Below are 72,089 nucleotides of genomic sequence, written 5' to 3' on the forward strand. Positions count from 1 at the left end.
TACTGTTCTGCCTCTTTTATTCTTATTTTCATGGCTTAGATTTTCATCAGCAAACCAGAAAAGATCTGGTTTATGTGTTGATTTAACTTACCATTTCAGTAAATTTTTTCTGACAATGTTCATACTGTAGTTAGTGTGTGTACAGATTATAAGAGTTGCATTGATTACTTTACTGACAAGTAATAATAAAAGGAAGGAAACTAACTGCAATGGCTTCTCAAGGAATGAGAAATTTTTTTCTGTATTATAAAGGGAAAGGCAAAATGATATAAGCTGTACCAATAAAGAGGAAAATTAATTCCAAGCTTTTACAGATGGCTGCAGCTGTATTGCTTAGTATGCATGTCAGCTGGAGGAGAATGTTTAAGAAAGGAGATTCAGCTCTACAGTAACAAGCCACAAAGCTTCTTAAATGGGCCAAATTCAGCAGTAGAGTAAAACACTGAAGTCAGATGAATTACAATACAGGTAAATTTAGCACCCTGTGTTCTGCATCTTTTAATACTTAAAACAAAATTAGAAGGGAAATACTTGGTCTCTACTAAGTTGCTGTTACGGACAGGTTATCAATACCATATTAAAGAGAATTGTAAAGCAAGATAAAGTGATTTCCTTTCATTTTTTATGTATTTCTCTAGATAAAAGAGTATTGTATGACCTTTCACGCTAGAATTAATAGACTTTGATAGTGATATTTATTGCCATACTTCTTTATTTCCATCTATAGGGAATGCAGATTATGGTATTAGATTGAGGAGAAGTTTAAAAATAGAAGCACAATCTTTATTAAAACAGAAGTCACCATTACAGTCTTCACCTCACCAAAAAGCCCACTGCTGAAAAGCCACACTGTGCTCCGATGGGTAAAGACAGAACTAAATGAGAGTTCAGTGCATTACCCTGCTATGAGTACAGGTAGCATAAAAAAGCATCTGTGAGCTGCAGTAACAATTAATCTCCAGTTTTATAATAGTTACAGTATTTCTCAAAATATATTCTTTCATACCTGATACAGCATATTTCTGATTTTCTTTGCCAACAAGTAAGTTTAAACACTTTAAAGGCATAATAAATGAATACATTTTTCTTATAAAATTGATTGCTATTATGTTTCACATTGATTGCTTTTTATTTGTTTAAATTCTAAATGCAAAAGAGCATTCAAAACCTTACCAACAAAATCACGATGGAGTTTTATTTTGAATCTTTTACTTTACAAGAAAAGCAGAAAGAGAGAAGAGTGGTTTACTAGCATGTTCCTAAATCTATGATGACATTTTTGGAAAATTCTAGGTGATTTGGGCTTTAAAGTCCTCTTCTCTAAGAAGACTTTTGCAATTCCAGACAGGCACTTTACAGAGTGTATGTTTCAAGAGTTGCATCTGTACTGCAAGATAACTGTTCTCTGTGGAACTGAGAATCTCAGCAATGAGATTCTTTGATCACCAAGCCCAGGGTGCTGCTGGATGATCTGTGTGGACTCCTGCTGGGTTTCCATCAAAGAAAAACAGCCTGCAGGAAGGTTAGTGACAAAGCAGGTTTCATCCTCAAATTACTGTCATGAGGAAGGCGTATTGTAACAGAATAAGGGGTGAATGGAGATGGCATTTCATTTGCCAGAAATTTTATTTTAGTTTGAATTTTCATCAGCCTCACTGGGATTATTAATATATTGAAGTTAAGCCTGTCACTCAGTTTTTGAGGATTGGAACCTAAAGTGAGCTGAAGTGGGAATACCTGTAGTGCAGAACTGAACTTAGGGTGGTCTCCTCCCCAAATCCACTTGCTCTGGAGGGTGCCTCCTGATTTAGGGGACACTGACCAAGCTGGTTTCCTCTCTTCTTAAAAAGTATCAGGCAAGAGCAGAGGGGTTTCTCCATTACTAATACCCAAGTGCAACTGCTTGGGTGCTTCTGGGATAGACTCTGGCCTTGGGAACTGCGTGCAGCTCTATCTCTCACATGAGATCCAGCACTTACACATTCATCTCAGTAAATTCTAGAATGTTGCCACCCTACTACAGAATCACAGAATCAATTAGGTTGGAAAAGACCTCTGAGATCATCGAGTCCAACCCGTGACCGAACACCACTCTGTCAACTAGGCCATGGCACTGAGTACCATGTCCAGGCTTTCCTTGAAACCTCCAGGGGTGGTGACTCCACCACCTCCCTGGGCAGCTCATTTTAATGTCTAATCACCGTTTCTGTGAAGAAATTCTTCCAAATATCCAACATAACCTCCCCTGGATTATAATGTCTTATCCCAGCTCTAGCTAGCTGGAAGGACAGACCGACTGCCACCTGGCTACAACCTCCTTTCCTTTCATGTAGTTGTAGAGAGTGATAGGATCTCTTCCCAGCCTCCTTTCCTCCAGGCTAAACACTCCCAGTGTTTTCAGGCACTCCACATCAAACTTGTGTTCCAGACCCTTCACTGGCTTCATTGCCCTTCTCTGGATGCACTCCAGCACCATAATGTCTTTCTTGCAGTCAGGGGCCAAAAACTGGACACAGTAGTCAAGGTGTGGCCTCACCAGTGCTGAGAGAAGGGGACAGGGGACATTCACTGCTCTGGTCCTGCTGGCCACATTATTGCTGACACAAGCCAGGTGCTATTGGCCTTCTTGGCCACCTGGGCACACACTGGCTCATGTTTAGCTTCTATCGACCAGCACCCCCAAGTCCTTTTCCACCAGGCTGCTTTCCAGCCACTCTGCCCCAGCCTGTGGTGCTGCCTGGGGTTGTTGTGTCCCAAGTGCAGGACCCAGCACTTGGCCTTGTTGAACCTCAAACAGTTCAACAGACCTGGCCCCAGTACTGAGCCCTGGGGAACACCACTGGTGAGACTGGCTGCCAGCTGGATGTAGTACCACTCACCACTCTGTGGACCTGGTCATCAGCCACTTTGTGACCCAGAGATGAGCATGCCCACCTAAGCCATGAGCAGCCAGTTGCAGTTTACAGCCTAGCAAACTCCTGGAAAACATAGCCATGCTGACCTAACTGCTACGGAAGGGAATCAGCAGAAAGGGAGCACACAAATGTATAAAAATGGGAATTGTGCCACTAGTATTTATTGTTTCCACCTCTTCAGCAGAACTGCACAGTTCAAAACACTGGGCTGTCAGTGCAGGATATGTGTTGATTTTAATAATTAAGCACTGCTGGGCTGCTGACACTATTAGTCAGGGGTCAGTAGACATTTTCATTACAGTTGCCATTTTCCAAGTCTTCATAAATGTCATTTTGATTCACGCTGGGTTGAGACTTAGAGTGTAGGTTATCAACTTCCTGGCACTTTTGCCTCACCATAATAATCTACGTTTAAAGTTTTTGAACCACAGCAATTAAGATTTTTTTTTTTCCAATCTGCTTCCATTAGTACTCTGTAAGCAGTGGGAACTGAAAAAGCAGGGATTTTGATACCTCATTTCTTCTCACTCTGTAACAAACACTGAAGACTTGGGTCTGGAGATGGAGTAGCAGAGAACAGTATAAATCAGGGGAGGACTGTGGGAGCTGTGGAGACAGGTTTTTAAGGTCTTGTGAGCAAAGTCTGAGATATGGGTAACTTTTCTTTGAATGTAGTACCACTCTCTGAGACACAGGTGTTGGAAAAGGAAACGTCCTCCAGAGTTCATAAAGTAGATGGAGAACATCTACTTTATAGCTGAGCCAATACATGGCATGAGGAAGTTGGAAAACCTTCACTTCTGCCCTGCTATTCCCTCTCCTCCTCTCCTGCCACACAGCAAAATATGCTATTTACTGAGCTCTGTTTCACTGTCAGCTAATGGGTGTTCTGTGTGCATCTATGCTATAAGAAAGTACACATAAACAGTTTGTCAACTAGACCTCCCTTCACACTAATCTCAAATTTAACAGTTTTCCCTCAGGAAGAATGGTAAGTGTATTTGTTGTGACAGAAAAAGGATGCAGTCCTTGCCACTATATATAGATGTCCTTGCAACACATAATAGTTCTGTTTTGACTATCCAGATGAGTTTGTCTGTTTGGACTTCAGCTGCTTGTTTTGTTTTGTGATATTTAGGAAACCTGCAGCAATTTGCTTTTTATAGTGACTTTTTTCTTTTTTTTTCCTTTCTTTTCCAGCTTTGCATTGGGTGGACATGAAATCTCAGGAACAGTAGAAAGCCCTTCCATATAGGCTCAAGTCCTGAAGCTAGTAAATACATTTGCCTGTTAGGAATAGGTAACACAGGCTGTTACACAGTGCTCAGGTCATGGACAGACCGTCTCTGCTTAAACCCAGGAGAGATAACACTCGAAGGGGAGGGCCAGTACAGTGAAACAAACTCTTATGATTCTGTAGTCTGTATTCTCACTTATCCAGTCCTTAACAATCAGAAGTGCCAAACAAAACTTCAGCAGAGCAAGCTTTAAAGAAACCTGCTGTTGTGTTTTAGATAAATTATATGACACATTAGATAAAAACAGAATAAAGAAGACACAATTCTCTTGCTATTCTCTCTATCAAATTCCAATGAACAGTATTTGAAATGGATCCCACTATCCCATAATTCTCCTATTTATTAGTAATTTCTATGATATGATTAAAATGATAGTATGCTACAGGTTAACATGGGGAATTTTGATTCAGTGACCATTGGGGATCTGTTGATGTTCTTGAATTAGGCTGAAGCACATAATTCCCAAAGAAAAATGTATGCTTGTGCTCACCTGAAGAATTCCAATTATTTGGAAAATCATTTTCACCCATTCCCAAAAAGAAGCTTCAGTGTTGACTATAGCCTGAATTCTGAGACAAGCTGGTAAAATATTTTTCATGTCTGTTAACTGCTTAAAAAACACTACCTTGAGCAAAGAGTTGATAGACGCCAGAAGATTAAATAAATTATTTCAGATGTATGGCCTGAAAGCATAAATATTGGAGAAATTCTATTGTTTGTTGAATTTTAATTAGTTTTAAAATGTAATGAATTTGCATGACACAAAATAAAAGAGATTTTTAATGTAGTCATTTACCTTAGTTACTACTCTTCAAGTTTAGTCCTATACAGCTATTATCAAGAAAGGGAACATCAAAATTAGGGGAATTTAAATTGCAACAGAAATATTTCTTTATGGTATGTGAACCAGTAAATAACCTACCAATTTCACTCTCTGAGTTTCAGGTTTAAACAAAATGTCATCAAAGCAGTAAAGACATATGTATTCATGTATACATGAAAAGAAAGACAAAGTCAATAGATTCAAACCCACAAAAGTAAATTTTTATGTCTTAAATATGCAGCAAACCAGGTCATCAGAATTCAATTTTGCTCGTATTTCTTAGTATTCTCTTTGTAGTATTGAAAAAAAAAGCAAAATACAGAAAAATTTTCAAAGTTTTCATTTGATGAAATTGTTTTGATTTACCTTGAAAAAGATCAGAAGTAAATATATATATATATATATATATATACACAAACTACAGCTTCCAAATACCTATTTATCTTTGGTTGTGTTACTGTATTGCAGATTTGTCTATAGGGGCTTTGAAACTGCACTGAAAAATCATGTTTAAAGAGAAAAAACATCCCTCTACAGTTATTACAACCACAAAGGAGTCGTAGGGGAGAAGCAGTTCATAACTATATTACCCACTCTATAAGTGTGGCAATTAACTGAAAGCCAGAGTCAGCATTCCAGTTCATGACTCACAGCAAAGCTACCTGCAAAGTTTTATAGAAATTCACTCATTGAAAAAGCTCATATCAACTCTTAGAAAAAAAATTCTATCAAAAAATATTTAGATACAGAATTTGTGTAATTACCCTGAGATAAAAATACACATGGGTTTATCAGGAGTTTGGTAGAGAGCAAACAAAAAAACAGCCAAACACAAAACCCCACACCAAAAGAATACCCATGTTGACTATGAAAGAAAATTCAATATCTTGAAAAAGTTAATTAAAAATTCAAAACATAAAATTCAGCTAAGTATATCAAACAAATGGTCTTCTTTAATTTTTCATGTCTAAACATGGTTTTACATTTTTCAGCTGGATGTTCAATTATATTTCAAAAGAATAGTCATTTCAGTCAAAGATGGAAGCATTTTTTTATCTCTTAGCTGTCTTGAGAACACCAACAAGCTCCAATTGCCCTGATCAGCTGTAACCATCATATCTGCAATGAGCTTCTTCAACAGTGAGTCCTCACCAAGGGCTTTATCTGCTGGTGCTGGAGGTCAGCTCTGACCTGTGTGTGACCTTGGATCAGGCTGCTGTGAAGGAACTGTGAGAGGGCTCCTCCTGGTCTCCACCTGCCCTTGGGGCTGAGCACAAGCTCAGGACCTGCACCTTGCTGTAGGGAAGGGTTGTAGGGACTTTTCTTGCACCAGTCTCACACTGACCTTGACCTTGTTTTTACCTCCATTCTTGTCCTTGGTCCTGAACTAACATGGAATCATAGAATGGTTTGGGTTGTAAAGGACATTAAAGATCATCTCATTCCAACCCTCTGACATGGGCAGGGGCACCTTCCACTAGACCAGCTTGTCCAGGGCTCCATCCAACTTGGCCTTGAACACTTCCAGGGATGGGGCTTATCTGGGCAGCCTGTCCCAGTACCTCACCACCCTCACAGTAAATTTCTTTCTAATAGCAAACCTAAACTCTTTTAGTCATCACCTGTATTGCTCGTGCCTGGTTATCCTTGTCCTGCTGGATGGCCCTAGTTTCCATCACTGGATCTTCTCTGCATCCATGCCAATGAGGACCCTGCCTGGCCCCTCAGCTGTGACCCACAGCTCCCAGCTCCCATGGGCCTCAGGATCACCTCATGTTTGCAATGTCCTGGCAATAATGAGCCAAAGTGGATCATGCCAGCAATTTTGAAATGTGTAGGTATGAAAAAATGAAATAGGAACTTGTCATGATGAATACTTTTGAATGCTAGCAGTTAACATTTTCTCATTAAAAAAAACACTGGAGGAGAAAGAAAAATCCTAAATCCCAAACTGTTCTTGTGTTGCTTTGCATTTGCCCTACTTGACTGTTTACATCTGGTACCTGGGAGGAACTGTGAGATGAACTTGAATGATGTTTCTAAAAAACAAAGTTGTGAAACCTGTGATGAAGACCTTCCCATAGAGAAGTGCAAGTAATTTAGTCATCATGAATGTGAAACATTCTCCTAAAAGACCAGGAATTTAGCAAATTCTCTTTAACTGCTTTCTGTCTCATGTTTTAATTGTTCTAAATCAAGCATGAATATCTGGACAACTGAATAATTTCTCTCCTTAAAAAATATTTTGATGAACTGCAGATTTTAGAGTGTGACATTTGGTTGAATTAAATGTAAACTTTATAAAGTAACTTCTTGTGAGGAATTACATTAGATCCATGTTACAGTTTGAGCATGGAGGTATCATCTATTTCATCTTGCTCCATTCAATAAACTTTTTTCAGATACTGGCACTGATTAACTATATGTAATTAGAAATGAAAATGGGACTATAGAGATAGGTAAACAGTAACAGATTTGCTTAGTGATCGGTGCTTTCTTCCTCTTTAATTTCAAGGCAGTAAACAATGGTAGCAGCAGGTTCATTAAGGGAATCAGTACTTTTATGGACAGTTAAATACTAATTGTAAAGGTTGCTGCATTCAAGTGAATTGTATCTTCTTTTTTTTTCTTTTTTTAATTAGAAGAAAAGCTAAGGATGTCAAGAGGAACCACATCCTTCAGATAGGAACATCAATTTTAGAAGAACCACAAAGTTTTATATAATCAGATATTTAAGACCCAGGACCCTTGCCATACTAACATTGCTTACATGTATAAAAAATGTAAGAAAAACCTCATTTTCTTTTACGGTTTTGCTTTGTTTGTTGTTTGCAGTTTCTAGCTATGTTTCTTCCTCTGTATTGTTTGAATGTAAAGCTTCATTTTAATTATGTGTCTGTAAGACAAAGAAAGAAACGAGGCTCCTAATTTTTCATGGCAAAGCTGTATATTCATAAAGAAAAAAAGTGTCTATTGTGGGTGAACTGATGCTTGTTGCTCTCCTCACCCATGTTCTAAATCTCAACATTAAGAAAATGACCCATTTTTCACTTTGTTTTTTGAGTTTTTTCTTCATTCTTTCTAACTTTCTATCCGTACAAATAAGCTTTAGGCAAAGGACTTGAGAAATATTAGTGCTGAAAAGAGCAAGTGAATTACATAACCAATATTTTTTGGTTACTAAAGATGAATGAAAATTACAATTTCAACCCCATCACACATTCCAGTATTTTTTCATTTTTTTCCAGACAGGAATAAATGGCAAATACACTCAGATTTTCACAGAATGGAAATTTTTTAAATATATGGTTTTACTTGTTAAAATTCCTCTGATTAGGGAAAAAAGTGTCAAAAGTTCCCACAGGAGCTAAAGTCCATCAAAATTTGATCCTTTTTTTCCAAAAACCAAAATATTTTTTTTTCAGTGTGCTTACTCCAAAACAAACATAGTGTAATACAGTCAATAAAATAAAATAAATTAACTAACTAAAAACAAAGTCAAAACAAAGCACTGCATGTACAGTTCTTTCCCTGAGGAAAAAAATTACAGAGAGAATGGATAAGACATGACTGAAATTACTTAGAGTGTTCAATGCATTTCTGAAATCTGCTCTCACATGATAACAGGGGGGGCACTGCAAGAACCTATAAAACAAAGAAGTTGTTGCTTTGTATTCTTGCACCAAATTGAAACATCGTGTTTGGTTTTCATTTGTTATTGAGATTTCCCTATGGCTGTGTCTGTATAAGCAAGTATCTTGATGCAGAAAGAAGAGATCAATAGATCAAAGCAGTTGGTACTCAGGGCCTCACACCCACACTGCATGTGGCTGGAGAGTTTTACTGAATTTCACCAGGCCCCCCACATCCCAAATCTCTCCACTGCACATTTTGTTACGCTATCTAAAGAACGGAAGGGTGGCAGTGCACAGCTCTGCACACCTGCAACAGAGCTCTGACCTCTGGAAGGAGTCTTCCTTCTGTGCACTGAAACCTTTCCTGACCCAAACCAATGTGTAGTAAGTGGATTCAACAGGGAGATTAACTTCAAAACTTCAGTTCTGTTCTCCACCAAAACACCAGTTCAAACACAGCAGTGTCAGATGAAGCTGCCTTCAGGTTGTTAGCTGGAGTACATGTCCTCATGATCTCACTTTTAGCAATGCACCACAAGCCTAAGAGTTATGCATGACAGCATTTTGAGCAGGGGAGGCCCACAGTGAATCATGGGTGATACATCCTAATCTGGAGAGCACTGCTAGGTAACACAGGAGCTGTCTGATCACATGGAAACAACTAAATTTCAGCAAATTGTAATGTTTCAGATGGCATCTACCATGAAATAATTTTGTTTGATTTCTTTATGGGAAATTAAGGACCTCAAAAATTAACACTTTCAGAAGTTTTAGGAGAACTAGTAGGCATAAGTTCTAAAATTATTTCCTTTAAATTAGCTATTAATATTTTTGAATAAGATGTTGGCTCTCAGTAACACTAATTAGGATGGTAGAGGAACAACAGATGTTTATCTTAGGTCAGATACTAACATTTTAGGTGCCAAAGTGTGCTACAATTAAAGCTATTTGTGATAAAATGCACAAAACTGAAATCCAGAAGTTTGCCCAGTTATTAAATAGACCTGCATTACTTAAACAGGTGTTGGTTTTAACCAGAAAATTTGCCAGGCTTGCATTTATTGTGCTAAGTTATGGTCATGAGCCATATAGAACTATTGGAAAGGAAATGAAGGTTACAAAGTATAGCAGTGCAAGTGGCTGCAGCCACCCTGACCCCTGAAGATCCATCAGGCACCGAAGCTTAATGCCTCACTCCGTGGTTAGGGTGAGAGCCCATAATCCCCCAGTTCCACAGTTTACATATTTTTATGTGATAGGTTCATGTTTTCCTCTTCCAGTTTTATGGAGAAGTTTGTTAATATTCATTTCCCCTAAGTTAATATGTATTCATTCTAGAAAGTTCTGTTGTACTTGACACCCCAGTGGCTCCTTCCCTAAATCCCTCCTTGGTGTTATTTCTATTGGTTCCCTTGCCCTCTATCCTGCCTCCTGTCAAGTATTCCATTTGCTGTATCCCTTGTCCCCGCCTTTCATATCCCCACTATAAAATCCCTGGACCCGTGTCAGATCTTTGGCTCTCCCTCTCCTCCCCCCCATTGTTTCACCTCAATAAGCCTTCTGTGTGGAACTTATATGGAGAGTTCCCCCTCTCTGATTTCTTCACCTCTGCCTGTGTGCCTTCACATCAGCTCAGGGATGGGTCCCTCGGGTGAGGAGCACACCCCCGTCTGCCTGAGCTTTGTGTGTGTGTGTGCCCCCGCAGTGCAGTCGGGTTGTGGCTACACCTCCGGGCTCTCTTTGAGCTAGCACGCAAAAACCTGACAACAAACATGGTGGAGGGTCTAGAGGGGAAGCCATATGAGGAGTGGCTCAGGTCTCTTGGTCTGTTCCAACTGGAGGAGAAAGGACTGAGGGGAGATCTCATTGCAGTCTGCAGCTTCCTCATGAGGTGAAGCAGAGGAGCTTCCCTTCTCCATGTGACCAGTGACAGGACCTGAGGGAATGGTAAGAAACTGTGTCTGGGGAGGTTTAGGTTGAATATTAGGAACACTGGAACAGGCTCCCCAGGGAAGTGGTCACAGCACCAAGCCTGACAGAGTTCAAGAAGTGTTTGGACAACATTCTCAGGCACACGGTGTCATTCTTGGGGCTGTCCTGTGCAGGACCAGGAGCTGGACTTTGACGATCCTTGTGGGTCCTTTCCATCTCTGGATATTCTATGAGTCTATGCTATGATTGTTTTTTAAAACATGAAGAAAGGATCATTATACTAACAGTACAACGTGTACAGCTGCCTAACAATTAGGGCAATCACCTACGAAATGGAAGACCCAAAATATGTCCAGCTAGCTCAGAAGGGTTTCCAGTGGCCATCTCTTCTCAGAAGGATAGGTTAGCCTAGGAAAGAAGCATCCTACACCAATTCTGTGAAAAGTCACAGCAAAGAATGCAGCAGAGAGAAGGAACCACACATCCAAAATACAAGGAAAAGGTAATATTTTGCAGCTTAGTGCTATGAAGATACTTAGCTGGAAAAGTGGGATTCAGGATTCCTTGTGTTATATGAAACAAGTACTGGAGAAATTTGACAAGATATAAGGAAAATTAGAAAAAATTCCTACTCAATTCTTTGAAAAAATAGTTGGAAAATGAAAATCCAGACCCAGATTCAGAGTGGACAGAGTTGCTGTTGCCATGAGTAACATGGCTCATCTGAGAGACACGGATTTAATTTGTATCCCTGTGTGTCCTGGTAACTAAGCAGCTCTCCCAGTGGAGAGAAAAGATTGCTGGACAGATATTCACTTGACCACATATAGTCACCTATAATCTTCCCAAAAGAGATTAGATCAGTTGCATCCCACAACAATCTTGACTACAGATGAACACTAGATCAGATAAATGTATCTCAAATAAGATGAGAGAAGTTGCTTTGGTAACTAGCTGTCCTCAGGAAATTGCGATGGCAGTAGGGGCTTAAGTCTGGGACTTACAATTGTCATTTGGGTACTTAGATAAGATACTCTACTACATTAGGCACCTCAGCCACTTATTAGATATTGGTCTTACTGATGACACAGGCAAGAGCTAAATCCAATTTCTCCTTATAATTTTCTTCCTTGGTTAGCAACAGCCCAGACTACCAGGGACACTTGTAGCACTTAGAAGCCCAACAAAGGAAATAAAACATAGTTTAAGTGCAGAGATACTTTTAAATGTTAAGTGATACAGTGCTGTGAGTTGTACAATTATTAGAACTTAGCCACTTAACAAGGCAGCAATTCTGATTACATGCATCAGCTACCTCTGAGTATTTCAAATCTGGAAATAGGTTAGAAATGACAATTTATTTTAAAGGTGTTTCTATTTAAGTTAACGGTAAGGAAAAATCTAAAATTTTTTTCCATCTAAAGAATCATCTTAGTTTGATAGCCAGGAGAAACTTTTATTACAATATAGTTTTAGATATATTTATGCTTATAGCAGCTGATTCATAGGTAGAAAACAGAATATTGTAAACTTTTATTCATCTTACACTTTCAGATTTACTAAATAGAGATAAACAGAATGGGCATGCTAAGATTTTTTTTTTCTGATTAATTTTATGGTAATTCGAAGTGTTTCTGTTTTAAATTAATTGTTTGAATACTGAATTATGCAGCTTTATGATGCAGAAGATAAGCAGAGCTCTAAAGATGCCTCTGAGACTTGAAAGAGACAGCATTAGAAGCTCATTATTGCCGGCACATTTAACATGGTTAAAGTAGGGGAAAATAGCCATTAAGTTAATGTAATAGTTAAACTGCATTAATTTGAAAAACTGCCCAGCAAACTGCTTACAGGGAGGATGTTGGGGTTTTGTTTGGCTTTTTGGTTGGTTTTTTGTTTTTATTTATTCTGTAGCATCTTCAAATATTAAAGTCAAAAGCATTTGAAACTAGTCCTTTTCAAGCAACTTAACATAATGTTTAGACTTCAAGAAACATTCAGTTTATAACTCAACTATGTGTCAGAGTATCAACATTTTCTAAAGAGAGAAGAGCAGATGTTAATATGCATAAAAGATGAATGAATTCAGGACTACTGGGTGATAACAAACAAACAAAATAAGCTGCAACTCAGAAGTCCCTTTGTCCTCTGGGTCCTTGCTTCCAAACTTTGAAAAGTAGTAGTACTTACTGAAAGTAACAGTACCTGCCTCCTAATTGCTTAAAAACACCAAAGTAAATATTACAAGCTGTTGAAAAGGAGAGCAAAAAGAGAACACCTAAATCCTAGAAAAGTCCACATAGAAGAAACATGGCAATTGATATCGTAGGATTAGAATTAATATACTTCATGTTTCCAAATATGAAGTAATCAACCCCACAGGGCTGATGGACGGTAATCCCCGAGGCATATATATGGCTTACCACTTGCTTCAGAGTGGCTGCAGAGTGTAGTGCTATGTTTAATGTCCTCTTCAAAATATTTTCATTATACAATACATTCTATCAAACTTCAGATTTTTTTTTTATTGCTGTTGCAATTTTACAACTTTTTTGTTATCTTGTCACATTTTTCACTCTCAATAATTTCCTTAGTAACAGAAACCACTGTTCAACCACTTTTGAAAAAAAAATAAAGATGTTATTCCCTAGATTTTCACTTCAAATTACTTCTTGTGCTTTCGATTTGAGACAATGATCTACTGAGGTTCTATACTCAAACTTCATAAGGATCAATATAGATCTCATAAACACCCAGTGGTTCTGGCTGCAGGTGGTGGCATTAGATAAAAGTGAGGCAATACCTTTCAGACCATCAGGCTGAGAAATGCAGTGTGAAGTTCAACTGTCTCAAGAGACAACATACAGAAACAGTAGCATTCACAGAATTTCATTCTCAGGGTGTATCCTTAAATGGGAGCACTAACTGGGTAATACAAAGTTTGGAGCTACTTCCTGTACGCTGATGTATCACACCTGACTTCACATCTGGTGAAACTGGACAGTTGATGTCACTTTCTGGTTTTGGTGGCCAGGACATGAGGGGCAGATGAGCTGAGACTGAGCAAACAAGAACTGGAGGAAGAGACTTGGGCTTTTCAAGAAGCTTATCACTGATGCTTCCTCAAAATAGAACTTCCCAAATCTCTTAACAAAGCAAGGAGTAAGCTGCTCTGGGCCAGGTGAAAAAGAAAAAAACAAAGTGGGGGGGAAGTTTGGCACCTGCCTTGCCCCCCATTGTGTATGCTCCTTCTGCCCAATTGACTCTTAAGATGCTTTTGGTGGCAGAAAAGGACAAGAAAATACGAAGGATCTCTGTTCTTAATCTCAGACATGGAATTAGCATGTAGCCCAAAAGTGATGGGCCAAAATAATGCTTGTGGGAGCAGAAAGCTGATGCAAATCTAGGAGAGAGCAGCAGAGCCAGTACCACTCATTACATCACTGCTGAGAAGCTTTCTGGCAGCTCAGACATACCTAATTTACTCATTGTAACCACAAAGAATGTGACTGTGATGAAGATCTCCTTCTTTGTGGTTCCACACCATGGTGCCTGAGGAAGGAGGACTTCAGGGAAACTACTCTTCATTCTTCCTTAGTCGTTTTTCCTTCCCATTAGCCATGACTGCGGCATTGCAGAGCTCATTGTTCCTCCACCCTCTCCCTCAGCAGTGGTGGAAGGCTCAAGGCTGCAAATATTACCTCTTTGCAAAAATAATTAGAAGTCTGGGCTGTGTATGGGGATCGAGTATCTACCTGAGGAAGAGGCTGCAGCTCTGTTCAGTCTGTATTATTAATCAGGCTTTGGTAGCACGGGAAATGGGTGCCAAAACCCAACTTAGACAAATTCAAATTTGAATTGGAGATGCAGAAGCAAAAGATGAAGAAAGACAGCAGAAGTGTTTTCCACCCTTACTTTTTAAAGTAAAAGAAGACAGACTTCCTGAATCCTAGAGGGGTTATGTTACGATTTAGCTCCAAACCCACACCTGGTAAAATAAACTCAATGGGAATTTTTTCTAAAGCCAGTGTAGTTACCTCAACTATAACTTGTCAGAGATCATAAGTGATTAGAAAATAAAGTGAAATTAAGAACTCAGTACCTTTAGATTCCATTTGAAGGATAACTTTTCTACTACTAAATCAGCTGAAAATCGATTGAGATAAGAGCATCCTATAATTTACTGTTCCAATATCTGCACTGTAAATTGCCTTTCTTCCTGTCTTGGCTATCTTAAACTCTACTGAATTTTCCTGACGTTAACTAAGACTTTCTTCAAAAAAAAGTTAAGGAAGAAACAAACAAAAAAAGTCTTAAATTATTTTGTGTTTATTTTCCACTGATACTCCAATAAGCTCAAATATTTGCTTAAACATTATTAACAAGTGTTGTGATATCTTATTTCCTTTAAAGAAATGTCCAGGCTACACCAAAAACACTTTTGGTGAATATATATCTTTGGAAGATACTTTTGAGACTGATATAACAATTTTCCAAAATGAAGAAACTGTTATCCACTATTCCATGTCAGTGAAGTGAATGTATGAACAAAGGAAAATATCCTCTTCCTTCCCGCTGTATTTCCTCCTCTCTTCTGAATTTGCTACACTGGTTATATGACTATATGACCTTCACTGACATGAAATTTGGTCAAATTTAAAAAGAGGGAGGAATTACATGAGAAAGAGTAGCAAACAGCTTTTCATTTTTTGGCAAATTCACTTTGTTATCTCCAAAAGAAATTTTAACTAGAGGATTCTCTGACAGTCTTTACAATGAAATCTGATCAAAGTTTATGCCCTCCAAACAGCAGCAGAGCACTACTCCTATGTAAAATGTGTGCTCCAAAGCCATTATACTTAAGACACAGCATAAAATTTTCATATTCATGTACACGTAATGAATGTGTGTGCCTTGAAGGAACTTGTTTTTCCAGTGTAGCCTTGAATATTTGGATGCAAAAAGGGCCCAAACATGTCTTCTTTTAGGTTTAACTCCCTTTAGACACAGATACATAAGAGATGTCTTTTGGTATTCTGTGTCACTATAATAAAACTGTGTATACCTACTGCAACTGCAAATTCTTCTAGTATATTCCAGTACTACTGATTTGTATTCGAATTACTTTGCCTGTTTTTGTTCTGACATTTTTTATTCACCTTTCTTATTTTCCTTTCTGTCCATTGTCTTGAATATTGCTTGAAAAATGCCTACTATGCAACTTACCATAGAGCAAAATAGCTGTAAAACCAGGCATCATGATTATTATGATCACCAGGCCTGCCATGAGTTTATTCCATGAAATATAAGCAACCTTCCATTTAATACAAAAATAGAGCTTCAATTTCAGTTACAGCCTCAAGGGACCTTAGACTGGAATTTTGGGTTGTGAAATTCAGATTACTGGATTCCATACTTCTTTGTTCCATACTTTCATATTACTTCCATACTAATTAATTCTCCACAAACTGCGGAGTAACCATGTAAACTAAAGAAAATGCTCTTTTGTAGTTTGCTCTGCAAGAGTTTATTTTGTTAACTCCCTCTTTCCCCAAAGTGATGCCCTAACCATTCTCTTTATTAATGGCTAGCAACACTGAAATGATGTCATTATGTGAAAACATATTCCATATCTTCAAATCTCACAGCATGCATAGTTCAGCTTGCAAGGTGATGTTACATAGACCAGATGACATACTATCAAAGAAGATGGCTGATCTTTTGAAGCAGGCTCATAAGTATAAATTGCAATTAAGGATGAGAATTAAAAATCCATTACATAATTTAAACATAGTGATGATTGCTTCTTACCTTGCAAAAAGTTATATTCTCTCTCCAATTAATGCAATTTTTATTAGTGGAGAATATAAGGGTCCCAAAGAGTTGAGCTGAGCAAAACAAATGTGGATCTCTTTAAACTTAAGTACCTGCAAAATGCCATTAACTGATGTAAATTTGATAGTCAATTAGCCTCTCTGACATTATAAGTGCTTTTAATATTTGGAAGGAAAATATCTCAGCCATTAATTTTGAATTGAAAATAGGCTTATGTTAGTTGATTCTAAACTTTTTTTTCCAGAGTAGAAAGCTTTTCATAATGAACAATAGGGATTCTGAGAACAGTTACCATAAGTCAGACTGGGACTATGTCACATTTTCTTAAGTATGCTTAACACTTCCCAGTTATGCAAAACTTATTTTTCACTTTCATGTAATTTGGCCAAATTTCAACTATTTTTCATGAAAGATTTTACTCTAGGTGTATGTCTATGGCTCATCATTTCCTTATCCCCAAAAAAGTCAGTGAAGTAGTTCAATATATGGCTTTAAAGTGTTAAAAATGCAATTCAACTTAGGATTATAGAGCCTTTCATGTGTCCACGGAACAGCTTTCATTGACTTCACTTACAGCTGTGTGTACTCTGCACCTGTGCAAATCTGACTCCAGAGTGTGCCCAGAAAATTGAGGAAAACATGCAATTCAACCACCTGTGAAAAATTTAACAGCTTGATCCCCAAATAAAAGTCAAAAATACGTAGCATTTTCTATGCCTTCCTGTTGAAGTGTCTCTTTTAATGTAAATTAGAAGTGAGAGATGGGCATGTGTACTCTCAATAATTTGAGTGTTATTCTGGGGGGACATATGGGGTCTGTGACTGGAACAAGGAATAAGTTAATTCTTCTATATTTACACTGACTTTGAAGGTGACTTATTTCCTCTGTGATATATCTCTATTTCCACCACAGCTATCTTGGAAGAACATCTCACTGGGATACAGCAGATATGTTTATACTATGCTACAAAACCTGAGTTATATGAAACTAGCAGCATTTTCAGATGAAGGCTTAATGCAGGGAAGACAAATCAGTCTGCCACCACAAACCTCACTGCTAAAGGAATTCTACTTGCCATGACTGCCTCTTTCTGAGACTTTACAGGCATTGCTGCATTGGGATATCTGACTCATTATGAAAAAAGTTGTGCCAATAGAACTTTGTAACGGAGACAAAGCCTTTGAAGAACTTGGTCTCACTCATACAGTCATTTAAATGAGACTTGTTTTCTTCAAGGATGCAAGCTTTTCCTTTTGTGATATACAATTTCAAGGGATCAATGAAGTGCTGGCTTTACAAAGAGAGGCACCTCCTTTCTTTCTCATATTTCAGTTTAAACTATTTCATCCCTTGCTGTGAGTACTCCTTATAAGGCAACAGAACATAACAGATTTTTGCATGTCTTGTAAACAACTTTCAGTCACTATTTTGTCACAAGAATACATTAATTTGATGCACTTTTTCACTTTTCTCAAATTTATTATTTTGACCCAGATAGTAACAAGAACACGATTACCTATTGAAATTGCAAGACATTGATGATGATAATGCACATAATTTGCAGAGAACTCCCAATAATGTATTTGCAAAATAGTAACCCTCAACTTCTTTTTCTAGCATTTTTTTTCTTTTTCTCCAAGACACCCAGTGCTACAAGGTTTCACCACTGTACCATAGGGGCCTGTACTATGTACAGGCAAAACACTGTATAGTCTTGCAGAAAGATATTTTTCTGTTTCTTGATAGAGCAGGCTTTGTTCCTTGGTGGGAAATGCATTGCTAATGTGCCAATTTAACAGGATAATTCATATATTCTATCTCAGTGGGACAGTATAATACACTCTTTTATTTTGATATTGTTTTTCTTTTTTTCCAGAACTATCTTAATTAAACTTGGCTAATACCCACACAAAGTAATCTGTGATGATCCCAGAGACAATGAAGCTTTTAACAGTAAAGCTCTTTTTTAGTTGCTTGTCAAATTAAAACATTCAAACTTGTCAAATCCAGTAACGCTACAGTAACAGAGCTGCTGTACCCGTGTCCCCATGTGCAGCCACAGTGAGGCTGAGCACATATATATACACATGTGGGCACACTTGCATGGAATACATGTGCATGTGCACACGACCAGCCACACAGGACAACACGGAACGATCTGCGCTCATGTGAATGCCAACAGCACCAGAATATAGAGCCCTCACCCAGTAAAATAGTTAGAAATGGAGTTTGATGAGAACACAGGACAGACTGCAATGATCAGGCATAGGGCATGATCAGACAAGGGCATGGTCAGTAGACAGCTAATATGCAACTGGCCCCTTTTATCCCTATCCCTCTGTTTCCATGCTTGTTCCTCTGCAAAGCATGATGATTTCTCCATTTCTGTGCCTTTGGTTCCTCCCCTAAACACCTCATAATGAGGTCTTTTATAATCTCAAGATGCTCTTCCACAGCATCCCACAATGACGCCCAAACCTGGTAGGCATTAACCTCCTCACCTCACCTCCTCACTACAACCTGTGAAGTGATCATCCCCAGAGCACTGATGGCTGTCCTCTGACAGCCCGGGGAGGAGCCAGGGCAGGGGCTCATTTCTCTAATGAGTTTATTGGGATTCCCTCACTTGCCAGTGTGACTCTGCATCTTAGTGGAGAGGCTTTAATAATATAAGCTAACACACACTGGTACTTTCTTCAGAAAAAGTGGATGACTTCTGGGCAATGATCTGTTTGGAAGTTCAAAGTGGCTTAAATGCAATTTTGACAATAATGATATGTTATAGTGCATTTGTGTTCAGCCACCTCTTTGATGACTGGAAGTATTATATGCCTAACACTGAATTGGAATTTATCCTATTCAGACAAGATATATAGCAATATCTGAACAGTCTCAGTTTACATTGTACCATGTTAAAATACAATTTTTTTTGCTTGATATAGCAGTGTCTAAGCTCAATATAAGAGAACGTATTTATGTCCCATTTCCTTGCTCATGCCAAAAGGGCACAAAGCCTTGGAAGGGAAAAGACCAGACATTTGAAAGTATTAAACATTTTACCCCTCCCAATCTGATTTGCTATGAAATAGGATTCAATGTACTTAAACCTGTAACAGATTCCTCTGCATGTGTGTGTGTGTATATGTGTGTATATAATAGCATTTCTCATAATTCATTGTCTTCACTTACTTGAATGTAACCAAACAGCATTGCTGTGTCATTGGAGTAGGAATCTGTGGCAAGTGGGAAGGGCTTTCAGCCTGGCATTAGGACTTCAGAGGAGCACCAGCAGAAGGTGCTGGTGATGCTTAGCATGTCCCAGCTACTGGATCATCAAGACTGGTGTCCCTTTTCTCAGTGTTCTTGATAACGTGTCAGGTTCAGCTTCTTTCCTCATTGTCCTGCCATGCTTGACTTCTGTCAGAAAGATGTATTCCTGAGGCTGACCCCTTTGATTGATAAGCATGGGATCGATCATAAGAGGCATTTGCGTCAAATCTTCAGGGTCAGTCCTCATCACCATGCACAGAGGTAAAATGCAGCCTCTCTGAAATAATTCAACAACACGTAAAAAATAAGATGAAAAAACAAAACCAGAATTCTTTAACGGGTTCCTGACTATATTTGGAAACAGGTACAGATAAACCAACTAAAATGTGTCATGATGTAAAATCATCATCCTGGGATCTTCTGGTTAGTGACAGTCATGTTAAATTATCTTCTGTCATGCTTTCTCTAAGTGGACCGTGGTCATTGACATATCCTGTCCTTGGCTTCCCCTCTCTGAAGTAAATACAGACTGAAATGACTGTATTGATTTTACATTTTCTTTCTTAGTTAGAATTACTCTGGTAAGTGCATGCTCGCCCCCAAAGTTTTCTACAATCTTCAATCCTGATGACTGATTTAATTAAGCCAACTGCTCATTTCTTACCTACAGAAATATAGTTTTGTTTCACAGAAATTGCCTTTTCTCATTCCATTTAAAGATGTCTTTGAAATTTTCCATTCTACCAGTAAACTTCACGAGTCTGAATGTGTTTTTGATTGTAAATCTGCCTAGTTACAGATGCAGTGCAGCATATCCTGGCAGATAAATGGGTCTTTCCAGATTGCATCTTCTCATCACAGATTTAAGCACCTAAGTTTTTCAGAAAGCTGCGTGTTTATCATGCAAATCCATAAATGAGGACAAAGAATATGTCTCTTTACCAGGCCTTGCCAGAAAGTAGATGTGATATTATAGAAAAAAAATCATTTGGGGTGTTTGATTTAGCTGACCCTTGGAGACAGCCTACTGAGATTTGGAGAAATATTGGCAACAGTCTGAGTTATCCTGTAATGTGAAAACTAGTTCTGCTACTCGAACCTGTCTGTACAACTGTTGGGCTGTTCATTGCTGGATCCTTGCTGACTTTAGAAATGTAATGCAGAAACAAGAGACTTGCAGAAGAAATCAGGCACATGGATGAAGCCTGGTTAGATAGCTTACATCTTTTAATCCTTAATAAGATTAGAATGCATTACAATTTTAGAATACTGTGCATTCCTTTAAAAAGCAGGTTTGTGTGTCAGGGCCAAAGTAATTTAAAAAAGGAATTAAATTAGAAGTGTTTATGCTAGGTCATGTATTTCAGTTATGGAGAAGGATGTCCCGGAGGGAATATAGTAGTGTCTACCAGCAAAAGGATTTCACTATTTTATTCCAGAACTGGTTTTGCAGAGGATCCCTATTGCACTGGTCAGTACCGGAGTCAGTGTGGGTCAGTAATGATCCCCTAAAGCAACATTTTTGATGTTCCAACATGGGTGAGAATGATGCAAATTTGCTCCCTGCAGCTGAAACAAGGAAGTGTTGAAGAAGAAATGTTTCTGTACTGCTTCTGCCAGGTGACTTCTGCCCTGTTTTGTTGGCAAGGCCAGCAGTTTGCTTGTGTGATGGTTTCTGTTTGGTGTGCAGTGGAGGTCCCTGTCTAATCAGTACCGAAATGAAAACATCAGTTCCTTCCATGCAGAATGCTGCATTACCTTCAGGGACAGCCTGGGAGGGCCAAGGATGCACTTTATAATCCTTTGCCTCTAGTCTAGCATTAGGTATTATTATAGTAATCTTTCGACTGCCTTGACAAAGGAAGAAGGTGCTTTCCACACAAATCTTACAACCTTTTCTGTGGAGAGAAATGTCTCCTTTTCTACTAATATCAGAAAATATGATCCATCCATCAAATTTTCCAACACTACCTACATGGAACATTAACAGATTTTGTTCAAATGAATTTTAGGGAAGCTGGATAAATCCCTTTAAAAAAAGATAGTGACACCTGCCCACAGTACCATTTGGTCCAGTTCCAAATCTGATATAGCTATTTGAAGTTCTTCCTAAGTTGTCTGGAGCAATATGGAGAGTTGAATGTGGCCCTATCTATAGAAAATCACTTGCAACTTTACTATGACAATTTGGGAATAGTGCATATTGATCCTCCTACTGCAAGTGATACGGGCTCCATTTTAACTAGATGACTCTGGTAGCAGTACACCCAATATTACAGTTTTTACAATAAAGTTATGTTTCAATTATTAATTATTGCATTATTGCCTTAATAAATGCTGAAGGTACAATAAAACTGTGATTAAAGGTGCATTATGAAAAGAAAATTATAGCATCTTTTAAGTTCTGTTGTTTACTTCTACGCAATAATATTACTGTGCTGTGACACACTTACAGCATTTTCAATCCTCAGCATTAAGCTACCACTTAGCCACTTACCAGTCTGTTTTGAGATAGTTCTCTGTTGTTAAGCAGAAAACAGAATCAATGTGCAGAATGTAGTGCTTTGTAGGTGGGAAAGCTTTGGGCTTGAGCTTCTCAAATATCATAACCAATATCAAATATCAGGAATGTTTCTTGGAGCTGATGTAAGAGTCAAAAAAATGAACAAGAGGAATGATTCCTCCACAGGTGAAGACAGAGATCTGATGTCAGAGGATTCTGCCCCAAGATGAAGAGTGCCAAGGTGATGTACAGCACTGGATGAAGTATTCCTACTTTAATGGTAGCAGTATTAAAGGAAATACACAAGCTTTTAGTACACTACTTAACTAGAGTTCCCCACTATAAGAAGAGACTACAAGACATTTTTTTTGAGGGTCGTTGCCTAATATGTTTTCATCACATATATTCCTGCTTAAATTAAAGTGAAGAGAGAATGGAACACAATGGTGAGTCCAATTGCCAGTGTAACTGAGCTAGTATAGCTCTGGTAATTAGATTTGCAGCATCTTCTAAATTTTTTTGCAAATTTTGTTTTGTTTGTGAAAGAAAAAAAAGACCTTCCATGTCCACACAAAAGCCAATTAAGCTTGCAATTTAGTCTTCACTTCATTAACCTTCAATCTTAATATATCAGCTCTGATGCTTATCCGGTTCCTGACAATTTTGTTAATCAGTGATAAAAGAGATTTAAACATCATGTTTGCTGTTGTTGAAAGTTCATAATTTTGAGAAAAAAATTATTACAGTTCCACTAGTGTTTTTTATGAACAGGATATTCACATTTGACCTGACAGTGCAGAACACAGTGTACTGCATGGAGGCTTCTGTCAGCTCTCAGCAAGATAAAACAACCCTGTGAAGTGAGCAGTCCAACTCTGTTACCTTAGAGCTCTAAACACCAATTAACCCTGGGGTTTAGCTCATATTTCTTCCTTCTATGTCGTAGTTTATATTGCAGTTACAATCTTAATTAGATAATCTATTTGGATGTTTCATGTTTCTATTTAAAATGAGAGCTTCTCTTCGATAAGGTGATAAAAAAGTCATATATGTGGGAACTGTAATGACAACGATGTGGAATTTCTTTTAGCTTTGAGTGATGGTGAGAATTTATCATTTAAGAGACAGATATAGTTTTCTAGCCACAGTTTGTTTTCTATGTTGCACATCAACATTTGCAGCTGTCCTGCATTTGTCTTCACCATATGCCAAGTATAAGGTCCTTTTGCATCAACGTGTCACACTTTTTCAGTATATTTAAAATCGGTTGAGAATTAATGAGCTTGATGTATGTTGCCACATTTTGTCTTTTCTATTTCTAACATTTCTTGAATGCATAAAGTAGACAGGTTTGATGGGAGTTAGGAAGTTACTCTAGGTTAGGGTGGAAACAATGCCTCCCAACCAAGATAAGAAAAAGAACAAATGTAGAGGAATTGCAGTCGTGTCTTACATGCACAGAAAGTACAAGGAAGGTCAGGTAGTTGATTTACATAGCTAACATTACACTGCAGAACTTTTCCTTACTTTCCCCAAATGTATCCTCTCCACCACTGTTACCTTATGGTCTGGAGAATGCTCTGGTCACCTGAAGATCTTCACTGAAATTGCTCAAAATGTTTGATTTATCCTCCCAGTGGACTCAATACCGATCCAGAAAGAAACACGTCCTCTAACACAGACAAGGAGAGATAGTGTCACAAGAATAATAAATCATACAGATAAACTGACATAACTTGAATCTAGACTCAGTTCTCATTTGCAATAAAACCTGGAAACGAGCTAATGCTTTCATCCATATGTCCTGAGTTAGAATCATAGAATATCCTGGGCTGGAAGGGACCCACAAGGATCATCGAATCCAACTCCTGGCGCTGCACAGGGCAGCCCCAAGAATAACACCATGTTCCTGAGAGCAGTGTCCAAAGGCTTCTTGAACTATGAGTTAACTGTCAAATGTTTCACACACACCTCACTTACATGCTGTTCACAAGAAGAAAAGTACACTGCAAGCCAGTAACAATACCATATATTTTCATTTCTTGTCACCTAGTCTACAAATATGTATTTAGTCAGATTCCTTTTAGACAGAGCTGTCCTTGAACACAAGCATTTAGGAAATGATGAAATTTTAATTATTAAAATCCCAAATACACCAATTATCTGTAAGATATGAAATTTCATACTGATACCAAATTACCAAAGCAGTGCTGAAAAATCCTTCCCTTTCCCCTTCCCCTCCCCTCCTAAACTAGGTTTCTTTTCATAGCCCAGACCCTCTGCTGGGGGTGAGGATAATAAAAGGTCAATTGCTGCATGGAGTGCAAATTTTTTTGCTTGTTTCACACAACTTGCAGGTGCACAGAAATATATAGAAGGAGAAATTAGCCAAATATATTTTTATTATGCTGAATTTAGCCAAATTTGTCTGAGCGCAAGCCTGTTACTGGGTTGCTCAGATGCTTCCAGCTTCAGAAGGGTCAAAAATCACCAGGATTTCTCTTTTGTTACATGCCACCATAGCTCAGACTTAGCTGAACTATCAGGACCTTTCTAACAAAATGAAAATATACCAACATATTCATTAGAGCCAAAATAATAACCTATAACCACAGTTAGGACAATAGTCAGAGCAAGGCAACAAAAGCAAAGGCTTATTCTGCCTTCTCCAGAGAAATGCTGGATCAAAATTTAAGGAATTAAACACAACAGATGGCTTCTATGACTAAGGCCAGCTCTCTAAGCAACATGGGTTATAAATACACTTATTAAACAGAATTACTTGCATTTTGGAGCCAAAGCCAGATACTTTGATATATTTCCCTTCCTATGTAAGTGTCTGAAAGGTTTTATTTTTGTTCCAGAACAGAACAAAAATACAATTCTAAAGTTCTTTTGATACAAAATTTTCATCCTCCACAGTCTAGTGCCAGATACTTCCTGAGAATATGTGCTTTTAAGCTCTCTACATCAGTTGCATTAACTTTGACACATAACAAGCTGTGGCTTTCAGAAATAACACCTAAAGAATAAATCTTTTACACTGGTCCAAATGTTTAGGAGTTTAGAAGGAAGTAATTGCCTAGGCAATTTCACTAAGCAACCAAAGAGACTGAAGTGCAGAAATTTCCTCTGCACATCCTCAGAGCACAGTCAAGGTATGCAGAATGTGAAGAAACACCTCTCCTGTTCTTACTGCTGCATAAAATGAAGATGCAGTTGAAAGGGGTAATTTTAGTAAATCCTGGAAGATTAAATGAAGGCAATCATAGAACGAGTAGTGCTCCTTTGTGTATAAAACACTAACAACAATCTGCTATCAAAGATGTAAAGTTTTCTTATGAACATACTTCTTTGTCTCTAAGAGCTGAATAGTTTATTATAAGCCTGCAGATCAGCATCTCTGTAGTCCAGCAACAGCTGTATCATTGAAATATGTCTGTAAAAGGGATCAGATATAAATAATGGAACAGGACTTACCCATGACCTTCCACAGCTATTGAAAAGTGTAAGGAAATATTACTTTAAGCCATAAATGTACAGTAGAGATAATGCCAAGAGAATTAAACAACCATCTGGTGTAATTATTCATGTTCTCTAAAAATAGTTTGCATGTGAATGTGGCACCATATTTCCCTATATAATTTAGAGGTTTGAATCTAAAGGAAAATTACAGAAAATCACAGGAAATAAAGACTACTCTTTTTTTCTTTTTTTTTTTTTTTTAATGCAGATTAACACATTCTCTTCTAAATAAGAAGGCACAGGGAAAAATTCAGGGAGTGGGGGTGAATGGAGAGATAGGAGTGTAGTATTGGTACTTTTAAAGCAGATACACATGTGACAACCCGTCTGAATTCATAATAATCTTTCCTTCATGTGGTGGTGTTTTCATGATACTTTGTCATACAGATATTTTCAGATTGTACAGTTATCAGGTGAGGAATTGCATGAAGATTTTGGTTGTTGTTATTCTAAATATATGGTGTAAAAATGTGTTTGAAGTAAATACAAGTATTAATAAAAGAGCTTTTCATCATAGAAATAAATTACTCATCTCTGGGGAGGGGTAATTTGTGCATAGAAGACCATTTCCTGTCCCTGCTGCAAGAACCTACCAATGTTTCTAGGAGCATCAGGTAGTTATAGAGAGCTTCAGCAGCCTCCAAACACTGCCCAAAATTATTTAGCAAGCCACAAACTGAGCTGCAGTTGAGTGCTGTATTCCAAAAACTCAAAACCAAATTAAATTAGTAGAACCTGTCCAAGGACAAACTGCAGAAATTGTTCTCCCCACTCTTAATTGCATCATTTGTGTTTTGTTACAACAGGAAATAAAATATCCATTTATAACACAGACAAAGCTATGAAATTGTAAATTCTGCTGGGCAACTTGAGAAAAATTCAGCAGAAATAGTTTTCCAGTGATGATATGTGACTAATGCACATCACTAATGAATTTACAAAGAACATGAAATTATTCCTCTTCACTCAGGTAAGATGACCAGAATTACCACAAATGAGGTTACGAAAATGTGTGGCAAAAACTAATGGATGCTGACTGCAAAATAAATACCTGCAGTAGGTGTTGTTTGATGCATCGTTTCCCAACACTGCATATGTGGAGGAGATCATACATACCATTGTGTACTCTGGGACCAAGTTTCCTATACAAATATGGGCAACAGAGATGTGAGCTTAGCTATAACTCCCCCATATCAGGTGGAGGTACCACCTCTGTGTGTAAAAAACTCAGTAAAATATTATTTCAGGCAAAAATTTTTGTAATGAAAACTGCCACAGGAGCCAAGAGTGGATAGGAAAACCACAAGCAGACATTCACTCGCTGCATTTAAGTGTATGAAAGCACTGTTTGCTTCAGCTAGGCTTCAGGAGACACAAGTGCACTTGATGTCAATTCTCAATTCCATCTTCTAACTTCAGTGATCATCTAAAGTTTAGCAGTTTGGTTTCAATGCTCTCAGAGTCCTATTTAATAGTGAAACAGTGTATTCCTTCTTAAATCAATTAAGTAGAAATTAAGAGCAGGTAGGCAGCACGATAGCAGAGTTAGAAGAAGAGCTTAGCTTGTCTTAAGTTATGCTCCTAGGAATTTGTTTAGCTGTCAGCACAGATTTTACACAGTTCTAGAAAGAGAAGGAGAATAAAGATTGACACAAAAATGGATAGTGACAGTATTTATATGATTTATTCTCAGAAAGTCAAGTTGCTATAAATGCATCTCCACACCTACTTATTTCAAAATAATATTTTTGTATCTCTTGGTTTTCTCTGTTTTTTTTTTTTTTTACAGAGAAATGAATTCAAACTAATTGAAGAAATTTCATCAGGCTTTTGTTTTCTGTCAGGTGCTTGGCTAAGACCAGTGCCCAGGAGATAGCCTTCCTGTGGGTTAATACAAAGGCTATACACACGTGTAAAAGGTGAGTAATTTCTAGCTTGTCTTCACTTCTTACAGTGTTTTGTATTATGATCTTATAAATATATTCATTAGCTGCTAAGAGTCGCCTTTTCAACATATGCAGTGTGTATGGTAGAAATCTCTAGATAAAAAGTAGAAGACTATTATAAAAGGCTTGTATAGATTTCACCAACATTTAAAACAGCTTCTTTTGCCAACAGCATTCCTTCCTCTAGTACCAAATATTTGCTATTAGGACATGATTGCTACCTCAGAAAAAAAAGGTTTGAAAGCAATGTTTGTCTTACAAAGATAGGGCACTGTATCAAAAGTAATGTCAGGGCATTATGTCCGAAAAGCAAAGAGAAATGCAGGGGTTTATTAACAGAACAAGAAAATAAAGCAGTAAGTATCATCCTGCACACATCATTTTTTTCAAGGTAAAATCTCCACACATTCTTAGGTTAATGCTATGAAAAAATAATTATATATTAAACACTTATATATACCAGGTCTCTAGAATTCTCTAGAGACTTGGAGGAAATCAGGAATGGTGGGAAAATATTTTACATACATAACCTGGTGCTTGCTTTCATCCAACTCCTGTTTCAATTCAACACATTAATCATGTGTTCCTCTTCAGATGCTTAAGATGACAAATCCCTTTTCAGAACTGTGTTTGCCAATATTCTTTATATTATTAATCTAGAAATAACAACCTCCAGATAACCATATTGAATGACTAGTAAAATGTTTCATGTATCCAAAAAATCAAACAACTTCAGTGGGTTCCATACTGGGAACAAAAGCCATTTGAGCATATGCTATTTATGTTAATTGGGGAAGTTGTTATCTGACAATACTTATACCATGTCTGTGCCAAATTCACAAAGACAAAAGTTGTCTCTCCAAGAGCTATTAATACGTTGCTGTGCCTTTTGGGATGGCTGTTTAAATTTAAAGACTCTTTTAAAAATAAGTTATGTTTAGAGAGGCTATTTTGAAAACAGAGAAGCTTCATAATAAGTAAGATTTAAAACAGAACAGAAATTCTTGTTGTTTTCTGAAACCAAAGAAATGTGCCTTAAGGTAGGTCAAGCAGAGGACAGTTTAAAACTTGTATGTCGAGAACTTTTTACCACAAAGGCAGTATAATCACCAAGTTGACAAAAATTACAACACTGAATGTGTAATACCAGGCCCCTTTCATGATGCAAAACTGCTAACAAGAGAAAGATGAACTCATGAAGGAATAACAGCAGCTAATTTTGAATCCAGCTAAGTCTGAAGGAAGCATATTTTCCTCTTTCCATGAAAGTCTTGAAATGGTGGGGTGCTGTAAAACCTCTCTGCAGTGAACAGGCAATAACAGATGCCACTTCCTTCCTGGACTCTACAGAGCTCATCAGAGCTTCTCACTACAGAAAACCCACCTACAAACACAACATGCAGAAGTTCAAAATTCAGCTTGGAAGCAACTGCCCTTGTCACTGAGTATCTGCACTATGGTGACTTCATGGGGATTATTGTAATATTGATGAGATAATTCAAAATTATTAATTATTACAAAAGTGTACATTTTACTTTCTGTTGAAATAATTGGAACAGATATTAAAACAACACCAAAATTCAAAATTATGATAAGTTCTCCTGTAAAAAATTTGAATACTTAATACTAAAAATCTAGAATAAATATTGGAAATAACAATTGTAAACAAGAGAAAAGGGATATAAGTTAAACAGAAGAATTCTCTATATGCATAGATTTTTCCATTGCTAAGATATTACCCAAGAACTATTTTCCTGAAAGGCCATATCAAGGTCATATCAAGAACTTAGGAAACCATTCTTCTCAATATCTGGCACATAAACTGGAAAGCACCCTCTCATTGGTATGTAGGCTCACTATACTCTATGCCTGATCTGTTAGGAGTGCAATAAACTCAAAATGGTATCTAAAAATACAATATCCTAATAAATGCTTCATTCTGTCCAGATAGTAAGGACACAGAGGTCTTCATTCCCCATCTTAATTGCCCCAATGTTGCTTCCCATAGTCATTTCTTTGAATATTTTTTTTGGTGGTCACATCATTACAGATCTTTGAAACAATTATTGGGGGAGCAGGAGGTTTGAAATGTTTCCGAGTCAAAATTCGAACCTAGCCCTGCCATTGACAGAAACTAATAATTCAGTTAATTATTACTTACTTGTATCATGGGCCATAGTTTCATGATTTGGATAGATTTTTAATGAACTTTACCTCCTTATTTTTTGGAGTTGATTAAAATTACAACTCATTTCAGAGCTCAGGGGTGTTTAGCTGCAGCTCACCATAGAAATGCACCTCTGAAGTCAGCCATTCTCATTCTTCTTGAACAGACACCTTCTTCTGTGGTTGCATAAACCATTTTGAAGGCTGTTTTTTTTCTGAAAAAAGGGATGTACCATACCAGGAGAACCCCAAGCTCCCTGCCCATGGATAATATTGTGTCAGCCCAGAAGGTGCACTCAGAGAATTTGCTGAGGCTGTGATAAGCTGCATTCTCGATGACAGCAATCCAGTAGCATGCTTTATTATACATAAGCCACCAAAATAATGTCAATTATTGAAGACTAACACGTCAGACATGCTTTAATTATAATTTTGTATAGAAAGCTCATGTTCTTTAGTTTGCCATGGGCATGTCTCCTCAAATACAAAAAATACAAGAGATATAGTACTAATGTTTTTTTCTATGAGATCATAGTAAATCACAATTTTGCTGCATTGAAAGAATCTTATGTTAAATTATACCTTATCCCTTAATTTCAAAAGGTCATTGAGTGTTTACTTGCATAACGTTGTCTGTGCAAGATTACAGATGCAATCTTTCAAACCAACAATACTGCCAATTATGTTACCTAAACAGCTGAAAATATATTATGGAGGAAATCCACAGACATCCATAAAAGCCCAAAAGAGAACTGCCATCATGTTTTAAATATTGTAATCTTTGTGGGCAGATGAATTAGATAGCTCAACTACATGTCACCAGGCTAGTAACTGAGACATTGTTAACAACTACTTGGTGGATAGCAGGAGTGATTAACTGCTCATCTAATTAATTGAAAATTCACTTGGACCTAGATTCATCCATTGTAACTTTAGTCACTTAAATGAGACATTCAAGTTAGGAAATTAGATGCAAGAAGTAATCTCAACAGTTCATGGAAAGACCTTGGCCATTCTGACCTTTATGTGGTTTTTTAACCATTAAGAGGTGTTAATCTTTTTCCATCACCTCTTAAGGAGAAGAAACTCACTCAGGTGACTAAGATGCAGATGTGGGGACTATGTGGAATCGAAACACCTCTGCCACAGTGAGTGATAACTAAAAACCCTATTAAATCTGCTGGGCACCTAATTAAACAATGCTGAGATTTTGATCACATAGAGACATCACTGTGTCAACTGAAATGAAATCATTTTACACTTAAAACAATTTGGGTGGAAAACTGAGTTCAAGCATTTAATATGTTTGATGCCCACATCAAACATTTGCTGCAACTACACTAACCTCAGCAGTGACATAGCTGAAGAGAAAGCATCTGAGGTGGTTTGTGCAGTGAGTGTAGTGTCCTTGTTATTAACTGCAATGGTTATTCTGATCCCACTTTGCAGAGCAAGCAGTGATGTGGTGGCCAGTAGTGCAATCTGTAGACAGATTTTAGGGCTAGTTAGCCGAGAAGACTGCTGTTCCTAGGGTGTTCTTGTTACTAATTTGTTATTGTGAGGTATGGACGGCCTGTTTCTGATTTATCGGATTGGCACTTTTGTCACTGCCTCAGTGGTCTCTGCGGTGAATACATAACATTGGAAAGCAAGATATTGCCCTCTGGTGTTGCAAATTGCTGGCCCAGAAGACATAACGGTCACATAGTTCATATACACTATCAGGAAGTTCTCAAGGATTATGCCAATGTCTGAATAGAAACTTCTCCAAGAAGAGTTTGGATTATAAAGACAATTTTATGCTACTTCTAATTCTTTACAGCTTTGACCTAACACTAGAAGCATATTGCTCAACAGGATTTTGATATGACAGGTAGTCCTTGGGCTCTGAAAAACTTTGGAGAAACAAGTAATGCTTAAGTCAAGCAGAAGCCAGAGTATAGCTTAGTTTGTACTGATGGCAAGAAGTAAATTAGCCCATGAGCACACTGCATCTTTTGTTTGGCTCATGCTGTATTCAGGCCATTATTGGTTTCAGCACACAGAGCACCATGTAGATGTAAGAGCTGTAGAAAAGCACAAGGCTCAGAAGCACAGAAAGAGTAAGAAAAGGGAACACAAAGAGGTTCTTCAGCGATCTGATGTGGTCCCTCCCCCAGGCTCTGCTGCCTGCCCCAAGGATTATTTAGGCATTTTGGCATTGAAAAATCCACAAATAAAATACAGAAGCGGTATCTGAGCTGGCCTCTTCCTGGGCCAGGCTGCATATTACGGGGCTGTGAGTTACACTCCCAGTTGTTTACTCTCTTCTCCTTTCTGGCCCTCTCAGTCTTGTTTTTCTTGCTGCACAGTGGTACAACTTCAACAGAAAAGCAGTGAATAAACTTCTGTAATTCTTGTCTTAAACCAGGAAATGAAGGCACAGCTTCATTCAATATATGCAAGATATTTTGAGCTTCCTCTGAAAGTCCTTAAAGAAAAGGTGGACACCGTCCTTTTCAGCTGAATTTTCAAAGAGAACAAGAAGACAGCATCCAAACACAGAGTGGCAGCTAAGGCACTGAAGCCCTTTAGGCTGTAAATGCCAGTCTTTCACAAACACGAGCTTTAGAAGTTTTCTGAGCTGCTGAAAGCTGGAACAGAAGTACGAATTTCTCTCTGCCTCCAGCCTTTCCTCCTAGCTCTCTGGCTGGCTAAGGCATCCTCAGTTCAGATGAAATTTCACAAGGCCAGCTCATAGTTGTAAATCCCAGCCAGCAGTCTAACTCTTTCCACTTGTGATGCCCAGAACAGGCAGTTTCTGGAATATGTCAAATCTAGTCATAGCTGATTAAGACCTCAGTGCTGAGTTGTCTGCTCTCCCTTTTCTCTATAATTCTGTTATTCCTACATCAGCATGACAGAATCACAGCTCTAGTCCACTGTGTTAGTGTAGTTTTTTGGGGCTTTCTGTAGCTGCTCATCAGTGGCTTAATCTAACACAATGAGATATAACCTGGAGCAGTGAGGTGCAAATCTAAGCTCTGTCCTACTGCCTCTACTCTTGAGGGCAGTAACCATAACAGAGAGGAAGGACAGCCAGCTGCAGAAAGAAGTATTTTAATTTACTACAGCTATACTTACCTTTACTCTTGATGTCTACAAACCCTGGATTGTGCACAGTCTCTGCTGCCATCACAATCAAAAATTAAGCTTGCTACAGTGAATCTATGGCTTAGAGGACTTTCCTTTAGCTGATTTTAAGTAAAAGAAACAGGTATCATCCACTAGCAAAATGTTCAGGAGTTTGCCAAATGTCAGATGCTAGATGGCAAAATTTGTTATCGTAAAGAAATATTTTGTTTCTCTGATGGTATAGTTAGCACATTCAGAGAGTGTCACCAGAAGTGACCATTCTCTGCCATTTTCACAGCTTTTGTCCTGAGCTGCTGCTGCCAGTCAGGGAAGGAAAATTCCACAGTATGATATAAAGCAGAGCTCTCTTACAGAATAAGAAAATAACAGCTTTGATTGTTTTTATTGAGGATAAATTGTAGAGCTGGAATACCCTGCTGCTTTCCACAGAATAAGATTAAAAGAGAGATCATCTGGCAAAAAAATACTAGACTGGCAACTCTTGAGGAGATGGTGTTGATTTAATGCTGTTAAAGTCAGTCAAGAGAATAGAAACTTCAGATAAGACCAAAGAGCGACAAGTGCTTGTAATGAGTTGCTACTTCATTTCTGAGTGGTTTGGAGCTTAGAAGTCACAAAATAGTAAACTTCCAGGTGCTTCAAAGACAACTTCTTTCCCCAAAATTTAGCATAAATTGAGGAAGAAAAGGAGTTCTCAGTGATACATATGTGAAGACAATAAATGGATTATGCTGAACTTATTTACATAGGGACTATTAAAAATATAACAGACTGCTCTTAAAATGAAAAGCATATCCTTCTTATTTACAACATATAACCTCTCCACTGGCTTTGTATCTTATTCTTCCCAATGTAACTTTGCTTTAGAAGGGTTATTAAGGAAATAATGGCACTGAAAAAAGAAAGTGATGTATTGGTCTGTGAGTCACATAAAATGTAATTTTGGCTTCAACATCTGAAGCTTTTAGATACTTTAAAAACCTCTGAAGCTTTATGGTGGCATTAGACCTGGCATAGAAACATGAACAGGGACTTTCTGTGATACTATTTCTCTAAACAGGCTAAAGATTTTGTGAGTGATTAAGGAAATATTAATAATGGCTCAAATCTTCAACGGTATTTAGGTGTCAAATCCCCATTAAATAAGACTTGAGTAAAAGACCGAAGTACCTTTAAAGATCTGAGATCATATTTTTATACAGTGAACCCCAACTTACGCTATCTGCTTCTACTGAAATTTTGAACCATAGTTCAATGTTCTTCTCTGCATGAGAATGCATTTCACAATCACTTTGGTCCACTTAGCATGACACCACCTTTGCCATTTTATTTATTTACATGTGTGCTTGCAGGGTTTTTTAAATCCATGCCAAATACCAGAGCTGTTACAGATGTGTTGGTCTGAAAGAGAAAACCATAAAGCCTTGGTCCATGTTTCCCAGTTCAGCAGTTTGGCATGTCCCATAGCCAGGGATGGAGTTCCTTTTGCATTTTCTTGGTCCTGGGCTGGGCTGGTCCTGCAGTGCCTCTCTGTGTGTCTGGGGCACCCAGGGCAGTGCAGGGCAACTGCTCCCTCAGCTCCACTGCCACTGAGCGGACGTTGGAGTGCATTGTATTTGTGAGTGCATTGCACCATTGAACCAAGCATTAAACTACTAGTTTTAATTCAGTAATCTACTGCTTCTGTCACTAATAGGGATCATTTTAATTAATTGTAATATTTTAATCCTCTGATATTAACTCAGACTTAAGAAACCATGTGGGAACAGGGCAGACAGAATACAGAAAAAGGAAGAAAGGAAAACCCCAGTGTTGCATAAAACTTACGGGAGAAGTAGAATAATGCTCTGAAGCTGATTCAGCAGGTATTTTGACTTCAGAACAAGTTTTGGCAGGCAGATTGGGCACCTAATAACCCTAAAACAATATGTCCTGCTCCATTAAGGAGTGCTTCATGCCATCAGAGGCAAGGAAGTTAAAAAAATGAGTGCTGAAGGAACTGAATTTTCTCTGGAGAAACTGAACTGAACATGGCCTGAAAAGTAGAAATTTTACTTCTAAGTTATACAAAGCCACAGAACCAGTTCCTGCAGATCTGGGCTACAAATTATTGCTTACTCAGGAAACATCTCATCCTGCTTGGTATATTCACCCAGAAACTCATGAAATATTATTTCCTTTTCTAAGTCTTTGGAACAGCCAACAAACATAATCACCAGCTCTTTTCACCCTTATCTCAGAACATGAACAATAGCTTTTCAACAATAAAATGTTAGCGGAAGTGGGAACTGAAAATAATACTCAAAACCACGTTCAGTTAAATTTTAACTTTAAACCACATGACATTTTTCTTTCTGATTTAGTCACAGATGTGAATACCTCTGCTAGTAAAAGAAAAATTTTGTTTCCCTGTGATTCAATACAAAATGTCAGTTGTCATTTTTTGGCGATATTATATCTGCTCCCTTTACCATTTTTCTTTGAATTCTCAGGTACTTAATTATATATGTTTTTGTAAAAGCCAGTAGGAAAGTATGCACTCTTGTCAATAAGAACTGTTTATAAAAAATGTCAGTAAAAAATTCTGAGAAGGCAGAAAATACCAGGGCAAAAATTTCCACTATAAGTTTACGAAAATTGCAAGTGTTGGCAATTTTGAAGTGTTTTGGATTCTTGTAAAGGTTTGATTTTTAATGGACAACAATTGAGTGCACAATGTCTGGCCATCTTCATAGTGTTTCTAATGACACAGCTATATGTTGATCTGACATTCTCAAAGAAGTATTTTGTGTGCCACAAAGCATTTGCAGGCAATTTATCCCCAAATGAAACAAAACACCTGTTGGCACAGCAACAGTGAGTCTGCAAGTTTCTTAATGAACACAAAAATAGCATTATGTCTGTATAGGACATCTTTAAATTAAAGTATTTTAGGGATGTATAATCCCATTTATTCAACTAATTGAGAAAAAAATGGCAATGGCTCATGTGCCCTTCTTCAAGTCTGCCTAAGAACTCAGAAAATCCTTAGTTAAGTATAGTCCTGAAGAATGCCTGTGAGTCTTTTTTCTCTAAAAGTATATCCATTTGCCAAACCTCAATCAAAGCTTCTTAAACTCATGCAGCATCACACTTGTATAAAAAGAAAAGCATTACTGCTGAAAATCCTGTACTATAATAACACAAAAAACCCCAAGAGAATATATACTATTTTGACATAAATGAAAATAGAGTGGTGCTAGTTCTAAGCAAAAATTACAGCAGATGACCTCTGTTCCCAACTCACTTCCAGTGTTACCTGAGTCAGTCAAAAGTAGCTTGATGGTTGCTCTGCTCTAGCAGTTCAACAGCACAGGCAGAAAGAGGGTTCACAGTGCAGGTGTGAAACTCCAGGCAGAAGAATGAGAGGAGAACACCTTAGTGTAGGAACCAGGAGGAAGACATGCATAATTCACTGGCCAGAAGAAACACCAAGATCACAAAATGCAAAAAATAGATATGTGTATTTTGCTGCAGTAACTGTATAACAACCAAACTAGTAACTGAAAAGGTTTTTATAGACATAGGGATGGTGAGGGAGGGAAAGAAGGGAAGATCTAGGAGACATTGGGCAGTGGAGGATGCTGTAAGACTCTGTGTGTGCACTTGTGTAACTGTTTTACCCAGGTGATGTTTTAAAAGCATTGGTTTAGTCAGAGCCCCCCACTGGCTCTGTGATGCCCTGCCTCAGTACCATGCTGCTTTCTGGACATGCAATGCAGCCATTGGCTTCTGGTCCTCTGGTATTTGGTGGATTTATTTGGTTTATTTTATTTATTTGATATTCTGTGGTATTATTTAATTTTCCTTTTCTTCTCCTGGCTCCATATTTGGAAAAAAAACCCAAGCTCCTTTTCACCAAATTCTCTAATTATTTATGGAATGAACACACCACGACATTTCTTTTCCAGTGTTACACGGAGAACAAATAACATAAAAAGAAGAATCTAAACTCTCTGTTTTTCAAGGGATACAAAAGCAATGAGAACAGGACCTAAGTCACACTATCATCTGGAGGAGAATAATAAATACATTCATAAAGTCTCTGCACTAAGTGACTGAACACATAGCTCAATCTCAACAACAGAATTACAAAACATAATGAAAGTAAAACCTATCCTCATAACACATCAAAGGAGAAGACCAAAGAGACAGAACAAGCAGACTCATCTTTGTTACTAGATGTTGAGTACCTTGAGTATGATGTTTAGAGAAACATATTTGGAGAAAGAGATTTGAGTAGGGAAACATTTCTTACAGCAATGAAAACACTACAATTTGAATTCAGTAACAGCAAACAGAACAACCAGACAGTCTGGGCAGGATTTAAAATGTGAACTATGTTAATGTTAGAGACATATTATTTCTTTGATGTTTTATTCCCGAACATTTTGGAAACCAAGAAACTAATCATGACTGTTTTTCAGACCAAGGAGACCACTTTTACTCATAATATTTTCTTTACCTGAACAAATAGAAGTGTTTTCATTTGTCTGTCCATTTTTTCAGCAGTGCTTATTATACACAAAGAAAAAAAAATATTAAGTTACTGTCTTCTGGACTACCTTTGACCTGCCACATAGAGAGAGGCTCAGTTGTTCAGAGGAGAATTTTTCAAACAGTAACATTTGAAATCAGATAGTTCATATAATTTCTAATCAAAAATAGATTATATCATCAGAAGCATTAAAGCATATTACTGAATAATGAAATTTAAAAAACCCCAACAATCCAAACCAAACTAAACTAAACCACACCACTTTATTCATTTTCCATTTATTATGTAATAATTGCAGCTATCACTGCTGAGTAGATTGTTGTTGTCTGTTTTTTACTTGGGGAATTCAGTTAGCTGTTCAAATAAGCCAGCACCACATCTCACAGCCCTATATTCTCTCTTCCTCTCCAGTCTACTACTTAATTTTTCTTACAATTCTCTATCTTTGTTGCACATACTTGTCTTTGTAGTTCCAAAGATGGAAATTCTTACTGATTCTTCAAATGCTTAAATAAAAACAAAACTGTTCACTAGACAAGTACAACGATATTTTCATTCTGTAGAAACATCCTCTATGATCACAAGAAATCATATGATATGGGTATGATAAACAAGGTCTGGTTAAAGTATTATGAATTTCCTTGTGTAAATTCTGTACAGAGGTCATTGGTACAAAATGCTGTTGTTCTGTCATATAACACTGCCTAGTATTCCTTCACTCATCAAATAGATACTGTTACATTATGCTTTCACTAAATTCTTACATTATAAATTATGTGACTGACATTGAGGCCGATTTAGCTATTAATTCCCTGAACAAATCTGCCCCCATTTCTTTCCATCAAGGCTTTGTAGCATACTGCAGTGGCATCTATAATTTTTTATGTTTTCAGTTTCTTAAAAATGGAACCAATACTTTGTAAAGCATTTATTGATCTTTACAGGGGCTTATTGACCTTCAGAGGATCTTGGAGACTTAGGAGGGAAAATGACATTGAAAGAAAACAAAGATAAAAACAGGTGACCCCAAATGAAACAGAGTAAAGACAAAGAGAAATGCATAACCTCAGTGATTACAGATGTCAGCAATAAGAATCTCCATTCCTTTGCACTTGGGATTGGCTCCTCCTTCTCACTGAGTAAAGAGGCAGAAGATCTTTGATTTAAGATAAATCAGTTTTATCATCCTCCTAAAAACAAGAAACAAAAATAATAGCAGAAAAATGAAAACCAAAATAACAAAAATAAAACTAGTGCTTGTGGTTCTAACACTGCAGCATGACTTTTGTTTCCAGACAAAAAAAGGAAAGTGTTTATGTAAACCTTCCTCTTATCTTTGCCTTTGCACATGGAGATCCTCTGGGGCAAGTGGGCACAAAGAGCCAGGGAAAGCAGCATGGAGTCATATACAGGAGCCTGCTTATGTCAGCACAGATCACCCCATCATCAATTCATCCCCCTCATCCTGAGACATGAGAAAAGGTGCTGCACTTGCCTTCCGGCATCTCTTTGGAGAGATGATCGAAACAGAAATGGACAGAGATATATCTGAGAGAGAAAAATAAATACACTTCTTCCATTTGTAAGGTCTCTTTACAGAAAAAAAAAAAAATCTAAAGTACAAGCTAGATAAAATCAGCTATTAACACAGAAAGTCATATTTATTTAACCTTGTAAACAAGAAATCCAAAACCTGAAAATTAAAACCAATGGTAGTAATGCACTGAGTGAATGCTGGATTTCTCTGTTGATAAAATTCTTGCACATTTTTCTTTTCCTTGTCATTATAGACCACTGGATGAAACCACTAGGGAAGAGCTCCAGTACGATGAAAAATGGCATAGAAAACAAAGGATAAAACAAAAATGCAGGTTATGGGGTTAATACCCTACTGATCATCTACAAAATTCAATGGATTAGAGAAGTGGGCAATCAACAACCCTACGAAGTTTAATAAGGGCAAGTGCCAGATTCTGAACCTGGGATGGGGCAACTCTGGTTGTGTGTAAAGATTGGGGAATGAGAGGATGGAGAGCAGCACTGAGGAAAGGCATGTGGGGATCCTGGTCCATGGCAAGTTGAACATGAGCCAGCAGTGCCCTGGCAGCCAGGAGAGCCAACTGTCTTGGGGGGCATCAGGCCCAGCATGGCCAGCCAGGCAAGGAATAGGATTGTCCCACTCTGTTCTGCACTGGGGCAGCCTCACAAGTGGTGGGGGCAGTTCTGTGCACTACAATATAAAAAAGACATTATACTATTACAAAGCACCCAAAGGAGGGCCACGAGCATGGTGAAGGGTCTGGAGGGGAAGGTGTATGAGGAGTGGCTGAGAGCACTTGGTCTGTTCAGCCTGGAGGACACTGAGGGGAAACCTCATCACAATCTGCAACTTCCTCGTGAGGGGACGAGGAGGGGCAGACATTGATCTCTTCTCCCTAGTGACGAGTGACAGGACAAAAGGGAATGGCCTGAAGTTCTGTCAGGGGAGGTTTAGGTTGGATATTAGCATAAGGTTCTACAGTCAGAGGATGGGTGGGCACTGGAACAGGCTCTCCAGTGCAGTGGTCACAGCACCAAGCTGACAGAGTTTAGGAAGTGCTTGGGCAACTCTCTCAGGCACATGGTGGAACTCCTGGGGATGGTGCTGTGCAGGGCCAGGTGCTGGACCTGATGATCTTTGTGGATCCTCCAGCTCGGGATATTCTATGATTTTATGATTCTATGATTTTATGATTCTGTGATTACAGTTGCTAGCAATTGTTCTCAGTCTGTTACCCTGAATAATTGTTTTTATGCAAGAGTATTTATTTCCATAACATTACATCATGTTGCAAACACCACCCTTCCCATACAACAAACTGTAAAAGATGAGAACTGAGTCACAAGCCTTTTCTCCAAAGGGCAAAATTTTAAAAGCTTCAACACTCCAATTTTAAGTGACCATTAGGGCTAAGACAGTCTTATATCAGAAAAAAGTGTTCCTCCTGAATTTGGTCTCTACGTCACACAATCCTCAGTTGCTTGATCATTTTATCCTGTGGAAGAAATATTTCTAATCCTGTGGAACTGGGGAAAATTTGACGTATAATTACCAAATAATCCTGAAAACCAATAGCAATTGAAATATTGCCTTCCTAAATAAGAGGTACTCAAATATGACTTGTACAACATCTTAAGACACTGTTTACTGTCAGGAGAGATAATCATATTCTTTACCCTTTAATGCTGAGATATATACCCTCTTTTGATTAAGATTTGAAGGCATGGGAATATAAAACATGGGAATATAGGAATTTTAAATCCAAAATGATGACCTAAAAAGGTTTGATGACATGCATGGTGATAGGCTGTCCTCAGGGCATGGACAGGTGACTGAGGGACAGAAATGCAAACTGAGAGCAGTGCAAACTGAGAGCAGAGAGACCTGAGAAATCTGCTTTCTGGGTGTCCAAAGTCTTACAGAAACCAAAAAGGGAAATTTGAGCTCGCCAGCTACAGAACTCCTGGCCTTCACTCCCTCTGTCTCTGGTGTGGATGAAAGCTTACTACACACCCAGATGACAGAATTGCAGCCAAGAAAATTCCTTGCCTAAAGAGCTGCTTAGCCTGATTCTTCCTGCCCTGTCCTTGGAGAGAGTATCAGAGAAGCCTGGAAAGGTGTCAGTGCTCAATGGATTCTTCCTGAGGAATCATCTGCAGGCTCAGAGACCTCAGAAACAGTTATTTTTTGGCACAAAACCTATAAAATGGGTGTTGTTGCTGAATCTATCTCTGACTTAATGTCAAGTTAGAGAAGAGTAAACAAGAATCAGGGCTGCCTGGAGCCCAGAGGAGCTGTTCAAACCCACAGTTCTCATCTCTGAATAGCAGCAAAATACTTCTCTTCAAAAACATTTCTCCGTATACATAAAGAAAGATCCAGGAGGTGAAGAAGCAGGAGCAGAGTGGTTAAAGTACCCTTGTACATGCAGAATCCTGAGATTCCTGCCTTCAGCATTGAAGCAGCTCTGTCACAGAAATATCTTCCAAATTTATGGGAAAGGTGCTTTGGAAATCATGTAACATCAATCAATACCATCTCCATTTTCACTTCTTCATTTTTTGAAATTCTACAAGATCACACTGAAAAAAGTTACAAATGTGGGAGTGTGTCTCTGCATCAGGATCTTACTTCAAGTACCTCCAGGTATGACTAACCCCAGGAAAATGCATAGTTTTAATGAAGTCAGGATCACGTTGCAGCTCTTTTTAATTAAAGACTTCATTTCTGGTACATTTATCAGGTACGGCCAGATCATCTAAAAGCCTGTATTAAACATAACACCACAGTACTTACTAGCACTATCTACAGTAATTTTTTTTTTTTGTTTCACTGATTTCTCATCAACTGTGTTGTTCGCAGTAGTTCCTGATATTTTCTGACACTTGTCATATGTTGTACACTGACACAGGTCAGCAGATTTTCTTGTAATCCAGAGGAAACTTCAGCCAAAGCCCGGGGTTTCTGGTGCACTCTGGGCACACAAACAGCTTCAGAACTGGAGGACTTCAGAAACTACACAGCACAAAGCTCGATTTCAATCAGCAACAATAGTAGTATATTTTCACTTATTTCGCTCTTTGATACACAAAGGCAGCTCATCAAATGGTGGCAAAGCTAATTAATAACACACAGAAAAACTGTCATAACTTAGTGGTGAAATGAGACCAGTTCCACAAATTCCATGTTGGGAAGATGTAACAGTGAAGTTTAAGCTGCAGAAACAATATACCAGGAGATAATATAGTGATAGGAAAGCAATATCCTGGGATCTTGAGTGCTGGCTAAACATATTAAAAGAATTTTTTAAAAAGCCACAAAAACCCCAACAATTTTTAACCTGCATCACTGCCATCAGATTAATTTGTAATTTGGCTTTCTGGGTATAAGTTTGAACTATGTCTTTTGATGAGTCTACCTCTATTCTAATGGAAAAGATTAGTTTTTTGGTTTTTTAATACTGGCTTCTTTTGATGACTAAAGGCTTTATTTCTTTCCTGAAATCCAGCTTTTCTTCACTATCCTGTTGGAAAAAGAGCTGAAACCAGCCACAAGGGACCAGCAGAGATCAGTCCCCTGCTCTAAGAGCTGTTGGTCCAGGCTTGGAGCTTACTCCTTGAGTCTCATTCTTTTAAATTCCTTTAGAGAACCAGCTGGAAATTTGTAAGAGCCAAGCATATTAAGGACATCACTCTGAGACAAAATTTAGGATGACTGAAGCACAAAGTGCCTTCCCTATCCTTGCTGAGGATCAGAGTTAGCATGCAAAGATGTCAGTACTCAGAGTCTACCTGGATCAATAAGCAACAATAAACTCAATGGCACCATGTGTTCCCAGTAGCAGCCAAGATTGCTAAGATCACTGCAAAGGACAGGAAAGGTTTGGGGCCTTTTATAACTGTTCAGCGTTATGTTCACATCCTGTAAATCACTCAGAATTCTGAAGGACTTTCCATGTAGAAACTCAGTTAAAGTTTCAAATATTCTGGTTTCACTCTCAGAAGCAGCAATATCATCTGGACTGTAAGGTGTAAGATCTCAAGCTTTTCTGTACCTAGGGTGAAATGAAGACTTTTGCTGGTGCTTCAGAGTGACTTGTTATCCCATGCTTGCTATATGAATGCCTGAATTTTCAGATTCTTAGAAAAAATTACAACTAAAACTCCATAAGCTGTCTTAAAAAAAAAAAATCTGGTTGTTCCACCCTAACTGAAACATTTTAGCTTCAGTAACTTATAAAGAAAAATCTATAAACATTTGAGATAGACACACATATATACCTATATATATAGTTTTAGAATGTTGATTCAAAACAAAAAGTCAAAATACCTAGTTCATAAACTGTCAAAATTGAACTATTTCCTATTAGAAAATGGTATTTATGGTGGGGTGGAGCTATTTGCCAAATTTGGCATAACATCACCAATAGATGCAGTCAATCAAAAAATGTGGGTTTGGATAAATGAGGTAATTGTGTTTTTATAAAAATTACCCACTGATGTTCTCTACTGATTGCTTAAACCTAAGGTTTATATATTTCATTTGTTTTTTTGTGATATTGTTCCAGTGCTCTTGGAATTGCTTTGAAATCTGATGATCTCTACTGTGGGCAAGTTTGGCTTGAACTTTGTACCCTATTTGTACTTCAGAAAGCAATAATAAAGGCAAGTCTAAATGAAGGATTATTATTTTCCAAATTTTTTTTTTAAAGTTTAAACACAAAGATTAATAGCCTTAGATATGATTTTATACATTATTCTCAGAGAGCACATTTCCCATCTTATAGGAATTACTGATACCCGTTTCTCATTCAGACCGGCTTTTGCTCCCCTCAGGGTTCAAGACCCTGTATCCTGTGTGGCTACTGCCCACAAACTCACATGTATTATAATTATTGTAGATGGGATGAACCCAAATAACCCCCCTTTAAGCAGATCAACTATTAATGACTTCCTGGAGATTCCAAACTCACTCCCATTAAATATTAATTGTAAAACAACCTATTACCCTACTGAGAGCAAGAATAATACCTCCTTAGTGACCTCATGCATTCCGACGATAGCTAATTCAAGACTGATGGAAAACAGTGGAGCTCAAAGGAACAAAGGTGCACAGTGAGACTTTATGATGCCAGTGGCACCACAAAGAAACCTGTATGGCTGCAGTTTACTTTGTTGTTATCAGCTGAAATCGCTTTTCACCTCTACATGCAAAGTCACCTGTATGCAAAGTCAGGTCTATATGTAAAGTTAAGGACCCAAACATCTCCAAAGAGCTGAACACAGAACTCCCGGACACTCAGTTAGTTATTAAGTGTTAAACTGTCTCCTCTTTCTCTGTTCCACAACTTTTACAAGACTGGGTCCTTTATTTTTCATATAAAGGAGACAAATGCAACCTCCTGCAGCTCATGGGGTACAGCTGGATTTTGCTGTGAAAGCCACTTCATTATGGAGAGGTAGAAAAGGAATCAACTGCCCACAAAATGGCAGTCTAAAATTCTGGCCTGCTCCCTGTCCTGGTGGCCGAAGGCGCAGCCTCACACATCAGCTCATCATCCGCAGGTGGGGATGTAGCCCTGAGCCTATGTGCAGGGCCAGTCAGCCCTTCATCCTATCACATCTGCTTCTCTTCCTCCTGGGGCTCCAGTCAAGCCTACCACAGCATCAGCGAGTTTGATACTGCAAGAATCTCAGACTGTGATTGACATCTAGATGCCCCATTGCTTTTGTTTAATGCACTGTTGATGCCTCTGGTATGTGTCTCCAAGAGAGAGCAGAGGGTTCTGTAAGGTTATGTTTGCCATGCTGAGGAAAAGCTTCCAGCTGGGTGGGAGACCATGGTGCCGTGATCTTTGCTTGGCAAAGAAACAGACAAAGAGAAAACAAAAAATAGAGGATAGGTGATAAGTAAGCTCTAAGCCTGAAGCCACTGTAATTGAAAGAAAATAATAAAGCACAGCATCACCTACACATAGAGATAGTCCTGAAGTTTCTTCATGCCTTCAGTGAATATATGAAGGGTGAAGGTAAGGGTCTGAGGAAGGCAAAAGTTGGCCAGCAACAGAAAAGTGATCTTCTATGACAAAAATACCTCTTCTCTAAACTAGCAAAATTAACCTCATAATAAATCCACTGTAATGAGCTCAAGGGATGCAGCACTACAGCTGAGAAACAGTGTGCTTGGATATTTTAAGTTAATAAACTGTTAAGGCACCTGGAGGTTGACTCCTAAGAGTGATGCCAAATGCAGCAGCACTTAACAGTGGGTGCTTCCGACCCACTGGCACCAAGAGTTTATGGTTAAAAATTTTATTGTGTGTTTTCCAAGCCTGCTATTTGATTAATGCACTGGCCTTGCAGTACTGAATGAAACTTTAAGTGAATTTAAGATACACTATCTCAAAGGACAATGGAGTCAAGCTATTTCAAAGCTATTTCATATAAATAAATAAATAGAACCAAACACATTTCTTCGTGTTTGAAAATCTCAAGACCAAGTTTTCCTTATAGATTTTGAACAGAAGTAGTTCTTTTTTAATCTGTCACTCAAATTAGACCTAAAATTAGCAATTTCCCAAATATTAGCTGTAAGGTTTACATAGGTTTGAGGAATGAAGGATTGACCACTAGAATATGTATTTAGAATACTTTAAAAAAGGCAGTCTCAAAGCACTGCCAATTTAATTGACTGGTAAACCAAGTAGGATGTGTTAAACAAGAAATTTATATTGATTTGGTTGCATAATCAACAGAAACTAGTAAAAAGTTGTACTGACAAAAAGGCTTTCCAACTATGTGTGGATAGGAGGATCAGGTTTGTCACAGATTCCCTGAGATGCAGCATTTCCTCTTCTAGTATAACATAGTTCCCAGGCATATCAAACTGCAATGGTTTTTTAGGTAACTACGCTCAAATAAAGAAAAATAATCTAGTCCTAATATTTAAAAAAAACATACAGAAGCAGTAATTTAATATCTAACTTTAAAGTCCATGTAAGGAGCAAACTAGATAGCGAGGATTAAAGTAACAAGTTAAGAAACCTCAGTTAGGAAATGGAGAATATGGCAGAGGGCTTCGGTGGATCGATGCCGCGTTTGTCCCTGCTGGGTCCCTCATGGACGGCTTAGGCAGCGCTCTGCCAGCGCCCACGCGTGCACCCATCTCACCTTGGCAGGGGGTTGTGAACAGCCGCTCACACACACAGTCTGTGCACAGACCGGAGACAAAGAGGGTTCTCTGCATGCAATTCCGAGGTGTTTAATGCCAACACCCCGAACAGACGCAAGAAAGAACAACCAAACCGAAAGCCCACGCCCATTTTATCCTGAGAACTCCCAAAGGCGGGCAGAGCATCCAAAACCAATAGTCTGAGGGCTAGGGGGCAGAGGCAAGGCTGAGTGACATAACAGGGGCCAATGGGAAAAGGGATGGGAGGGGGGAGAGGGCCAGTGGCCAGCAGAATCTAGACAAAGGGAGAACTTTCCAGCACAGTGTTGTAAGGAGAGTCCACTTTTAAGGCAACTTGGGGAGTGTACTGTGGACTTAGCCACCACAGCAGGAGAGGAATAGTGATGGTTGGTAAATTTTCTTAATAACAAGAAAGGAAAATCTATCCCTTACTCAGCTGTGAAGGGCACAAAGCATTCAACTCCATTTACAATGAAAAAAATGGAAGACGTCTGCAGAAAAATGAAAGATTTGCCAATCAAACAGCAGGAGAGAATAAACAAATGCAATTGTTTTAGAGGAAGCTGCTGAGAAACTTTCTCTCTGAGCATATCTATTACTTTTCATAATTAACAGACACTTGAAACTTATAGAATTTTAAAAGGAATGGAGGAGTGCCACAATTAAAAAACTGAATAAAAGCAGACGCTATGGGAATTTGAGAGCACTTAGATAGCAATTCCTGGGAAAAAAAATTGAACCAGTTTGAGACTGCCAATTAAATTTAGAGACTATGGAACTGTTTGCCATCAGTCATCATGAATTTGTGGAAAGCAGGTTTTTTCAAATAACTATTCCTTTCTTATGTCTGGATTTCAGGTCTAAGGGATATAATCAAGCTATATTTTTATATATTTGGGATTGTCTTAGAATTATGACGACTCTGTTTCTGATTTTGATCTCAAGATCTTGGAACAAAAAGACAAGAAAATTAATCAAAACTTGGTCCCCTAATGGATCTCAAAATGCAAATCATACTGAGAAAGTAGTCAGGAATGGAGCTTTAACCATAAGGCCAAAGGGAATTTATTCTTGTTCCCTGTTTTTATCAGACCTAAAGCTACAAAAATTTTACTAGCATAGTAACTGATAAGATCAAAGAGTACACTTAATAGTCCTGTTACTCTTACAGGGAGACCTGAATCACTTGGTAGATGATCACAAAGTAATATAAGTACATTTTGTATGGTCAAATATAACACATGATAGCTAGGAACCTAGAGTACAGGTTGTACAAATTTCTGTCTTGGAAATGAGTAATTCAGAAAGGGGCACAGAGGTCATCATGGATAATTGTCTCAACATGAATTCACAGCACAAAACTGTGGCAAGAAGTTCTTGTACACTTAAAAAAACGAACTTCAAGGGGATGGCAGAAACATGGGGTTTTTTATCTTTCTGCACAGCACAGCTCATGAATTTCCTGCTGTGATCATGTGGACACATCTCTCCTAATCAATTCCCTGCCATTGCAGAGGCCTCAAGCTCACATCTTGGTTTCTCCTGTCTCTTTGCCAGTGGCACACAACACCTAACTCTCCTGGTGACTGAACTTCCCATTATTTAGGCCAACCATCCAGCAGCTTTGGAGTCAGTATTGAAGTTCCTAGATGAAAATGTAAAGAAATAGTGGTATGGTGTGGCGGTGCAAGTAGCTCCAGCCACTCTGTCTCCCGAGAAGAACTCAGCCAGCCAGCTGTGGAGGTCAGCAACCCAAGTTTAGTACATAACTTTGCAGTCACGGTGAGAATCCATAATTCCTTTGTTCTGCCGTTTGCATGTTTTTCCCTGATTGGTTAAGGTTTTCCCCTCCCTGTGTTATGTATGAAGTTATGTATATTCATGTCCTTTGTTTAATATCTATTAGTTCTAGAAAGTTCTTTGTTCCTCGACGCCCCATTGGATCCTTCCCTGAGTCCCTCCTATGTCTTGTTCCCATTGGTCCCCTTGCTGTCAACCCCACCTACTTGTCCCTATCCTGTTGGCTGAGATCCCTTTCCCCACCTATTCTGTACCCAGTGTAAAATCCCTGGACCCCGTTAAGAATTGGGCTCTTTGTCCCTGTCATTCACCTGAATAAACCTGTGTGGAACACATACGGAAAGTCCCCTCTCTTTACTTCTTTGCCTTTGCCTGCGTGCCTGCTTAATAGCAACAGAAAGATCCAGCCCCTTTGGGTGAGGAGCTCTACCCCGTTTTCATTGTGTGTTGGGCACTGAGTGCTGCCTTCCAGAGGGGTTTCAGTGTTGACCCCCAGGCTTCTTTGTGTCAGCACGTGAGGGGTAAAACCCCCTTCTGCCAGCTCACTGCTGATGCAAAACCCCTCAGTATAGGTAAGGGGATCAATCTTCATCGGCAGAAGCCAACCCTTCCGCTTTCCCAAGCTGAGTGTAAGACTTCATGAGGCCAACTGTGCTAATACACACAGAATTTCTCTTACCAAGGGCAGAAAGGGCTCCTGGATACACTTTTCCCTATGATGTGGGGCAGCCTACATGGAGCTTCAGAATGTTTGTACCTCAGAGCCTTGCTGTGGGATATTCCCCTCCCAGGGAAGCCAAATCCAAACTGCATAAGGGTTGGATGCAGTAAAACGGCTACAGATTGGCACTCCTTCAGTCAGATGAATCTTGTCAGCTTTAAACTCTAGAATTTAGTGATACATATTGTGCCAGTATTTATTTTATAAAATTATCCTGCCAGAGACAGAAAACATCAGGCTGACAGCTCTACACTCAGCTTTACAAAATGGGTGCATGGATTTTTATACTTGACTATAAGTGGAAATATGTGGGCAAACTCTTCAGACCGTGTTCCTTCTTTGTGGTATCCCAGTTTTTAGTCACATTAACAACAGATTACTGTTCACGTCCCTAGGAGCTTTCATACAGAAACTGGTGTTTCACATATTTGAAAGGCATAGAAACACCATTTTCAGAACAGTACTTTATTTAGTTATCTCTTCTCTCAAGTATTTGAAAAGGTGTGTTAATAGAACAAAAGACACAGACTCACAGTTTTGTGGCAAAATTTGAATTAAGTTAATGCCTGCTACTCTTTCTGGGAGAGGATGTCACCTGTCTTGCTCAGAGCATATCACTACTGCTCTGCATTTCTGATGACTAAGAACCCGTTCCACCCTTTCCTAGAAACTCATCCTAAAACTTGGGAAGAGTAAACTTCCAGCCTGATGGAGATAGAGACTACTTCCCCACAGGGAAACTTCCTGTCTTTCTAGACTTGTGTCTATTCCCTACTGTTTGGTTTATCCTTTAGCAGATTATTTTGATACAACTCCTAAAAACCAGATAGTATAAAAAAGAGAATTTAAAAGCATGTAATTTAAAAAAATAATTCCTGCAGTTCTTTTATGATTTCACTTTCCTTTAAAGGATTGCATAAAGTGTTTAATAATTGACATTTGTAGAAAGATCACAAGGTCACTTTTTTCTTTTAATAAATCAGAAATTGAGAGAACACAGGGAGATAAGAGAGATAACTTGGTTAAATCATTAGCATAGTCCTCTAAAAATGTGGTTCAATACATAATCAATCATTTTTGTCTGATCTTTATTACTCTCCTAGGGCCTGAGTAAAGCAGAGATGATAAAACACCTTGAGTATTATTAGGAGGAATTAATTGATCTTCATGAAGGTCTTATGCACTACAGAGATGAGGGTCTCAAAAGTCATGACAGATGGACATTGCTTGAGCTGGTGTAAAAGAATCACTGTCATGATTCTTCCCTATTTCACAGAAAAGGAGACCACTTGCTTCTTGCAGATTACATAGACTAACTTTGATGGAGGACAGAACCATTCAGGAAATCTGAACTATTCAAGAATTTAGTGCTAGTGCCTGGACATGGGGCTGTGAAGAGAAGAATCTGGCTTCACTTAACCACCGGAAATATCTCCAAGATGATATTCTTCAGGTTATTTTGAAAACAAAAAGAACACTTGTTCTTTCAAAAATTTCTCTTCCGGGATGTTAGCTCTTGACTTGTTGAGTTTCAAGGCATAAATATTTATGTTTATAGAATGTGAAATGCTCAGTTCAGTTTTTTAGCAGCAAGATCAATGCCTTTATTGTAGACTGTGAAGCAGGAATCACAATGGATTTAGGGGGATGTTGCCTACTTTAGGAAAAATACATTGGGAGCAATAACTCAGTATTTGAAAAAGAAAGTCTCCTGCTGATCCCTCTTCACTGTGCAAAGCCCTTGCTTCTGTCCATGGGTATTTTGGTAAAGGTCCATTGACTTTGCCTGAACAAACTTCACCATATCTAGAGTCACAGATAAACATCAACAGGAATTGATGCTTATTTAATATTCCATAGATAAAATTGCCATCCACTTCAAACAGGCCAGTCCAGAAGCTAAGTGTGGTGGTTTGACCTGGGCTGGAGGCCAAGTGCCTACCAAAGCCACTCTATCGTTCCCTTTCTCAGCTGCACAGGGCAGAGAAAATACAACAAAAGATTCTTGAGATAAGGGCAGGGAGTGGTTACTCACTGGTTACTGTCATGGACAAAACTGACTCCACTTGAGGAAATTAGTTAAATTTGCTACCTATCAAAATCAGAGTAGGATAATGAGAAATAAGACCACATTCCGCTAACCCCTCCCTCCTTCATGGGCTTAACTTTATTCCCGATGACTACCTCCTCCCTTCAGTGGCACAGGGAGATGAGGAATAGGGGTTGCACTCAGTTCATTGCACATTTCTGTCACTGCTTCCTCTTAAGGAGAGAACTCCTCACACCCTTCACCCGCTCCACTGTGTGCTACCTCCCATGGGAGACAGTCCTCCAGAAGCTTATCCAGTGTGAGTTCTTCCCACAGTTCCCTGCAGTTCTTCACGGCCTGCTCCAGCATGGGTCCCTCTGATGGAAAGCAGTTCTTCAGGAACAGGCTGCTCCAGTATGGGTTCTCCATGAAGTCACAAGTCCTGCCAGCAAACATGCTCCAGCATGGGCTCCTCTCTCCAAGGGTTCACAGTTCCTGTCAGGAGGCTGCTCCAGTGTGCGCTTCCCACAGGCCACAGCCTCCTTCAGGCCCCAGCATGATCTGGTGGGGGTGTTCCATGGGCTGCAGGTGGTTCTCTGCTCCTCCACAGACCTCCATGGACTGCAGCGGAACAGCCTTCAGCATGGGCTGCAGGGGTATCTCTGATCCAATGCCTGGAGCACCTCCTCTCCCCACTCCTCACCGATTTTGGGGCCTGCAGGGCTGTTCCTCTCGTATATTCTCACTCCTCTCTTCTCTGGCCACAATTACTTCTGCACAATATTTTTTTTCCGCCTTCTTAACTGTCTTATCCCTGAAGTGCTACCACTGTTGCTGATGGGCTCAGCCTTGGCCAGTGGTGGGTTCATCTTGGAGTTGGCTGGCATTGGGTTGGTTGGGCCCAGGGAAACTTCTCACAGATGCCAGTCCTTTATTTCTCCGACTACCAAAACCTTGCCACCCAAGCCCAATACACTAAGCAATCTATTTCTCATCCACAGAATATTTTGAGCCAGGAAATGCTAGAGACTGTTCTTCCCGTTTCTTCTATGTTCTTTGTTTTTGGTGCAGCTCTGCAGTGTCTTTTGGGGAACACTGTTAGTCACAACCATGAAAGCATCTCTGTTTAAACTGTGAAGACTTAGGAAACTGACAATATTAAGCAATATTAAGGTCCACAGGACTTGAAGCAGGGCTACTTCAGAAACTATGACAAATTTGAAGACTACAGCCTATTGATAAATTAGCAAGATGACTCAGAATGAGCAATAAAAATAGATATTAATTCAAACCATGATGACCGTAAGTTTGAAGACAGAATAATGCATGGATGTTTAGAAAATTATAATATTCTATAACATATACAAGCTGAAAGAAGGCAATTATATTCCATGATTTTATTAAATTGCACAGCAATTTAAAAATACAATTATGTTTTAAATGAACAATTGAAAAGAATAATTATATTTCATTATGTCAGCTGGGTTGCTCAGATGAACACTGTGTACTGCTGGATAAACGCAGTGGCATAATGTGATCAGCTTAAGAAAATCATGATTATCAGCCCCATATTCTGGAAGATAATTTATTATTGCTGCTGGCAACTGACATATTTAAACCTCATTAGTTGCAAATGAGATAGAAATTGGGGAGAAAAATAGATGAAAAGGTAACACTCATACTTCAAAACACCTTTTTTCAACTTCAATCCACCAAGAAATTGAATTTTTTTAGTATTTGATTATATAGCTAAAGTAGAGCTCCTTTAGAGTACCACGATTTGCTAAAGCACCCATTCTGCAGCCCTTTGATAATCTCCGTGGGTCTCCTTTGGATCCTCTTCCATCTCTCTGAGTCTTTCTCAAATTATGGGGACATGGTTAGAATCATAGAATCATAGAATATCCTGAGTTGGCAGGGACCCACAAGGATCATCAGGATCAACTCCTGGCCCTGCACAGCACTATCCCCAGGAATCACACCAGTGCCTGAGAATATTGTCTGAAAGTTGCTTGGCTCTGTCAGGCTTGGAGCTGTGACTGCGACCCTGGGGAGCCTGTTCCAGTGCCCAACCACCCTCTGTCTGAAGAACTTTTTTCTTATATCCAACCTAAACCTCCCCTGACACAGCTCCATACCATCCTTCTGGGTCCTGTCACTGGTCACCACAGGGAAGACATCAGTGCCTGTCCCTCCATTCCCCCTCTTGAGAAAGTTGTAGACAATTATGAGGTCTCAGCCTGACAAGGGCTGAATAGAGTAGGATGACAATTTATCTAGGTCTGACAGTAATGTCCCTGTGGATAAAGCCCAGGATCTGATTTGCTTTCGTTGTCATGTAGGTGCACTGCTAACTCATGAAGCTTGTTGTCACCTGGTCCCCCATGTTCCTTTCAGCCACACATCCTAATCTGTACTGTTCTCTTTGGTTATGCAGGAGCAGGACTTTGAATTTGGCCTTACTAAACTTTGTCTGTACTTTCCTCTCTGTACCTGAGAGTGTGAGCACACTCTTCCAGCCTGTCCAGGTCTCTGGACTCTGTAAGGTGTCCCATCTGACATGTTCACCTCACCACTCATTTTGACTCATCAGCAAACTTCACCAGGGTGATTCCAGCACCATAATTTAGAGCTCTTATCACAGAATCACAGAGTATTCTGAATTGGAAGGGACTCATAGGATCATTGAGTGAATGCCCCATACAGGGATCTAACCCATGATCTTGGTGTTAATTAGCACCATGCTTTAACCAACTAAGCTAATCTCAGGGTTAATGAAGATGTCGAACACCATGTGTCCCAGTATTTGTCCCTGGGGTATCCTATTTGTGACTGGCTGCCAGCATGAGTAGAAACCTTTGATTACCACTCTCTGAGTGCAGCATGTGTGCCAATTCCCTACCCATCTTGCAGACCACCTGCCCATTCTGTATCATACCAGTTTCTCCAGGAAAAGGTTGTGGGAAACCCTGTTGAATGCTTTGCTGAAATCCAGACACACAATATCTACTGATTTCCCCATGTCAACAAAAAATGTTATTTTGCTGTAGAAGGTGGTCAGATTGGTCTGGTAATTTCTTGATTTCAATTCTATTCAAAACCAAGAAAGGCTTTGCAGAGTACCAATACACTGGAAATCGGAGTTCCAAATAATATTTAATACTTTGAAAGTTTTAAAGAGTATAACTCAGCACTAGCCTGAAGATGGAAACTCAGACTTAGACAAGCAAGCCAGAATGATGTGGGAAATCAGGTCCCCTGAACCTGTTTTTCAGGATATTTTCTAACCTCTCATGGTGAGGTCTCTCAATCTGACTTTATCAAGAGGCAGCTACTATTCTTCTGTTTGTTAAAGGTTTTGTATGAAATCAGAACTGTCTGCTTAATAAAGGACAGCAAGACTTTTGGTTTACATGTGATCTATTTAGTCAGTGGTTTATGACACTTCATTATCATGTTCCATCCCATTTTCCAGGCTAAGAAGCTATACTACAGTTTATAATTTTTCTGTCAGTGCAGACTTCACCATACTACTTCTCCTGCCACTCCTTAGCACCGGAATAGCACAGGATGCATGGTTGGAAGGAAGCAGGAAAGGTTATGACATTTCTCCATCCTGTACAGGATTTCTAGCCTGCTGTTTCAATTCCATGATCTAAATAGCAGCCAGCAAAAAACAGGCATAGCTCATGCTTGTATGTAGAGAACAAGAAAAAAAGAAAAGGCACATAGCTTGCACAGTCTCCTAAGTCATGCCTCAGTCTTAGTTTGGATTTGGGAAGCTGTTGGAAACCTGGGTTCAGAGAATTTCAGTCTTTCAGTGCTGACAGGTAATGATCCTCAAAAGCACACTGCAGTTGACCTGAGGCCTTGGGAAAGGCCTCCCTTTTTATGTGATAGCACTGAGATTGTTGCTGTATAAATAAAAAGAAATTTGTTATGTCACTGGGTGGAATATGTAGAGATGTAGAAAAATTAGGTTTATGGGATATAGTAACAATATGGAGGATTTTTGGGTGTGGATTAGTTCTTCTTTCCTCCTTTTTCTTTATAAATTGGGGTGTTCTGGTATTGGTTCAAAAAACTCGCAGTGCGGAAAATGAATGATTAGTTATTGGATTATAAGTAAAAATAAATTAGTTGGCATTCCATAATTTGATAGATTGGGCTTTAAAAGACCTTGGAAGTTAGAACTGGGGGGCCATTTCCACCTTGTCAACTTAAGAGGCATATTCTGTACACCTGTGCCATAGGTAAGAAATAATAAACATCAATTAGAAGAAGAACCCTGCGTCTCCTGTGTTTTAATCCAAACTCTGAGTACAAGAACTTGTGAGTCAGAGGCAAAACAAAAATAGAAAATAGAACAGGAGACATCTTCTCCATTAAATTTAATAGCTATATGTAATAGCCGTGTGTGCTGGCTCAAAGAGAAGCCCAGAGGCCTAGCCACGCAGCCTCTGATTTAGGGTGGCACACACAAAAGGATCAGAGGGGAGGTGCTCCTCACCCCAAGGAGCCGTCCCTTGAGCGGAGAGTGAGAGCACGCAGGTGGAGGCGAAGAAGCAGAGAGAGGGGACTCTCCGTATAGGTTCCACACAGAAGACTTATTCACGTGAAGAGATGGGGATGAAGAACTGAGGATCTGAGGGTTTCCACGGATTTTAGACTGGGGAAAGGAAAGGCGGGGATAAGGGATACAGCCAAAGGGATTTGTGACAGGAGGCGGGATTAAGGTTGAGGGAACCGATGGGAACAGTACTTAGGAGGGACTTAGGGAAGGAACCAATGGGGTGTTGAGTGTAACAGAAGCTTCTAGAACTTATACATATTAATTTAGGGGAAATTAATATTAACATACATAAAATAGGGAGGGGAAAACATTAACCTATCCCATAAAAATATGTAAACTGCGGAACTGGGGGATTATGGGCTCTCATCCTAACTAGAGTGAGTCATTAAACTTCAGGGCCTAACCACCACAGCTTGATATTACTTGTGTCCTCAGGGGTCAGGGTGGCTGCAGCCAGTTGCACCGCCACAGCTATAGTAATCATGTCTTAGTTATGCGAGGCAAAGCTATCTGCAACTTCACTAAATTAGAAGGAAATTCCATGAAGTAAAAATTGTGTGTCTTTAAAAATGTTTGTAAATTCAAGTGCTGCCAGGAACTGGATATATTTCTTCTTGGAATTATCCCTCCTTCAAAGTTATATTAATTTACATCCATTATGTATCATAGTGTTCTGGGATATTTTGTGTTTAAATGCCCGTTCTTAAAATTCAGGCTTAAATCTCTGTGATGTCTTGTTTAGGCAGGGATATTTTATTAATCAGAACACACACCATTGGTTAGAAAGTATGACCTAGTAACCAAGCAATTGTGCCATCACATTTATGTCATACTCATTAATTTTAGGGTTCATGTTTTCTATGGAACATCCAGATACCATTTGATTTAACGAGTTAGACTTTCAGTCTGCCCAATCTTCAAGAACTGCAAGTAGTGTTAAAAATTCAAGCCGTCTTCTGTCAAAAGAATAACTTTTTATAAAAATAATAAAATCTTATATTTGATGTAATACTCATGGAAAGACCTTCAAATGTGTTTTATACAGGTGACCCAGTTGTTATAAGACGGTAGAAATTTTACATTACCGCTTTGCACACTTTAAAAAAAAATCTTCAGAAAGAGGAATTGAGCAGATAGATCAGAAATTCATGTGGTAATATTTCAGATATGCTCCAATTTAGCCTCTAAATCACCACTTGTTGAATCCTTCACACTCCCATAAATACCGACTTTGTTGAAAACAGGCTGTGCAATGAAAGAAGAAAATTTCACTCCCAAACATGCAATTAGAGCTAATGTCAACCTGCAGGTATTTGAATCTCATTAATAGACAAAAAAATATAGAAGTTATTTTTTAGCTTCTTAACTGCATTAATAGAACTTAGAGAAAGATCTTTTGGTTGTGTAAATATCTGCATTTGCCACGTGACAAAACATGGATGAACCTAGCTGCACCTTACAAGTCTGAATAATACCTGTCTCTCTCCTTCTGACCCATCTCCTCATGGTCTCTTCTGCCTGATTGATTTGCTTTTCAGCCTGCCAGTGATTTTTCATTCTGGGAAGAAATGGAGACAATGGTGTTGCCCAAGATAAAGTTTTAAGGGCAATGTTTCTGATAAGTAACACTCCCCTTAATGGAAATGCTGGTAGTCATTAAAAGTTTTGAATAACTTTTTAAGACTTCTGAGTGGCCTTTAGAGTAAATACTGTTTATTCACCATCCTAGAAGTTCTGAAACAGGAGGAAACTTTTCCTGGAGACATCTTTCAAACTTGAAGTGTTGGGCCCAGATCTGTTCTCAGTAATCCAAGGAAAAGTCCGAGGCTAACAGACTTCAAGTTTGCACCATTACAAAAACAGATTTGTTTTTTGTAAATAAACCTGTCATCCATTCTATGAAGTCACACTAGAGGCAATTCGGAGCACACTCGATCCATAGAGCTACAGACCAATTGTGTGTGTCATGATAAAGCCAGCATCCACTGAAATAAACTCATTCTTTGTGGCATTTAATTTACGCCATCTGGATGTTGGTTCAAAATTCTCTCTCACAGTGAGTACATTTTCAAGTGGTTTTTGTTTCTAGTAGCTCCAGGAAGAGACTTCCCAATCTCAGTACAGGTTTTTGTTCAGAATTTCACTTCAGCTGAATTTTCATTCTAATGTATTGTTACTACTTACATGTCATTTTAACTTTGTATATAATTCTTCATACTCCTTGATTTTAATGCATTTGTAGTTGAATTCTCACTTCTATGTTATTAAAATTCGTAGACATAAATTTTCAATCTTAAGCAAAAAAATGGGCATATTTCTTGTCGCAGATCAGATTTTTTCTTACAGTGGACAGTAGCTTGTAGAAGAATAAAGTACATATACTTATGACTCTTTTCTTGACAGATGACAGTAATCAGTAGTTTAGGGACTCCTCAAGATGGAGGTTACCTCTAGGCCACTGTATTTCATACCATTCTTATTCATGAATTTGCCTAATACCTTTTTGAACTAATTTATAATTTTGACCTCCTTGCAAATTGAGAGTCATCATTTAAATTACATATAGAGGGAAAAAAGTGCTTCATGCTTTTTAAGTGCTGTGTTTATTATTTCACTAAGTCTCCTTTTTCCTGACTGTGGCACAGAAAAACCACTTCTTTACAATATTAATGTGTTACTGACCTTTATCATGTACATTGACTTTTTTTCAAAATTAGAAAGTTCCCTACAACTGTAGGGAAGATTTTCATACTTTGATATTTTTCTTGTCTTTCTCTGAATATTTTTAACATGGAAGGACCAGGACACATAAAGTCAGTAAATCAGTTCTGTTTTCAAAACTCTTTCCCAGTTCTAATGAGTTTGTTTTCTCAGAGCTTCAGTTTTGACTGTAACAATGCATTATCAGTTACATATCCTGGAATTAAAATGCATCATGCAAGTGACAGACAAGGAAACTTCAAGCTAGAGAAAACACAGGAAAGTTGTCAAAACACTGAAAGCCTCTCAGTGCCAGGGACAGGAAAGTGACAACAGCATGAAAATTACAATTATTCAGGGCCAGAGATCCCCTCAGCAGCATTAAGGATGTGTTACAGCTGTGAAGAGATGTGTATATTGTTTCTCAAGAACAGAGAGACAGAGGAAAGAAATAAACAAAGAGTTTTCACTCTCAGCTGGAATAGAAGTGTTGCAAGTAAACATTGAAAACCACAGATCATGTGAGCTTGCAAAAATTTACTAAGCTCCTAAGCCTGCAAGACTAAGGAAACTCATTATTCTCAGTGCTGTTAGAATGACATTCTACAATTCTACTTTTTTTTTTTAATAGTCTCATAATCTCAGCAAAATCTTAGAAATCCTAATTTGTGTTCCATAAGAAAGCAAATAAATTCCTTTTTTCTGATCTTTTCTGTCCCAAATACTTTTAAATCTGATCCTATATTTGCAAGGTGCAGCAGGGCGAGGCAGGGAGAGAAATAAAAGGAAACCAGCACCTATTTCTTTAAGTGATATTTTTAAGCTCCCTTCTTCCCAATTCTTTTTTCTCCATATTCTTTGCCTTGTGACATTTGGCAAGGCAAAGCCTGAAAACTCTATTATTAGTTAGTGAGAAAATGCAGCAAATGGCTTAGATGGCTTAGCTTCCACATTCCACTTCTCTTACACACAGTGTTATCCTGCAGCTCCCCTCCCTTGAAAGGGGGAGGAAGAAATTGTGTGGTTTAAAACCCCTGGTGAGATTGCAGTCAGTGAGGCAGGGAAGGAGTCCAAGTCCATGTGAGGAAGGACAGACAAAAGTAGAGCAATATAAAGGGTGCTCTGGAAGAAGCCTAATGTCCCTGCAATTGGTTGGACTGAGGGTTTGCAAGCATCACAAAGAGATTTCGGAGCAATAGTATCTAATGTATGCTTAGAGACCTGCTACTAAAATTGCATTTCTAGTGCTACTTTTGTCTCTGATTTGCTTCTGAAAGGGCAGTTGTGTTTTTTCTGACATGCCACTGCCAGCGAGCCCTTCAGGGCTCACAAACTGGCAGCTAGAGGAAAGATAAAGGCAGAAATACCTCTTTCTCAACAGTATTTCAATAATCCTTATTTGTCTATTTCTCACTGGACCACCTCTTTTTTTTTTTTCTCTTTCATTCATATTTGCTGATGTAGGTTTTAGTGGTTAAAAATGAAACTGTGGCAGGGAATCCACCTTGTTAGAGAAAATGCAGTGTAACCTAAAGTACTATCAGAGAGAAGAGGAAAAGTGGCAGTTGTTTGAAGAAAATATTACTACATAGTAGAAAAACATTTATATGAGTAGTACACAAAAAGAAAGAATATTTCTACAAGAGCAGCCAAGTAATAGGACATTTTCATTCAAAACCATTGTCGTTTATTGGAGAGATGCATAAGCACCTCCAAAAAAACCCCCAAAACAACCAACACCCAGAAAACGTATTCTTTTTTGCTGTTACTCTAGAATGTATCAGAAAAGTCCTGTGTCAAAGCTCTGTCTCCTCTGAAATAAATGAAGAAATTGCTGTTGTCCCAGTGGAATTTAATTTTTTACATTTATGATTTTCTGTGAATGCTGGGAAAACCTTGATGTTACTGTTTTGCTCCATAGAATTGAGATGTATGAGAAGATCTTGCCCTCTGCCAGTTCCTCATTTTGTCCAGGTGAACACAACCTTCCCTACATCAGGTTGCCCAGAGTTGTGGATGACACACCTTTGGAAGTGTTTAAGGCCAGGTTGGATAGGGGGTTGAGCAGCCTGTTCTAGTGGAAGGTGTCCCTGCCCATAGCAGGGGGGTGTAACTAGATGAGCATTAAGGTTCCTTTCCAAGCCAGACCATTCTAAGATTTTGTGATTTGATATTATTCATGTGAGTAAGCACATTGTATCAAACAGGGTATTTTCTTGTGTACCAGGTGGGCACTGATATCAATGTTTGCTGGTTTAGAGGCCATTTTCACAGCAGACTTGAATATGAAAAACACCTTTCACTGTTAACATATTTGTACCAGTTCAATATTAGATGAAAATTCTATCCATTCAGGCACCATTTTCATCCTGCTTTCTAATGGGAAATTTCATTTCAGAATTATAAATTAGCCATCTTTTTATGCAAAGACTTTGGTTTTCATGATACAGAAACACAATGTCCAGTTACATATTTGACTTCAAAAATTTTCCTTTAAAAGAAGTCTCAAATATTGGACCTTCTCTCTGCACTGAATTTCTACTGAATATCTACAAGTTTAGCCCCTTACTGATAATTCTCTTAAGGAATGTTCTTATTGTCATTATTCCAGAAGAGGAAGACAGGTAATTGTAGGTGCCATACCTGTCAAAGGAATTATATTTAAGCTACAGGGTTTTCTTCTACAGGAAATCATTGTTATGATTACTGCCACTTTCAGATTTAAATGAAAGAGTCTCCCTTGACTTTCCTTTAGTTCATCAGAAACAAAGGCAAACAAATAAAAATCCCATAAACCTCTTTGCCTCAAATTAGGAAAGAAGAGTCCCATTATTTCTATTCTAATTAGTTAAAGTACATTAAGACCCTATGTACCTGAGACCTTTTTACTTAAAGATATTTGTGGGAGGTGGAATAAAAGGATGTGTTTTACAGAAACATGAGTGAAAGTTTAATAGGTCCTTTTTGTCCTTTTTGAATCCAAGTATTGGTTTTAAAATCAAGCACAAAACCATTATACCCTTCAATTTCCTCTCACCCCCCTCTGTAAACCATACCAACCTCACAACCAATCAAGAAAACAAACAAACAAAAAAGCAAACAAAAAACCAAAAAACCTAACCAAAACAAAAACAACGACAACAACAACAACAAAAAAAAAAAAAAAAAAAAAAAAAAGCAAAAAAAAAACCCCACAAAACCCAAAAACCCAGAAGAGGCAAATGCTTTTCTGTTTGCCTGGGCATAAGCTAACATGAGAATTTATTATTTTTTTGTTATTTTCAAGCAACTTCTTTTGTCATAGTTTCCTGTCCTTCCTGTTTTTCTTGGCAAAAGCTATTAACAGCTCATAACATTTCCAAAATACTCTGAAATATTGCTCAGGAATATTACTTTTTTCAAGTTCCTTGTTCATTGCTACTGATTATTTATCTCAAAGGAAAAATATTTTGAAAAATATTGTCCTTTGAAAACATATTTTCCAGACAGAAGACTGTGTTAAACAACAAATTCCTTTCTCTGAATTTTGCAGATTTAAAACTGATAATGTTCAGAAGGAGTATTGAATTAAATTATTATTACTCATCACTGCTTCATTAGTAGAATAAGGAATGATATTCACAACATTGCTGTTTTTTCAATCGCTGCAGTTTTAAATTTTGAATTCCAAAAGAAAAGCAAAGCAAGTAAAATTTCACTGCCAGTTTAAAGCTGAGTGTGTCAAAACTATTCTTGTAGAACTAGTCAAACCAAATAGGTATTACTACAGACAAAAGAATCATCGTAAAGATGAGGTTGCAGAAGGCAATAAAATGGAAACAGGACATGATACTATCTTTGAATTAGCCGTGATTCACTAACGTTTTACCACAGAGGATATCCTTACAAACTTAATTTTCCTTCATACTACTTCAACAGCAACTGCTGTGTATACACTGTTCATAAATCACAGGGAAAATGCATTGCAAGAGCAAGCAAGACTCTGCATTGTAAAGATAATTCTGCAATAGGAATCTCTATTCAGACTTGTTTCCTTTTATTTTTGTAAATACCACTGCATTTTCAAGTGGCTACTACAGAGCATGCACACAGAAGTAAGCTGAAAATAATGAAAAAGCATCAACATTGGGGTAAAAGCAAACAAAAGATAATGAAGTCAAGATATTGAATACATTTTAGCAGTAACTTTATACAGAAGAAAGGAAACCTTAACTGAATTCTCAGTAAAGAAAATTAATTTCAATAGATTTTGGAGGAGTACTTTCATCTTGTAAATGCTAGTTTTCTCCAGTTCACTGATATATTGACGTTTCAATGTTTTTGTTCTTCATTCAGAAGAAAAACACAGATAAATAATTTCTCCCAAAATGTAAATTTTAGATACCTCTTTTTGAAAATGTATGTATGCTAAATATGTTATGAGAACTTTCTTTGGAAACCTTTTTCTCCGAATGGGAAGAGTCCCACATGGAAATGTCATGAACATCTTAGCCAAGCTCCAAAATATTTTTAATTTTGTCAAAACAGAATTTTCTGTACCAAATGGCACCTTCTGCACTTGTAGAGTTTTCATTTCTATTACAGCATGGCTTAGGACCTTCATTTACTCAAGGTCAATGCAGGACACACGCATGCAAGTGTCCTTCACTGAGAGTGTTTATAAACTGAAGAATGTTTTAGGGGAAATTGTCTCATCCCAGTTTTACAGTTAAAAACAAAGACTAAGTTTTCAAAGATAATACAGGAAATCTGAGGCAGGATCAGGACTGAAACACACATTTCCTAAGTGTCAATGCAGTTCTTCTTATCACAAGGGTGGATTTCTGCCCCACAGACATACAGTCAGGGAGTCTTATCTTGATGCACAAGCTTTGTTTATAAATTCAACCATTCCTTAATATGGAATTGGGTTTGCAATATAGAACTAACAATCTGACTGCCTAAAGTGTCACATTAAAGAGAGCCTATCACAAGCCTGTATTTTATTTAATACAAATTTAGATTTTAGTTTCAACAAAAATAATTTCCCATAAGGATGACTCTGTGTTTGTAGCTAAATGACCTTTCTCCAGGAATGTGAGGAAAGATTCATACCACACTTCAGCACCTGCATGCTATTCCATCTTTAACTCTCCTCCATGCCCAACACAGAAAGTACAGAGTTTTGTCTTATCTGTGATATGCTGACATTTCCAACCCAATGAAACCGTAGGTGTTGTTTTCACACTGCGTTCTTCCAAACTTTCAAATTTCACTACAGGCAAACCTGCTTCAAGACGTTGCCTGCAGCACTATGTGAACTTGCTGTCAGATTGATTTATTTATGGATGATTGCTGAGTTTTATTCTCTTGAGGTCAATATTTGCTACATGTACATGTAGGGATAAAGAGCTGACATATTACCAACATTTTACATAACTTTTATACTTCTGACAATCATTTTTTTCAGAATTACAAAGCAAATCAGTTATTGACTTTTAAAAATATACACTTGAAAATGGGAAGGAATAGTAGCAATTAAATCATAGAATAATAGAATATCAGAGAATACCTGGAAGGTACTCACTAGGACCGTTGAGTCCACCTCCTGCACAGAACAAATACAAAAATCACATCACGTTCCTTAGAGTATTGTACAAACACTTCTTGAACGCTGTCAGGATTGGTGCTGACACCACTTGCGTGGGGAGCGTGTTCCAGTGCCCAACTTACCTTCTGGGTGAAGAAACTTTTCCTAATATCCAACCTAAATCTCTCCTGACATAATTTTAGGCCATTCCCTTGGATCCTCTCATTGGTCACTAGATAGAAGAGATCAGTGTGTTGCTTCTCTCATGAGGGAGTTGTAGATTGTGAGGAGGTCTCCTCTCAGTCTCCTCCAAGCTGAACAAGCCAAGTGACTCAGACTCTCCTTATACAAATTCCTCTCCAGACCCTTCACCGTCTTAGTAGCCCTCCTTTGGACACTCTCCAAAAGCTTTATATCCTTCTTAGCTTGTGGCACACAGCACTGCACACAGGACTGGAGGTGAAGCTACTGGAGTGCAGCGTAGAGGGGGACAGTTCCCTTCCTCAGATGGCTGGCTATGCTGTGCCTGATGCTCCCCAGGACACAGTGCCCTCTGATGCACCCCAGCCCTCCTGGCTGCCAGGGCACTGTTGGCTCATAGTCAACTTCCCAGCAGCCAGCAACTTCCAGGTCATTTTCTGCAGCACTTCTCTCCAGCCACTCATTCTCCAGACTGTCTGTACATCCAGGGTTACACCATCCCAGCTGCAGAATCCAGTCCCTGCTGCCCAGTCCTCTGATTTGTCCAGGTCTCTCTGTAGGGCCTTTCTGCCTTCAGGGGAGTCACCAGCTCCAATTTTGTATGATTGGCAAACTTCCTTTGTATACATTCAAGTCCTGTGTCCAGGTCATTTATGGAGCTGTTGAAGAGCACTGAGCCAAGGATGGAGCCCTGTGGAATCCCGCAAGTGACAGGTGTCCAGGTTGATGCCACCCCAGTCACTGTAACCCTTTGTGCCCAACCCATGAGTCAGCTGCTCACCCATCATATGAGTTCAACCAGCTGTGAGCTGGACGTTTTGTCCAGAAGTATCCTGTGAGAGACAGTATTGAAAAACTTGACTTAAAGGTCACATCAACTGGCTTCCCTTGATCAAGTAGCTGGATAATGGTGTCATAAAAGGAGATTAAGTTTGTCATAAGCAGGATTTTCTCGTCATGAACTCATGCTGGCTGTGGCCAATGACAGATACTGACAGGCCTGTAATTACCTACAGGTACAGAAGACCATCCTTCTATCCCTTACTGAAAACTGGGAAAACATTTGCCACCCTAAATGCTGACTCAGCACAAAAGCTGCGCAGCCCCTACAGGGACTTTACAAGAATATCCCAGTTCCACATAGCTGGGTAATAAGTGACCAGAGGGTCACATGATGGAGAACTAAATGACATCACTTTGCAGAATGCAGCATTCTGACCTCCAGTATGCGTCACAGCAATTTAGGCAGTTTGCTGTGCTAATGGAAGAAGCTATGAAAGCAATAATGGGTGCAGACACAGCCACAGCCTAAGTGGCAGTGCCCTGCCATGCCTGTCTCTCTGGCCATGCTGGCACCTGTCAGCGTGTTTCAAGTGCTTGCATCTTCCTGTACCAGTCTGCAAGGTTTGAAGAAGCTGGTCATTTTACTTTGCTATTGCTTTGCTATTCTTTGCTACGCTTATTTTTTTTCACCCTGCTTTTCAATTGAGGTTTAGTCATAAACTGTGTTACCAGGAGGGTAGTCACAGTTGTATGAGTCACCACAGTTATTTTAGTGACAACTTCTTCCCTGCAAAACCTGAACTAGGGGCTGACCCCCTACCGTGGGAAATAATGTCAAATTCCAGAAGATCATGTTTGTTCACATTCGTTACATAAAACATTTCTAAGCCTCAACCATATGACAATATTCCATGTTCAGACCCTTATGCATGACCAGTGGGTGTTCTCACTTCAATTTTGTGGGATTAGCACACTCACAAGTATACATCATCTACTCAGAGGGATTACAATGCAATCACCATCTTTGGCAGAAGTCAAAAGATCCTGACAAACTAGCTAGAGTACTTAATACAAAATTATCAAGAAGATGCTGGGATTTTATAGTGTGTTGTATATTCTTTGTAGACATCAGAGATAAAAAATTTTTTACATGTAACCAGTATGTCAATTTGAAGCACTGGATTAATTCATCTACTGTATTCTTCACAGCAGTTTGCATCCCTTCAGACTTCTTCAATACCATGTCTAAGCCTGGAACAAAGCAACAGTCCTGTTGAATGCCATGGTGCTTTAAATTTTTCACTGCTTGGGCTTCAAAAATGAAGCATCTATGAACTAAATCCTGGTGGGATTAGTGGATGTAGGGCAATGTTCCCTATAAATTTGAAACCTATAACAAGCTTGAATTTTCAATGCTTGCAGATAAATTAACAAAGTGCTATTCAAAGAAAACCTGTAACTTATTTGAACACTACAGTTGAGCATTACTAATGACAGAAAATACTGTATATGTGTCCCAGTTTGAGACACCCCGGGACAATATGTTATCGTAGTAGTCTTTTATTCTACAATTCTGCAGTCTAATAAAGAAGTCATACATTTTGCCAAATAGAAATATTAATCAATAAGGAAATGTGAAACTAAGCCTTTGTACAGTATCACATACACATATGTAAGAGTCTGTTTTTATATTCTTCAATCATTAGGGCTAAACAGATCCCAGAAACTCAATGTTCCACAGGGCTATAGACTAGTTACAATGACGTTTTCATTTTCCCATTTAGAGAAATGTTTCAATATTTCAAAAAAAAAAAAAAAAAAATCTTTATTTTTAAGGCTTTAGGACAAATTGAAAGTCTTTAGACCTAGAAGAAAACTCCTGAAAAAAAAAAAAAAAAACAAAACCAAAAATCAAACAAACTAAAGAAATGAAAAAAAGAGATACATAATCCAAAATGATCCAACACAGGGCCTTGAGAAATGCTCTCTCATAAAGCTGACTGCACTAACGCAGCACTAACATGGACCTTAGGAAAGATTATTTCCTGCTTTCCAGAGAAAGAGATGTTTCACCATAACCCCCTAGACAATTACAGTAAAATATTTAGACATTTCTCTGACACAAAACAAAAACACTTGGATTGCTGTGTTCTGTGTTTCACTTGGGTTTTGTTTTGCTTAAATGAGGCCCTTGCTGTGCCCTAAATTAGCTTCACAGAAACTTTTATACAGGACAAAGCTTTCTGCTGATCAGGACTCACAGTGACAGAGCAAATAGCCATGCAGGAAGCCAGCTGGGGGAAATCATCATTCTGAGGGATGTTTGTCTTGGTTTCTCTTTGTGTGTTCTGCCTTGGACTGCAGAACAGAGTTCAGGGAAAAGTAGGTCAAGAGGTTTTTACACTGAAAGGTTTAAGAATTCCCAAATACAGAGGGAGGCAAGACAAAGGCACCTATTCTCAATTTATCTGCATTAAAATATGTTCCTTACTTGAAAAATGAACTTGGTGGAGAGGCATAAACTTCCAAGCAGTTTGTGCAGAAATCGTTCCAGTGAAAGGTATCCATAGACTAAAATCCTGTTATTCTTGTTAGCATTAATTTCATTGAGCACAGATCATGCAAAGGGATCTGAGGCTCCAGTGAACTCCACTCACAGTAAGGAAAGGGAATTTAGTGGTAATATTACATGTAACCCTAGCCTCTGCAGAGGCATATGAAGAACTGATTTATGCAATGGCAGCAGAGAGGGCACTGAGCAGGAGGATAGCTGACCCAAGAAAACAAGACATCAGCAAACAACCTGGGCAGGGCTGTCAGAGACAAATGAACTTTTGGGTGTCGAAGAGGAGAATGAGGCTTTAGTGGGGTAAAAGACATGATATTCATGGAGAAATAGAAGTAAAGGAGCAGAATGAAAAACACAGTCTGTACTATTAGGTCAAAAGTCCATCCAGTCCAGTGTTCTACTTCCAAAATTGGCTAAAAGACATGTCTAGGATATTCCGGAACAGAGATGGGAACACAAGGTATTTCTTCAGATAGCTGCACAGACACCCTCACTTTTGGCTGAGTGAGCTGAGGTACCTGTAGGTAAGACAGATTCTCTTTATTTGAACTGCTCTCTTTGGGAAAGGGTCCTCATTTTAGGTTCCAGAATTTCCCCATACCTCTGCTTACAGCCACCATCTCCCCATCTCCTTTGTCTGTGTTTAAAGCTGTTCTTGTCCTGTATCAATTTGCTGAGGAACTGGATTCATGCGTAAAACTGGCCAAAGACTCTGCCAAGAAAACCCAACTCAGACCTTTCTTTGCTAGTCATAAGAAAATATAATCACTTGCTTTGTTTGACATGAACTGCTAAAGAAGCATAAACATAAATATCAAAAGATGAAGAATCTCAGGATGTTAGTGAGACCAATTGTGAGGGTGTCAGCCATGCAACCCCCCAGTTCCCACGAGGCACTGACAGGTTAATCAGGGCTGAGCTGAGCAAGCTTTGCCTTCATTTCATCCAGAAGTCAGACATTTCTGCCAAAACAAAGTTAGGTTTCAGAGATGCAATTTTCAATACCGGCAACCATCTTGTGAAGACCTCTACATAAACCTTGCAACACATTGCTATTGCAAACATCATTTAGATGTTTGAAAACCTGTTTTAGAAGGTTTCATATCTCTGTCTTTCCTTGGCATTCTAGACAGCTTCTGAAATATTATTTTTAAAAGGATTTTTTGTCAATACAACTGTTATAGCTTTCTTCCTAATAGATGAGAATAATGATTTTATGAAATGGCTCAGTAAGTGATATTATCTCAAGTTTTAAATGGTTTATTGATAAGGTACTTTCAATGGGAAAATTTTCTCCCTATTCATTATTCTTTGAAGTTCTTTAGTAGCAAAATAATTTAATAGCAAAAAAATTCTTATGAAATGACAGCTTTACCCCTATTCTTAGTCTCTTCTTTTTTTTTCCATCACTTCTGATTCTCGTTTCTCCTATGAAGGTCTTTTCTCTTGTAGTCCAGTAACAATTTGGATTCCAAAAGGGTGTTTAGGAGCTTCAAAGACCTTGGGTTTGTTGTTCATCTAGAACCAGTAACTGCACTTCCACTTTTCCCTGATTTTCCATGGGAGGGTCAGATAAAAGAATGACTTAATAAATGCCCCTCTGAAAAAGAACATATGTATAGTCCTAGAAAAAGAAGTCCTATCGCCTTGTTAGGATCTTTTGTCCTCTTGCTGCTTCTCTCCATGTCAGCATAACCCCACAGGATTTCACCTACTTTGTCCTTCCTCTCTTGACAAATGTACAGTGACCAAGTACAGAGTGGCAAAAAACCCGTATTGTACTGGCAACAAAGTGAAAAGGTTATATCAAACAGGAATTGATAGCAGAACTATGAGAAATGTCACCTGCAGAGACTGAGATTAATTTCTTGAACCCTAATCACCTCTTCCCCAGTTATAAAATAAGCACATTATGAGCAAACTTCAAGTCTTGTCTTGCAGTTTGTACTTCACATTAAAAAAAAAGATATAATAATGATAAAGTTTCTGTCTTAAAATGACCTCCAGATTATCAACCCCAAAGAACCTCCTTCTAATAATAGTGCCATTACAATTATCATTATATACACAATATGCAGAATCAATTTAATTATAGTAAAAGCCTTTGGAAACACTTTGACCACTGAAAGCTCTATACTACTGAATACATTTACAGCAAAGCAATTGGTTATATGAAAAAAATATGAAGTTTCATAAAAGACAACTGCTACATTATAGAGCAAATAAGTATTGCTCAAAATCTTTATAAAAGTCCTTGGGATACTCTTGATGTTGCTAGCTGTAAAATTCACTTTTGTATAAGTTGGGTAAAAACAAAAAATTAAAGTAGTGCTTATGAAATTCCTAGAGGAATTTTGCAAAAAGAGACAAATTGGTACAATGTCTTCAAGAAAAATCAAGGATCTTTAGTGAGGTTTTTTTTAGTCAAGTTCTTATTGAAATTGTTAAATGAGGATGGTGGCAAATAACAGACATATTTTAGTCTTATTTCTAGCCTTTCTGTATAATTATGACCAGTAGAAAGCATTTTGTCTCATAACAATCTTTCAGTTCTCATTGATGAATAGAGCCATGCAATATAATGCCTTGCTTGAAGAACATAATGGAAATTATTTCAGAAAAAAAAAGATGGTGTTATTAAATTCACCGTGTATACAGCCACAATGAAAATTAGGGGTTCAGGCCCCTCTTCCATGATCTACTTTGTGTCTTTGGAAAAAAATACTTGAGGCTACATTCAATAAGGACTTGAAAGCACAGGATTTTGGCGGCAAGACAGATCCCCAGCCCAGTTAAAGTCTTGAACCCACAGTAAGATAAAGAGTCTTATAGTTGCAGGTTTGCACCCTCACATTCCCAATGTTGTATTGTATAGACTGCCCGTAGCGGTCAGTGGGAATTGCCAGGCATGGGACCAAAAATGCAAATGACTCTTACTATTTCCTAAATACCATGCATACTCTAGACTGATTTTGAAAATATGGCATGCTGGGAAAGTAGAACTAATACTGAGAACAGAATACATAGCCTGAAGTACTATGTCTTTCCAGAGGATGACTGCTGGCATCCATCCAACCAAAAGGTCAGAATCTGCCTTTTAAGACAACAACAGCTATTTTTTTGAAAGAAATGAAGATAGCTTTCTTTTTTCCCGCTTTTAAAGTATAGGTTGCACTTACAAATAAATGCACTCTTTACCTCATGCCTTGCTTTTATTTTTTTTTTTTTTTTAATTGTCTAGTAGTTGGTATACTCATCCAGGAAGCACAAAAGCCCTAGTTCTGACCAATACCAGCACAAGTTTGAAGAGTGGAACTATTCCTCTCTTGGTCCTGCAACAAGACCACTCTTAGGCACTCTACACTGAACCAAGATGAAAGACCCAGGGAGAGCTCACAGCTCTGGTGCAGTATTTGCCCTCACCTAGGAGATGGGTCCTACATTTCTCTCTCATCATGAGCTTTCTGTACAGGATGAATAAGCATATATGTGTGTGAGAACAGAGTCCAAATTTCCTCCTCTGAAATTAATTTTCTACCTTCTGGTACACAAACAAACTTTTCCTTGTACTGTTTCCTCCTAAACTCCCAAATCTGGTATTCCTTCCTGCAAATTCCACCAGAAAGACAAGGGAAGTTCCCACACTCCAGTACCAGCCTCTGAGGAAAACACTCTCTGCAAAGATGGATGTTCTGTTCTTGGGCAGAGCCAAGGCTGGGGAGGGACCTTTTCCTGGGTGAACCACCTGAGTGGTACCTCTGTGGTGACTGGAAACCATAAAAAAAACCATAAAGCAGCCAAAAAAAGTTCCTTGAATTATTAAAGTAGTGGTGGTTAGGGATGCACTGCTGGCACATATCAGGTATGTTCAGGGCACACTCCTCAGAATTTCAGGAACACATTGATCTACAGTGAAACAAGTCAGGTAACTACTGGAGTTTCCCATCAAACAGGAGTCACAGCTAGGAAAGCTACATGGCAACCAGTAAGAGTTTGCTTACTTAATCACCATGTTGGAATTTGACGTTCAATTCCTGTTCTATATGCCTCAGGACATTTTGAATGGGGAGGTTTGTGGTATCTTCACATGACTCTGAAGATTTAGGCAATGTTTCCGAAGACTTTTTCAGTCACCTCACTTATAAATGAAACTCTAGTTATATGGGCTGAGGAATCAGTAGAAAACCAGATGCTTCAGCAGCAGCAAACCTTCTAAACTCAAATATAACTTATTTCTTATGATTGGGAGGGGCTTAGTCAGCAGCTTAGAGAAACATTAGTTACAGAGATTCAGACTTTCATATGAGCAAAGGTGAGACAAAAGAAGACAATTTAATCAAGTTTAAACAAGAGGACTTAATAGGAAGGAAGATGGAAAACAGAGTACATGGCAAATGATTAACAAGAGGCAGATTGGGTGTTCATCATACGACCAGACTTACATCCTTGCAAGATGTGTGGCAAGAAAACTTCCAATGAAATGAAGAAAAACCTTTCCAAGGGCCTTTATATAATAAATACATATATCTAAAAAGAAAAAAAACCACAATCATACTTTCCCAAGGGAAAAAAATAGAAAGGAAATAACAAATACAGAAGACATTTGAATTGTTTCCTGGTTTTTTTCCCCTAATGCTTCCATCTACACTAGAAGAAGTGGCTTTGCAGGTATGAAATTCACTATTATTACATTCTTTAAGGGATTGCAGTAACTTTTTAGGAAATTAGAGGTCACATCTGGATTCACCTTAATTACAGAGATGGCCCGTTAAAAAGTTAGGGTGTTGTCTGTTACTTCTCAGAATTGCCTAATGGTGTTTTCAACAACAATATCTGCTAGTGGCCTATCAGTCTAAACATTTTTTTCTTTTTTTTTCTTTTTTTTTTTTTAA

The 72,089-nt window shown here is 38.5% G+C and overlaps 1 long non-coding RNA gene across 1 annotated transcript; it reads right to left on the reverse strand.

Moving 5' to 3' along the window:
* Nucleotides 1-17,729: 17,729 nt before the first annotated feature.
* LOC138109132 (uncharacterized) lies at nucleotides 17,730-46,335 on the reverse strand. Its single transcript, XR_011150300.1, has 3 exons — nucleotides 46,231-46,335; nucleotides 23,773-23,884; nucleotides 17,730-19,986 (listed from the first exon to the last, which is right to left on the reverse strand). It is a non-coding gene; the product is annotated as an uncharacterized lncRNA (long non-coding RNA).
* Between the last annotated feature and the right edge of the window lie 25,754 nt (nucleotides 46,336-72,089).

Source organism: Aphelocoma coerulescens, chromosome 4 (genome assembly GCF_041296385.1).
Source record: "Aphelocoma coerulescens isolate FSJ_1873_10779 chromosome 4, UR_Acoe_1.0, whole genome shotgun sequence".
Classification (NCBI taxonomy): Eukaryota; Metazoa; Chordata; class Aves; order Passeriformes; family Corvidae; genus Aphelocoma; species Aphelocoma coerulescens.